We start from the raw sequence: 65472 nt of genomic DNA on the forward strand, positions 1-65472 counted from the left end.
CGTAATTCATTAGCCTGTTAATGTAAATCAAATCGAGTGACCTAAATTAGCAGTTTTAATATGTTTATTTACGTGCAATTAAGTTAATGAACTCAATTTAGAACGTACATCTAATAATCTAATCAACTAGTATTATCATTAAATAATTGTATAATTAAAACATTATATGTTTATATTATTAACTTAAAATAAATGGATATCTTATTATAAACAATTTTGTAAAATTTATGTTATTTAATAAGAGGAAGAAATCCACTTATTTTATAAGTCTGGAATAATTTACTATGTTTAATAATTTGTTTAGATATTAAATTTTATCAATTTAATTATTAATATTTAAACACATAAATCGTTAACATGTAATTATTCTAATTTAATATGTAATCATAAATTTACATTTCAGTAAATTTTTTAATTTATGGTCTAAATTAAAAAAATTATATAATTTAAAATTTTATTTTGATATTTTATTAAATAATTTTATTTTAATGTAATATAATAAATATCAATAATAAAATTATATGTTTATGGATGATCTAATTATTTAAAATCTAATAAATAAATGTCAACAGTTAATTCAGTCTCAAAAAATTTATTAAATGAAATACTTATTTAAGATTTATTTTTAAAGCAAGTAGATTTTTTTTCCTTTAACGAACACAAATAAAATTTTAAATTTAATTCTAAATAATCAGAAATAGAAACTTTATTAAGATTATATTATCTTTTATATAAAAATTATAATTTTTTTCCGTTTAGTTGTTTAAGTTAGTTTAAAGCAGACATCAAAAAAATTAATAAAATAAAAGAAGCTATACTATTTTTTAATAAAATAAAATAAATTATATATTTAATTTTTATAACTAATATATTTACAAATTAGTCTTTGTACTTAATAATTTATATTTTAGTTAGCATTTTGTTATTTTTCAATCTTTGATGTTATAATACTTTTAACTAATAAAGTAAACTAAAGTATAACAAAATATCCATATAATTAAAATATAACTTTTTAAATATACAAGCCAATTTGTAAATGTGTTAATTAAAAGAACTATATATATATATATATATATATATATATATATATATATATATATATTAGCTAATTATATTTTTTTAAAAATACACTATCAAATTTAGTTAAAAAAATTATATATCATAAATGAATTTTATTTTCATAATACACTTGATCTAGATTAATTAAAAAATTTATTTAATTATATAATTTTACCTTTTATGCTCTATTTAAAAGAAATATTAGTGATAATATATTTTTAATATGAAATTATTTTATATTTTAAAATTTTAAAGTATTATCTTTATTATATAATTAAATTTTTAGTTTTTTTATCATGATATAAATAAATAATTTTTACTACGTCAACTCGAAATTCTATTAAATAACCTTTATAGTGTTTTTTTATCAATTAAATATTTATATATAAAATAATTATCTATATATACTTAGCATTTTTTAATTATAATAAATTATTATAGCATTTTATTGATTATATTTATGATTTTATTTATTTATTTATCAAATTAATAATTTCTATATCAATCACTCTATATGAATTAAGTTTTTATATTTAATTTTTATAAAATGTTTTATTGTATGTTAGTTATTGTGATTTTTAAAAAATGAAAACGTAACAAGTAACTAAAGGTATATAATCTACTGGTTAGATTATATATATGAAAATCCAAATAAAACAAAACCGATAAGCATAAGATTGAATCGGTTAACCTAACACCTAGGAATAGGATCTTCGTTTCCCAGGCCGAATGCAAATAAAGGAAAAAATAAATTATAATATAACGATAATCAAAGCCACCGAATTTATAAAAAAATAAAAAAGAAATAATAATATAGTAATTCCACTGCCATTCTGTTAGTGAAGCTTCTTCTCCATTTTCCTCTACCTTCGATCCTTCTGCTTCCTATCCGCGAAATATTTTCCAGTCCCTCATAAAACGTTGTCGTGTCGATCGTGTTCCGTTACCGTTTCTGTTCTGTCAGACTCGCCGTTCCGATTCGTCCGGGTCACGTTCTTTACCCAACGAACCCCACTTCCCTATTACTCTTCTCTCCTTCCATCATCCTTCGCCGCCACGGGTGTCTCTCACGCATTCTCCCACCACCGCCGCTGTTGCTGTCGCTGGAAAACACTAATAAATGGATGATTCGGTGTTCAATAGAGGCGGTCACTTTAACAGAACTTACTCCTATAATTCTTGTTCTTCTCAGAGAGATGTCCGTTACAGGTTCCCTTGCTCTCTCATCACACTTTCCTTAAATTCATTTTTTTTGAAATTTTGGGTAAAATAATTCTCGAGTTATTTTCCTTAATTCGCAATCGATCGGGATAAGGATTTTTTCTATAATTCCTTATATCAAAGAAAATTCATCGTCAAACTTTAACCCTAAATTCTAATGGTATAATTAATAAATTGCATCGTTAAAGGGGTGATTTTAGTTTTTTTTTTTTATTAATGTAAGATGGAATTTTGGATTGGGCATCTCAATCACTTTCATGACTAGGAAAAAATACTTGATCATTCTCTAGAGAGAGATATGAAAATGAGATTAAAAGTTACTGAGTCATCAGCATTTGCTTTTATGGTAACGAGTGTGTGAGATAGTTTTGTCTTTTATTCCGCTTCTGAAGAAAAGAGACGTGTCTGTTTTTCCTTTCTTATTAGATTTTCTGTATGTTACTTAAGAAACTGCATCCACTATCGAGAATTTTAATTGTATTCGTGACAGGTTGTTAGTCTTGAAAGTCTTTGTTGGAAAATTAGATTAGTTTCTCCTTTGTCCTTCATCGTAATTGTTGCTATAAGCCATAAGGTGCTTTTGTGGACCGTTGAGAATTGGAATTGTGGTTATTATTAGACTTGATATGGTAATATGTTGAAGGTTCAATTAAGATCGTGTCTAGTTCAAATTGATTGATGATTACGTTTCCATGGAGAAAGAATGGGTTGTTTGCTCTTAAGTCTCAATCCCATGGCATTTTAAGGGCATCTATTTCAGTAGATTCTTTTAGGTTACATAGTTACATGACGTACGAGTTAACTTGACTCTTTTAAAATTTTGGAAGATAAAAAATGGGTTGATGCAGTTTCCCGTGTTATGTGAAGTTTGAATGATGGCCAATGGTTGTAATGTGATTTTCATGAAATATATGTTTAGGATATGAATCTGAGCATTATTTTAAATTATGATCACATTGCAATGGATAGTATGCTCAAGTTCTGTTTGAGTCTTAGTGGGTTAAAGTGAAAGGAGTTGTTTAACTTCCACTCAAGTTCTAAACTTTTTAAGTGATTTCTTCTACTCAATTTTCAAGATTTGATTGATGGATGGATTTTTTATGATTTGGATGACACTGCATGGGAAGAGTGCTGTAGTCTGAGCTTGTTAAAGTGCAATCCATATCCCTGAAGCAATCCATAGCCTTATCAGACGCAGATACAAATATTTTTTAAATGATATTTTGTGATTTGTGATGATAAACCACATCTTTGAACTTCATTCTTTACCTTGGTCATTACACTTGTTTATATTAATAATACATACATTGAGGACTAAGATTGTTATTTTTGTTATGATTTACATGTGAAGAATCTGAGGTTGTTTATTTTTGTTGTTGCAATTACAATACCTTTTCTTTATATATTTGGCAGCTGTGGTGCTTGTGGTTATGAGCTGAACCTATCCTCCTCAAACCGGAACACTTCATCCATTGGATCTAAATATGGGAAGTCCTTAAAGCGAGGCATAATATCATTCTTCAATATTGATCTTAGCAGATTTACCCAGGTTGATGAAATTCAATGTATGCCCCATTTTGATAAGCACTCATGGGGTTTGTTCCGCCGAAGAACTAAGCTTCTTTGTCGCAAGTGTGGCAATCATATTGGAAATGCATATAATGGTTACACTTCATCCTTCCCTGTAGTGTCAGATGGAGGAGAATCATCTCCTAGCAACAAAGTGGTCAGTCATACCAAATATGACATTCGTATTCGTGCATTGCAGCCTTCATCTGCTGAAGAATCTGGAATCCCACTATTTGCTTGAAATACCTGGTAAAAATTGTGCTTCCTACATAGTCAAATCTGGTGATATGGAGGTTAGAAGTTCATTAATATATGCACAGATGGTTTGGCAAGCTTTTTTTGCTTTCCCTAATGAAAATGTGATTAATAGACATATGTAAGAGTTGTAAGAATTAAATTAAAAACTATTACAGGTGTGGGATTTTTTTAAGTTAATTAGATTGTCAAAACTTTTGGGGTAAAATATTATATTACTGGGAAGAAAAACAGAAACTAAGAGGAAAAGACAAGTGAAAGTTATTTTCAAATGAATTGTTTGATTAGTGTGGTTCAAAGATGCTTCTTAACATCAGAGTTGCATTTGGTGATATTGTCTGATTTTAGTTTGTGTGATCGTTTCTTAATTGACAAGAAATATTGGTTTGTTATGGATTTATATCATGGAAGAAAGGATAGGATACAAAAATGTCAAGCAATGAATACGATTTAAGAGTCAAACATACATTGCTTGTAGGGCAAGAGGTGCGGACATATTAGTATTCTGATATCATAGTCTAACACGGATGAAAGACAACTTTCTTTTGAATATGTTTTGTTTGAGTTTTTTGTTTCTTGGGGGAAAAATAGCGGTGGCGAGGTTGGGGGTTGTTCTGAGACCTCGTACTCAATATCTCTTGCGATGTTACATTTTCACATGACCAGTGGCGGATGCACATGGTTGTCACATGACCAGTGGCGGATACACATACATCCTCAACTTTCATAAATCTTTTCAATTTTAATAAATTATTATTAATAATATAATTTTTTTTTTTAATATTTTGCACCCCTAATTTTATGTTTTTGCACCCTCTCACCTTAGGGTCGCCACTGCACATGACTGTACCCTCAAATTTATCTTTTATATAAACACATTAATTTTATTGACAATGCAAATATCTCACCTTATTCCTTAAGAATGGCAAATGTCAACTATTTCGATCCCCTTTAGATACTAGAATGTTTAGTGTTTAAGAACTACCGTGACCAACTTTAATGAATTTTACTGACTAATTCGAGACTAACATGGTCATAAGTTTTCACTCTCTTGTTAAATCAGACTTAACTTTTTGTTCATACTAATCTAGACTGTTAATTTTCTTATTTAAAATATGATCTTATGTAATCTTTTAAATATCATAGATGAAAATAATAATAATAATAATAAAAGCATAAAACATGTTATTATTTGCCCTTGGTCGACTTCTTTATGTAAGACCTTGATAATTTAGATAAAATCATATCTCATATAATAAATTAATCAAGGGTTTAGATTTAACATAAATAACAGGATGGACTCAATTATTCTCAGTGATAACAACGATCCAGAAATTTGAAGCGGTCGGAGCAATACGTACATGTAAATCAATAGCATTAAAAATATAACATACTTCATTAAATACTCAGGATATCAATAATAGTTTTATTACTTGAAGTACTAAAAATTAATACCATATATTATTATTATTATTATTATTATTATTATTATTTTTCTTTATATATATATATATATATGACATATTAAGTGAGAAGAGTTTGTTATTACAAGAGATAAGAGGTAAGAAAAGAGAATTAATTGATAAAAGAGAAAAAAAAGTAGGTAGTGAAATAATAATATTAAATTTAATTTTTTTATTTGATCTAATGATTATTATTAATGTCTCTCATTTCTTGTAATAACAAAGTTTTTTCACTTGAAATGCTTCATATATATATATACGAGAAAAATTATATTTAAAAAATTTTATATTTAATTTAAATTTTTTATTTAATTTATATCTAATGATAAGTGAAGTAATAAATTATAATTTATTAGATATAAGTTAAATAAAAGATTCAGATTGAAAGTAAAAAATTTTAAACTTACGTTAATGTAAAAAAAATTTCTCTTATATATATATATATATATTTTTTTTTTTTTTTTTTTTTTTTGCCTCTACAATCTCCTTGGCAGATCTGTCCTAGACTGTGATCTGAAGTAAATGTATTTGGTGGGGTGATAAGTAAAACTTAGAAAGTAATTAGGAGTACATTTTTAAGGGTGGCGTGTAACCGTCAGTAATTAAATATTCTCAAGCTAGTTTTATTATGTGAAAAATATTTAGAAAAATTAGTCCCATTTCCATTGTGAGAACCGTCTTTTTTGCCCAGTGGAAGTTTTGCTCTCCTCAGTTTTCTAGAAACGGAACATTCTATAATTCCTTATCAGCATCATTATTTTATCTTTCTTACTAAAGTTATAGCATCACACCAAGATAATATAATAATCCCTCATGCCAAAATGAAAAAAAAAAGAAAAAAGAAATAGACTTTATGACGTTCCTGATCCATTGAATTCGGATTTTTTTTATGCTTATCAATCTGTCAGACTAATAATTCGAATCATGACAACGTTGTAAACGATTAACTGCATAGTACCAATGCTCAATCGAGACTTTTAAACTTTATAACATCATAAATTGAAGAAAATAGACTTTTATTAAAAATATAGTTTATTTTATAACGTAATGCCACCACGCAGATATTAACATTTTAACCTTTTTATTAGGAATACCAAGCGATCACCATATGATTAAGAATCTGATTGGTATGACAGGAAATTACAATTATGGAATCATACCCGTTCTTCATTCTGGATCAATTTAATTTCAAAGTTTAAACATTTCCCTCCAGGAATGGAAAAATCTCCGCCGGCAATTGAGTAAAATCACTTCACTTCATCCTATAATTTTCCTTTTCTTCTGTTTGGTGATTTCGTGCACAACTCAAATTGACAAAATACAAATAACAACATTGAATTTGATTCTTACAAAAATCTAAAAATCTTATGCATCTAGATCTATCATTCAATCGCTGTCTCATGTAGTTGTCAAAAATTAACTGGTAGGTTTCAATATAGTGTCAACATATTATTAGATTTATTTCAATCAAACTAAAAAACTTAGAAAATAATTATGCTGCACGTGGTTAGAACAGGTTCAAATGAAAATACTACCATGTATGATGAATAGAATATCATACTAATACATATAAATTCAGAAGTTGACCCTTAATTTGTCGTGTGAGAAAGGTATACATTAGAAGTACTGGTATAAAGATCCAAGGGTCCTTCCCATGTCCCTTTGTGTCTGAACTACTCCCCAATGGAGTTTCCTAGCCTTACCAAGTTTCATATCCCTCATGTCTCATTTTTTGTGGTTTTATCTATCGCTACCATAGTAGTGAACCCAGTATTTGCAACCAGAGAATGTGCTTTCCCTGCCATCTTCAACTTTGGTGATTCAAATTCAGATACTGGTGGCTTAGCTGCTTCCATTTTAGCACCAACACCACCTTATGGAGAGACCTATTTTCGCAGACCCGAAGGAAGGTTCTCTGATGGCCGTCTTATCATTGATTTCATAGGTACTCTTAATATCATTTACCACTTGTATTTTGACGTACATGTCTAACACACGTGTAGAAGTAGAACCTATGCTTGAATAAGTGGTAAATATGAAATAGAATAAAATAGAGTGAAAAATTATTATGTTTCATTGTTTGAATTGTTAAAATGTTAATGAAATAGAATTACAACTAATGAAATGCTTTCTATCTCATTCTCTATTTTTTTTGTCCCTCCCAATTTAGAAGATATGTAATGGGATTAATATTATTTTATAAAGTATTCAAATAATGTCAATTTTATTTCATTTTGTCCGTTTTCAATATATTTTATTCCCTTCTGTTGGTTGATAAATTTTTTTATTAAGCCAGGGCTTCTTTGTGTAGAAACTCTAATGATGTAGTGAGTGGTAAAATATGCTTTTGTTCAGCGTAATACACATGCAACTGATCCAAGTATAAATATTTTAGTTCTTTTAGAGATTCCTTTCTTTGAGTTTAAAATGTGTTAGGATACACGACTTAATTAAGTTCCTATTCAATAAACTTTTTTATAAGATGACTTACGTTATAAATTTAGCCATAAAACTTATTAGATCAAGATACAAAGTGAAAACAGTTTATTTTTTACTAAAAAGTTTGTTAAAATAAATTAAAAAGAATTTGTAGGAATCATAAATTATTTTTATAAGCTCTTTCAAAGTCTATTTCTGGTGGGAAAAGGATGAAGGAAGTTTGCTGCTTAGTAACTTTGTAATATTGCAGAAAATAGAACTGGAGTTTCATGAATGGATAAGGTAGCTTTAGGGGTAGCAACTAGTCTATTACTAGGTCCACCCATCAACAAAGCTTCTTTGAACTGAAGGGGACCACCTTATGTAAAACAAACTGAGAAATGTAAACTGAGAAAGGTATAGATGGGACCACCTTATAGATGTGACGATACGTTCCTTTTGAATTTACTGAATTAAGTTTGAGCCCGAATTTCATATCACATGCAGGAATTTAATATTAATCAATTTTATCACAAAATGAAAGGTTTTAAATACCAATTTTGATCCTTAATTTTGTCATTTCAGCGCAGAGTTTTGGGTTACCTTATCTAAGTGCATATCTTGATTCCTTGGGGACCAACTTCTCTCATGGTGCAAACTTTGCTACAGCAGGATCAACAATTAGACCTCCACCTAGTGTTTTACCTCTGGGTGGATTCAGCCCTTTCTACCTTGATGTTGAGTATACTCAATTCAGAGAGTTCAAATCTAAAACACAAAACATTAGACATCAAGGTAAAGGAAAAAAATTATATTCTTAGTTATAAGGACATAATTTAGTTTGCTTTTGTTCTAATATTTTTCTACAGGAGGCATCTTTGCAAGCTTGATGCCCAAAGGAGAGTATTTTTCTGAAGCTTTGTACACATTTGATATTGGTCAAAATGATCTTGGTGCTGGCTTTTTTGGAAACATGACTGTACAACAAGTCAATGCTACAGTGCCTGATGTAGTAAATAGTTTCTCAAAAAATGTTAAGGTAGTTCAATTAATACCCTTATTGCATATTTTATTGTTTAGTTAATTTCTTAACTTATTATTCTAAATTGATGATCCTGGTAATCAAGAGCATATATGATTTGGGAGCTAGATCATTTTGGATACACAACACAGGACCCATTGGCTGCCTCTCTTATATTTTGGCCAATTTTCTATCAGCTGAAAGGGATGCCTATGGTTGTGCAAAGCCATATAATGAAGTAGCTAAATATTTCAACCAAAAGTTAAAGGAAGCTGTGGTTCAACTTCGCAAAGACCTTCCTCTAGCTGCAATCACATATGTAGATATCTACTCTGTCAAGTACTCCCTTTTCAGCAATCCTAAAAAATATGGTGAGCCAAATTACAATGATCATACTCTTTACCCTAATGAACAAATTTACCCATAATATTTTTTTCATAGCTTTGTTATAATCAGCCTTATAACTAATTATAAACATCTAAAATATAAAAGTAATAAAATTATATTGCAAAGTATAGTTTTATTTTATTAAAAATACAAAAATATAAGTCTTGTTTCATTTCAAAATATATTTTGTTTTAATTTTTTTTACAAAATTACACATTTACTACCTTTTCGTTTTATTTCCAGTTTTCGAATATTTGTATAAGAAATAGTGAAATATATATAAAAGTTATTTTCAGTATTTTTCCTATACAATCTTTAAAAAAAAAGAAATAAATCAAAATAAGATGACAATCTTATAATTAAATAACTTTTAGTAAATATTTTTTAAAAACTTTTACTACTTTTAATTGCTTAAATTTATATTAAAGAATTAATGTTAATATTTTTCTACTTTTTAGTGGTTTATTTTTCACTGATGTGCAGGATTTGAGGACCCACTAATTGCTTGTTGTGGCTATGGAGGGGAGTACAATTATAGTGATAGTGTTGGATGTGGAGGAACCATAGATGTCAATGGCACAAAAATTTTTGTGGGTTCATGTGAAAGGCCACTTGTTAGAGTGGATTGGGATGGGGTCCACTACACAGAGGCAGCTAACAAGTTTATCTTTGATCAAATTTCTACTGGAGCTTTCTCAGAACCTCCCATTCCCTTGAATATGGCATGTCACAAAAATTCTATTGAAAACTATTGAGCTTTAATAGCTTATCAATGCCACAATTTGTACTAAAATAAAGTGACTTCTATGTCTAGTCCAAGTATGATAATTTATTGGATAAATTACTCTCTACTCGAGGTAGCTGTTTACACTGTTTATCGAGGTATATATATTTTAAAAATTTCAATATGCTACATTTTTGTATATTTTAAGAGTTTAATTTTGATGTGATGTAAAAAATTTTATGCTATTAATTAATAAAATATGTAATAAATATCACTTTTATAATAATTATGACAAAAATTAATAATTCTTAATGATATAAAAATTTATAATTAAATGACAATGTAAAAATTACATTGTCAGTATTTAAATTAAATATATATTTTAATATAAACAACTATTATTGACAACTTACAACTGATTTTGAGATTTTAAAAAGTGAAGTAAAAATTTCGGATGAAATTTCAAAATCAATTGAAAGGATGCTTAAGCCTTCCATTCATATTTATAATTTTAAAATCAATAAATAATATGAAAGTTGTGGAGTGGGGGGACATGTAAACAAGAGACTTGACTTAATTGCTCATCACATTAATCTTTTATATTAATATAAATTAAAGTATATTATATTTATCTCTTAAGTAAAGAGGTATAATTTTTAAAATTAGGAAAATTACATAATTTTAAGTGCATATCATAAAAATTAAATTTATCCTAATTTATAAACACAGTAATATAATGGATTAGGATAATAAAATCTGAACCAGATGTTTGATAATTCTCAAGACAACTCCTCTCTGACTTTATCCTATTCTAAGAAACAACAATGCATCAATTTATAATTTTTAATATAAATTACTTATAAAATTTTGTAGCAGAAAATAGAAAAATATATATTAGCATTTCATTTTTTTTTTCCAGTTAACAATCTATTCGAGACTTATGATCCGCATAGATTAACTGTACTATATTAGATAGAACTGAAGTGTTTAAACTGCATAATGCTCATAATTTTATTTTTTTTAAAGTAGACATATATGTGGATTGAATACTGAATACCTTAGAAAGTAAAAACTACCGTGCAAATATGATTAATTAAGAACCTGCTTGGTAGGGGAGGAAAATTTCCAATTATGCAACTATCTCTAGATAAATCAAAAATTAAATTTCCCAACAAGAAAATAACCAAGGATCAGAATCGGATACTGAAAAGTGCCAATTTTGTTTTGATTTCGAGATGTGGTTTCTCGAATACATTTGTATTGACAATTTTATTAATTTTTAAATTCATTTTATAAGAGAGAGGATTAATTTTGAAAGAAACGATTCGTTATTGTAGTCAAACTAGTGTTAATTAAATATATAATTTATTTTACATGTTATAATCTGCAGTCTTTCAAAGGATGTATGAATGACATGGGTTACAGGTAAGCCAAGAGTGACCTCAACGTGTGCCACACTCCCTTTGTTTCTAGCAACATAATTTAGTCAACTCAATTGATTTTTCTTTCAACCAATAAAGGTATGGTCCAGTGCTATTCTTTTTATTTTTGTGTATTGTTCTATTTTGTTCTTAACTTATATTTTTACTCCCTAGTATGTTTTATTTTATGCACTTGTGTTTTTTTTTTTTTAATAATTTTTTTAGACTTTGATTATTACAAGCATCCACTTGGTGAATAGAAAGAACAAGCGTGATCTCCTTATGTGGTATTAAATTTTGTTTTTCTTAAAGAAAGTACATGTTAATCAATTAGAATTCTTTAAACTAAATAAATATCGTTGTAATATTTTCAGGTATATCATACAAAGTACTCACCACAGTTAGTAAACTTATTTTGTCCAGGTTAGTAAACTACACTTTTAATAAATATTACTGTTTTAATTAATTGAAATGTTATATGGAGTTGTTCAAATTTTATAAAAATTGTACTAGCTTAGGGTGATCCCAAATAATATATTGATAGTATGGAGATTCCTTGAAAAGAAAAACACTTTTCTCTTTCTCTACATAGGTACATACATTATGTCAACTTCCTGTACATTATAGGTCTCATCATACCAAATTACATGAATTTAAGCTAGGCACCTTATATACACTAAAACATTATAAATTATAATGCAGCAGGTGAGTGATCAAAGCCGAAATTATTTATCTGCAAAAAGAATTTGAATGCACACACTATCCAATGGATTCGAAAGTGAATGTTGAATTTCGTTAACAAAATGATATGAATTATTGGGTAGTAAAGCAACAATAGACAAAATAAACCAACTAATTTTACCTTCTTCCAATATACAGATCAATTAAAATAACCTTCATCATGAATACTGTGAAAAACAAAATTAACTGTTTTTACAGATCAATCAAAAGAATACAAAATTTAATGGTTTTGAGTTAAAAAAATGGAAGCTGTGATTTAAGGTAGGCAAAAGCCATGCAGCCAGCGTATAATTTCTGGAACAACCAATGTACAAATACGATTCTCATGCATTATGTAGCATGAACTGTACAAAGATACAGAAACATTATCAGCCATTCAGCCCAACTTAATCTTCAACATTGAGAAAATAGACTTAGCTTTATCTCTTTCTTGCTTTCCTCCTTCTAGACTCGGCCTTTTGCCACTTCTTCCTTGAAACCAGTTTACTCTTTGGTTTCAATTTTAACTCAGGTGAGAACTTGTAATTTGGATCTCTCATACGGGCTTGTATGTCCTTGAAAAACTGAATATTTAGTTGTTTAGGTCCTCCTTGTCTAAGCTCTGCATACTCTGGTCCTGAAACAACATTTTCAAATGCTCCAATTAGAATATCTAAATCACTCATAACCTCCCACACATTGGTGTACCTTCCATCTGGACCTTTCTTTAATTTCTTTAAAGCATTCTCAACTGCAATTTTCCTAGCTTGCTTTCCCGGCGACAACTCCTCAGGCTCTTGTTCAGCTTTTAACATCTCAGAGATGGTTCGGTATTTGGGCATTTCATCAAACTCAAATAATTTATCTAAGTACTTATCGCTACTTTCATTTGGGTAAGCTTCTGTAGGAATATCATCATCACTATCCATTTCATCACCAGTCCACAGCGTCTTCTCCTCGTCACTGCCAGACCAGACACTTCTTAACTCATCACTGTCATCAGCATCAATCAGATCTGCATGCTTTTTAGCTTCCTGTCTTGCTTTCCTTATCTCCTTATGAAGATGATTTTTTGAACCCATTTCTTCATCACTTTCATCCTCACTTCCCGTCCATAGAGTGTTATCTTCATCCATCTCCTGTGCCCAAGCTTTCTTGAACCCTTCATCCCCTGGTCGTCCACTGCCAAAGAGATCATAGTCTTTGCGTTTCCCACGTGCATATGATCTCAATGCTGCAAATCCAATTCATTAGTTCAAAGGAACTGACGCTAGATAACCAATATTAATTGAATGCATGAAGACTAGAAAAGAAGCCTGTTGTTTCCTGAAGATTAATATTTATATATTAATAAAATCTATTCTATAAGGTCAAACTTTAAAGCAACGAAAAAATAGAAAAGGTAGGATTTTAAATGTTGGCGTTAAATCACATAATTGGGTAGAGAAATGAAAATGAATGCCCCTTTGTTTTTCATTTGCTATGTTTATTGAAAACAAGAATTTGGTTCATGATTTTCTACAAAAAATTCACCAATGAAAAACATGTTAAATGACAATGGAACCAAGATTTCACATGGAAACTAATAAGGAGATACATTTCCTATGTTCTCCTAATCCTAACCTAAAAGTAAAGTAGGAAACATACAGAAGCATTTGATTTAGTGCATAAAAGTCATGAAATGGTTTCTGTTCATAGGTTAAAGTAGGAATTTGTCTTCTAACTGAAATTCAGCAATGAATATATCAAATGGGTAATTCTAATTATTAATACACTACCATAACCCGTTCTATTGATCAGATGTTAAAAAAATTGTAACGAAAAGGTAACCTTGAAAATTCACCGGAGAACCATTATTACAACAATGTCGTAGCACACTTGGATACGAATCATGAAACACTTTTGACCTGAAAGGGTAACAAATATGAGGTATTTCAGTTATTGTCAAGAAAAATCATCTAAAATTAATATTTCAACAAAATACAAATCTGCATCCAAACAAGAATAATGACAGAAGTGAGAATAATCCTCCCAAGTCCTAACCTTTGAGAGATTGGTAGCCAATGGGACTTTGCAACCTTTAGAAGAGCTGGAAAGAGTGTATTGTAGGACAGAGACCTACATCCCATTAGGAAGAACTAGTTGATCTGTCATTAACAATTTGTTTTCAGTCCACAATATTAAAATAAAATAGGAAGAAATTTAACCATAAGGAAGGAATTTAAAATAAAATAAAATAAATTCCAGGCAAGCCATGCTACAAAGTTTCTTTCCTTGAGATCATAATGTACCTTCTCAATAATACCTTTAATTCATGAATATATCCCATGGTAACTTTTGCAGTATAGACATAACATTTTTTCAAATAGCTTGGGGGCATAGCGATTAAACCCCTATATCCCCTATTCAGTAATAACAATGTCCCCTTATAACAGAGCCTGCTTGGTGCTTACCCATTTTTTTTCTCTTCCTTGTATTTGTTTACGGGTTCTATATTTTCTTATCTGTTTTATAATTAATTGGTGAATAAATATGATGCATATACAGTGAAAATAGAAATAAGCAAGTAAATAGAGAGAAGCAAGAAGAAGGGAAAGGAGCAGAAGGTGACCTCGGCAATGACGAAAGTGGCTGAGATGAATAAGGGACAATGGTTGAAGGTGTAGAACCAACGGCTAACGAGGGGTTCAAGTTCAACAGTTTCATATGAATGTGTGGGACAGGAATTTAGAAGAAACGGAAGGGAGGTAAATTTTTCATTTTTAAACTAGCATGCATATTAATTTTTAGGTAGAATATATGTTATTGAAATGCAGTACAAAAAGGTCTTAATAATTTTTTGTTAAGTATGATAACACCCAAATCTGTTAAATTCAAAGTACTAATTGGATTGCCTGTACAAGATTTAGATTAAAAGAATTTGTAATCATTTTGTCAAAATAATTAAATTTTATTAATCTTATTTAAATAAATAGTTAATAATAATAAAATTTTATTAAAAAAATATTTATTATATTTTTATAACTTTAATATAATACCTGTATATTTTTTTTATAAAATTTTTTTATTTGTAAATACTTAAACTCAATCATAAAAGTTGAAGGTAACAAAATTTAAAATAATTTGACTTATATAATTCTTTTTAACTTATTACAACAATATCTTTGAAATAATTTATTAAAACAATTTTTTTTAGCTTATTCTAATAAATTTTATTATTAAATTTACAACATAAATTATCATTTTAAAATAAATTTATTGAATAAATATTTAAACAAATAATTATTCAATTACTCTCTATTCTAAAAATAGAATATAAATTAAATTTAAAAAATTTTCTCATCATAAATTAGATTAAGATTAATCTGATAAAAATAGAGATAAGTAATAGATCATTCTAACATGTTATGTAAGTATTAACTTGTCATGTCTAATAAATTGTTCAATGTATACATAGAATACTATATTATTGATATTTATATTACATATTAATATAGTAATTTTAAGAAAAATTATAAATTTAGTAATTAAATAATGTTTTCAAAATTCAAAGCACACACTACTACAACAATTCTTTTACTAACATTTTGATGTTAGTGTTTTTAGTTAGTATAAGTTTTTTCTAATGAAAATTAAACTTTTATTCTGCACATTATGAATTAATATTAACATTATGATATATTATATCATTAACTAATTTTTTAATAAAATATTAATATATATTATGAATACATCTTAATATAATTTATTATTTGTTAGTATCAATTTTCAAAGTTTACATTAACAATTTATTTTTTTGTTATACATATATATATATATATATATATATATATATATATATATAAAAGATCTATTGACATCAGGTATAAGTCTAAAAGACTTATACTAAATCTCAACTGTACAAATAAAATAATTTAAGTGTTGAAAAGTTATTTCTTTCTATTATTATTATTTTTTATATACTATTTAAGTAACTTTTTAACCGTTAAATTATTTGATTTGTAGAATTATAATTTAGTGTAAATCTAAAAGACTTATACCTAGTGTCAATATATATATATATATATTATAAATTTAAAAGGTAACTTTTCTCGGGCCGAACATGGAGAAAGCAAAAAAAAGTATCATCTTAGAAATCCTTATATAGTGCGTCTAAACTTAAGAGTGCATTGAATACTCTCTCTAAATTATATTAATATATTTATGTCTTTTTTAAGTACACTATTAACTTTATCACTAAAATTAACGGTTATAATTATTCCAAATATACAAGTGCATATAATACTCTATTATTTTTAGAGCACTGTGGAATTTACATAGATTGTTAGTAACTATTGACAAATTTGCACTAATTTATGGCAAAATGAAATGTAAAGCCATTTATTGCCACAATTTTACTGGAAACTGCAAACCAAACCAAACCAAAGAAGGTGAGCTTAATTCAGGATGACCTCAAATATTTTTTCATATGGGAAAACTTAACTTGGAATGGAAAAAGACTTCAAAAGCTTATGACTCATAAGATATCCACTGTTAAAATAAAAAATTCTATTTCCTTTTTAGAGTTGAATTCCAAAGAAAGAACAACGTAGTGTACAAAAAATTGGTGTCTAAAGCAAACAGACTTCTATACCATTAGCTGAAAGTTTAACTGTTAATTATGATTTATACCTAGAGCAGGATCTAGAGTCCTAAATTGGATAAAACCCACAAATAACTACTATTAAATCTGCAGATGCCGCACAAAAAAACCTATTGGGGGGAAGACCATTTTGAGATTTGATGGCAATCTGAAAACAAAAATAGTAAAGAAAAAACAAAAAAAAAGGGGCAAAACTATAGTGGGCCAATAAAATGCTAATAGCATGTTTGTTGAGAATATTTAATTTTTTGGCTCCATATAAATCTTAGACAACGAAAGAAAAAATAACAGTCCCCAGGATAAACCATGTAAATAGTAGTTTTCATATCTAATAAATCATTACAAAAATATAATTTAACAATTTGTATAACTCTCATACATGAATATGAGCAGTTCATGATCTGACAAACAACCCAGTCAACTGAGATCAAGTAATTTATGTAATTGTTTCTCAACCATTTATCTAAATTTACTTATTATTTTAAAAAATATGCAGTATCTAGTCTCTGACTAGAAAATACATTTAAGAGTTATTCAAGAAAAAAGTTTTTAGAGAAGAGAAGGGAACACAAATTTTGTATTTTAAATATTTTTAAAAATAAATTATATAAATTGATATATTAATATAAATTTAATATAGTAATTATATATTTACTGTCATAAATAATATATAATTTTTATTTAAAATTAAAAAATATGTTATCCTCTCTCATTTCTTCCCAAACTTAGCATCACAAATAAACTATGTAATTCATTTTATATAATACCATTTGCAATAAAACTTAAAAAAAATCTCTTTTAAAGCTCCAATTAAATGAAAAGAAAAAAAGAAAAAAAAAACCGAGGAACATAACGTGATGGCATAAGAATAAGAACGGATAGGAGCAAAAGTACAAACAATGTGATGAACAATTCATTGTAGTGTAGAGTGAAGTGAAAACGTAGGAAATCAAAGGGATGAATGCTAGTGAAGTAATCAGTGTGAGAAGAAAGAGAATTGATTGAAGGAGAGAGAGACAGGAAACGTAGGTAATTAAAACAAATTTACGTATTTAAAAAAAATTAGATTTTAGTTTTTATTCGAATTATTTATTATATTTTAACCTTTATTAAGATAACATCGTTAATCAAAATTATTGTTTGTTTATTAATTATATTTTAATAGTATTATAAGAAAGACTAAAATGTAATAAAATATTTGGATAAAAATTAAATGTTAATTTTTTAAATATAAGAATTAATTTAAAAATAAGTATTAATAATAAAAACTAGATATATACTTTAACAATTTTAAAATATATGCCAAAGTAGATGAAAAAAGAAACAGCAGTCTGTAGTCTTGAGTAAAAAAATTGGTATTTCAAGAGAGTGATGTGTCTTAATGTTTTATTTTCTTTGTATATGTAATGTAATAGAATAATTGAATAATCTAATCTTTATAAAAATAAAAAGGAATAAAAATATGAAAGTTGTTTTAATTATTTTATTTTTTAATTATTAAATTAGACAATATTCTTAAAAATGACAAAATTTATCTTTATATATATAATTTTATTTTTAAAGATAATTTAAGAATTAACATTATTTAAAGTTTATTTGATGGTATAAATTCATAATTTATTTAAGTTTTATTTAGAAACTTGGAGCATAAAGTAAACGAAAGGTAAAAAAATAGAAAAAAAAAAGATAAAAAAAAATATAGATTACATCACTTTTTTGTTTAAAAGTTAATTAAAAAAAATTTCAAAACATAGAAATTACATCATGCTTTACTCGTTAGAAAAGAGAATCAGTCAAAAGCAGTGATGAACATAAAGAGGGCAAGGTGGGGCTTTGACTCCCTCTTTTATATTTTTTCTTTGAATACTATGCATATATAATATTATATTTGTTTATTATATCATCACCAGTGTACCTCCCTCCTCTCAAAATACGAAATATTATTATTGACTTTAAGAAATTAATAAAAAATTAGTTATTTGAGTACAATTCTCTTTAACCCACCACTGTATCATACTCAGTAACATTACTACATTAATTCACTCTTTGCCTTTTATATTGAGAGTTGAACTTGAAAGCTTCTCCAATAAGTCAAGTAAAAAATCTCATTCTTTATATATTTTTTTAATTTCTATCATCAATGCTTATCATATTTCAAGTTTTTTTTTTTCCAACTTCAAACAACAGCGACTCAGCGAGACAGATAACAATGAGAGAAAGAAGCAATCATTCTTCTAGGTTTTTTTTTCCACCATTCTTCTTGAATACAAAAATTAGTAGTATACTGGTATATTTTATTTAAGCTTTATTCATTTATGCTTTTACTTTGCTTGATAAATAAATTCTAAAGTATTTTTAATGTCATTGTTATTGTAGGATGAAATTATGAGTAAAAAATCAACAATTGAAGCATATTTCAAAAGAAAAGTTGACGAGTGTCCTCAAGCTAACTTTTCTGCTCTTCCATCAACCACACAAATAGCTGCCATTGAATAACATCAATCTAAATTTTGACACTAATTCCATTATTGACGAATTTTATGACATAAAGGACCGATGTGCACGACTTAAATAAAAAAGTACATTGTATTTAACTTGTATTCAATATATGATATTCTTATTATTAACTTTATTTTCTTTCCGCCCCTTCGAATGGTTTCCCGATTTGTCATTGGTCGGAAGCAAAGTCAAACAAGTGGAGTTTGATTTGATAGGTAAACAAAAAAAAAACATTTACATTTTTTATCTTTGAAAAGTGCACTTACATGAAAAATATAAAAAGAAAAAAAACATACAACTTTTACGTGGTTTATTGAGTTCCTTATATTTACAAACTATTAATATAATTGCATTATTTTGTAATTTTTGATAAACAGTGATTGCTCCTATACCAACGTAGTTGAAGGGATATCATATACCTTTAATGAATATAACTGGTTTATTTAATTTAAATTTATTTTTATTATAAATTATTTTTATTATAAAAAAGTCTTTTATATATTTTTTAATACAAACTGGTATGTTTGAATCACTATTCTGTTTTATCCTCCTTAAATTTTTTAGTTTGAACTTTTTTTAATTTTTTATGATAAATTCATATTTTACTAATATTTTAGTTTAGTTTTTAGCAGTAAATAAGTAGTTAATAATAAATAAAATTAAAAATACCATAAAAATTGTATTTATATTCAAAGTTGTGCGAATAAATTATAATTTTAAATTTTATCTCAATTCTAGAATAAGTATGTTAAAAAGGTTAATTTTGTGCAGAAAACTAAATTTGAAGTTGAGATCTAAATAAAGAAAGTGAAAGAATTGAGTTTAAAAAGTGAAAAATTATTTGATATATGCTGAAAGTTATTTCTAAAGTTATCATTCTGAGCGCATAAAGTAAACTGTAGTATTCTCTTAGCTTTGTGACAAGTTTTTGGCACAATTCCTATTTCATCCTAGCTTAAATTTTTTAGTTTGAGTTTTTTTTCTAATTTTTTCTTTTTTGCTCGTTACATATCCTTGGGTTTGAACCCGTACTTTGTTGTTTTAGATGTTGGCCATGAAAACAAATGCAATGATATGTTTTTCATGGAGAATTCCATGCAAGTGCTCTTTCCCAAAAAATATTTTTATACTGTATGTCTCAATTGATTTGATAATCGAAATAAATTCATTATCATTGTTTCATTGTTGTAGCTATACAGAAAGAACGTCATATTTGTTTTCTCTTTGTCTACGTTTTTATCACAATTTTTTAAAATAATTTTTACTAAAAAATAAATTAGAAAAAAGCATTTTTACCACTGTCACTGATAAAAAAAAACTATATAAGATAATCATAGTCGGCACGAACCCTTGCCGGCGGAGCAGTCATCAACTTTCAAGTTTTTATTTTTTTAAATGAAACTACGAATCTCTTGCAACAATGACGGAAATGGAGAGAGAAAAATGTGGTTGATTGGAAATGGAAATGGGAGAGAAAGAGATCTCGTCCAAAGCTCACAAACAAAGGAAGATGCAAATTTTAGAGTACAGAACAGTGCTTTTTTATTTATTTTATGTTATAAAGATTTATACATAATAATAATGTGCCTAACCTTTCTCTCTCTCCATTTTTGTTCTGCCTAAAATTATAAAAGTTTTAAATTACAAAATAAAAACTAAAACCATAAGATAAAAATTCAATCATTTGGGCTAAATGATAAATTTTAAACTAGAACACAAGTGAAGGATGCCAGGCATGGACCAGTGCAATATGGAAGATCACTACGAGCATCAATAGCTCTACATTAGTAGCTTCCTTAATTAGCATAAAAAGCAATCAACAAATTCGTTTATATGTCACATTAATTAACAAACCCTTGTGGCTGTTTTGTAATACAGTAGAATATGTCCAATGGAAAAATAAAAAAATTCCAGCTTGCACGTTTGAGTTAATATGAAGAGGTTGCACATACCAAAAGGCATCCATCAGTTGTATCAATAAGCTCTGATGGTGGAATCTTTTCAGCTGACCCCAAATATAACCTCCCCCACACACATCGTATATTCCTATCCCGTTAGCTCTAAATTTTGTAACGGACTAGGAGGATTAAGGTAAAAATCAATCCAAGTGGAATTTACCCAAATCAGAATTATGAATGAAAAGTGATCTTATGGCGACATATATTAGTAAACATGATTAATTAATGCAATACTTGCTTCATAGACATTACATTTGAATCAAATTTTCTTTAGAAGAGAAACGTTTACTTAAAGGCGCACATGTTTACTAATTATGGTCTCAGTCATATGCCACATTGCCACTATTAGCGCCAATAAGAATCAAAACTCACTCTAGTGTTATGACACAATAGGAAAGAAAAGGCTACAAGAGTTTTAGCCGGTTATTACCGAGGATATGCAGGTTGGCATGGTTGTGCTGTTGTCCTTTCTCCTTGTTAATGAGATCAAACAGCTGTCGGCATCCATTTCTTCTAAGTGAGAAACAATTGTTAAAGGTGGAAACTCACACCTTCAACACACTCACTCTTACAAGTCTCACACGAGAATAGAAAAGGAACACAAGAATATATTATATTATGATATTCTTTTTTGATTATACTAGAGTCTTATTTATAACCTTTATTCCTTGACAATCAAGTCTATCTTTATCTTCTAATAAGATAAAACAAGATAACAAAAAACTAATTACAATTAATAATCTTATCTATAACTAATCTTTATCTAAAAGATATATAACAGAGAACCCTCTACAAGAAAGTAAATTGCAACTTAGTTTATATTAGAAAATTAAAGACAAAAAAGAAAAAGGCCCAAACCAGGGGGAAGAAGTATTTTTACTATCATCCACACATTTCTCAAGCATTATGCAGCCATCTTTTCCCAAAGTTGCAATCACAAATTTAAGTCTTGGCGGTCTTAAAATAATTGAAACCACTCTTTTGGATTGTCAAATTATCAAAGCCACATATAAAAAAATAGGAAGTCATTCATGCTGATGAATTGTCCAGAAACAAAGGAGGAGAGAGAACCATACAAGTAAGAAACAATCTACAAACATTCAACTTTAAAATTTAAAAAAAAATGAAATTAGGAAATGGGTAATGACAAGTTGTTAATCAAGTCATCAGTTGTCATCTGTCAGCAAACATCTTAGCTTGGCTTGATTTTTCAGCAATTTTCCCTAAAATTAACTTATACACCTTTCCCTCCTTTGCACCATGGTAAATGCACTAATATAAATGTGGTACACATCTGATAAAAGAAATTCATTATATTTATTATTTAATTTCAATTTGGTACAAGCTGTAAATAGTTTTCCTACGTCTTCCTTCCAACTACAAGACAGCTAAAATTTTGAATTTGCAAAATAAACAAAATCATAAACTAATACATTTCAGTTCTACAAAATCACTCCAACCTATAGGATAATAACATCAACATCGCACAGGTTTTTCATCCAAGGCCTCTCACTTCCAATAAGTCAGGGCAAAATCTTTGTGCAAGAATTTCAACCTGCTGACCAAATGGCTTCTCCCCATGCTGTCATACATCACCAGGTCTATGCTCAAGCAGATTGTCCCAATCTACCTCTGCCATGCTGCAAGGATCCAGAGTAAATAAAACACTTATCAGGCGATAGTCATCAGTATCACTCCACACACCACTAGCAACCATAGGTGATGTTAATTGCTCATACCACTTTTTGCAGCAGCGTGTTCTGCTTCTTGTGGCCAATTTATCACCAATTGCCTCCCAACCAATATTATCTCGCAACATATCTTGTTTTGATCTATATCCATCTGAAGCCCTCGGACGTAGATCCAGGTTTACTAAATCAAATAATTTTTTATACTCCCCTTGGGTCCATCGCCCTTTATTTGTATTCATTAATTTTATTGTACGCCATGCATCCTTTACATGAAATCGAGGTTCACCCAATGCTTCAGCTACTGATTCCCAATCAGATCCATGTTGTTCCTGGACCTTCCGTAAAAATTCAAGCTATTCAGGTGTCCGCTTATGCTTCTCATCCCTTTCAAACAAAATACGAGCACGATAATGCACACTATCATTAGACCTCTCGGGTAAGGCTGCTCCAATTTCCTTCCAAAATTCTCTAACTTCAGGATGTGATTTGCAATGGAGAATCATGTCTAGACCTTCGTCTCCCAAACCATGAGACTCAATATAGTCATAAACAGCCAATTTAATCTTCTCATCTTCTTCTGGTGTAAACCATTTCCCACGCACTAAGCCATCACAACAAACTTCCACTTTATCAGAAAAAGTTACCCGTTTGGGTTGGGATGAACCAAGATTAGGTGATTCAACAGTATGTGCCGCAGCTTTCTTCTTTATCTCCATCTTTTTGCTTTGATCATCAACTTCAGTGTCAATGAAACCTGCATTACCATCTCCTGACTCAACTCTAGCCAAAGGTGAATCACCTTCATTGCTATTGAGCTCACCATTCTCCTTGCTTTTGCTTTCGTCACACAGTTTCTTCTTCTTCTTCATATTTTTGCCTTGGTCATCATCTTCACCTTCATTGCTTTTTATTTCATTATCCTCTGTCATTTTTCTTTTCTTGGTTTCTTTACTCAATTTTTGCTTCTTCTTCATCTTCTTCTTGTGTTGGTCATCATCTTCAATGTCCTTTAAGTCATTGTACTCTTCATGTTCGCTTTCTTCACCCCTTCTTTCTCTTATTTTCTTGGCTCTCTTCTTCCTCATTACACATGAATGTGATATCCCCTTCAATAGAGCAAGTTTGTTTGTCAGCTGCTTCAAAAGTACAACTTTCCTCAAGGGTTTCATTTGACTTGAGTATTTTGTGTTAGGACCAGAGTATCAGTATAATAACACACAACTAAAATAAGAGATGAAAAATAAGAGCCAGTAAAGACAATATAAAATTATAACAGAAGAAAAAATTACACTACTCCTCACTCTAAAATTTACTCCTCAAAATAGGAGACTATTACTACCAAGTACAAACTCGGTGTAATACAAAATGAAAGGGAAAGAGAAGATTTTGGGATGTTTTTAATTTGATGGACCCTTACCCTTTATATAAGTAAAGGAGGGGCCCCCACTTGAAGTTCTCACCGATGTGGGACTTCATTCCTAACAATTCTCCCACTTGAAGATTATGATTAAGTTAATCATATCTTCACATACATTCCTAATACATTACATGTTGCTTATATTTCTAATAGGCCATACAAGGACCGACACCATGTAAACTTGTCACTATTGACTGGCTTTGTCATTATATCTGTTATGTTTTCTTTAGTATGGATCTTCTGCATATCCACTCTTCCTTCTTCTACTACTTCACGGACAAAGTGGTATTGTATACCTATGTGCTTTGTTCTAGAATGAAAAGCTGGATTCTTTGCAATATGCAAAGCACTCTGACTGTCACAATACACAGTAGTATTTTGCTGCTTGTGTCCAAGTTCCTCCAATAGCCTTTGAATCCAGATTGCTTCCTTACATGCCTCGGTAGTTGCCATGTATTCAGCTTCTGTAGTAGACAGAGCCACAACAGTCTGTAATTTAGACAACCAGCTTACTGTTCCGTTAGCAAGTGTAAACACATAGCCAGTAGTAGATTTCCTTTTATCTAGATCTCCTGCAAAATCTGAATCAACATAGCCTTTGACAATAAATTCTGATCCTTCAAAACATAATGCAACATCAGAGGTTCCTTTAATGTATCTAAGGATCCTCTTTACAACATTCCAATGCTCTCTACCAGGATCTGCCATAAACCTACTGACTGCTCCCACTGCTTGTGCAATGTCTGGTCTAGTACAAATCATGGCATACATAAGGCTTCCCACCGCTGATGCATACGGCACTCGAGACATTTCCATCCTCTCCGCTTCATTGCTAGGACACATACTTGAGGATAATTTATAACTGACAGGAAGTGGGGTAGAGATTGGCTTACAATCTTGCATATTGAAGCGCCGCAAGACTTTACGAAGATAATTCTTTTGAGAGAGCCAAATCTTCCTATCTTTTCTGTCTCGGTGTATTTGCATCCCTAAAATCTTGTTTGCTGGTCCTAAGTCCTTCATATCAAACTCCCTAGCTAATTGTGCCTTCAATTCTTGAATTCGATCTTTGCTGGGGCCTACCACCAGCATGTCATCCACATACAACAACAAAATGATGAAATCATTATCACCAAACCTCTTGTAATACGTACAATAGTCTGAACTCAGTCTGTTGTATCTGAGGCTAATAATGAAGGAATCAAATCTCTTGTACCAACACCTTGGCGCCTGTTTTAAACCGTACAGAGATTTGGTCAACCTGCAAACCAAGTCTTCCTTTCCTTGTTCTTCAAAACCTTCTGGTTGGAGCATATATATTTCCTCTTCAAGTTCTCCATGTAGAAAAGCAGTCTTTACATCAAGTTGCTCAAGATGTAAATCAAATGCAGCACACATTGCCAGAACAATTCTGATTGTGGTTAATCGAATAACTGGAGAGAATATCTCGTTGAAATCAATGCCTTCTTTCTGAGCATATCCTTTAACCACTAATCTTGCACGATACCGCTCCACTTGATCATTACCATCTCGTTTGATTTTATAGACCCATTTACAACCAATGGCTTTTCGATCTTTTGGAAGTTCAACAAGTTTCCATGTCTTGTTTTTATGTAAGGCCTCAATTTCTTCCTGCATTGCTGTCATCCATAATGAAGCATCTGAACTCCTCAAAGCCTCATGAAAGGTTGGTGGTTCTCCTTCATCTGTTAGAAGACAATATGCATCGTGGCTTGCCATCACATAGTCTGAGTGCCAAGATGGTCTCCTTATCTCACGTCTTGTTTGTTGAGTTTCTCCATCATTGGCATCATTTGATTCTTGTTCTCCGTGCTCTTGTTCTGCTTCAGAGTTGTCATCTTCTTTAGCTTTCCTTTCTATCACTACTGAAGTAGTGTCTTTGGTAGTACTGTCATCTTTCTGCTCCTTTTGCATTTCATTTTCTACAAAGACTACATCTTTGCTAACAACAACCTTGCAGGCAGTGGGATCCCACAAGCGATACCCCTTAACATTGTCAGCATAACCCAAGAATATACATTTCCTGGATTTTGGATCCAGTTTTGTTCTTTCTTGGGAATTGTACATCACGTACACAGGACATCCAAACACATGTAATGAAGAATAATTAGGTGACTTTCCATTCCATATCTCCATTGGTGTCTTCAAACCAATTGTTGTTGATGGTGATCGGTTTATTACATAACAGGCAGTTTTCACTGCTTCTGCCCAGAAAGATTTAGCCACTCCTGCTGTTCTTAGCATAGCTCTTGTTCTTTCTAGAAAAGTTCTGTTCATCCGCTCTACTACACCATTCTGCTGAGGTGTATAAGACACTGTGAATTGCCTTGAAATACCCTCTTGCTTGCAAAATGCCAGAAAATCACCATCTACATATTCTCCTCCATTGTCTGTCCTTAAGCACTTAATTCTTTTCCCAGTTTCAAGTTCTACTAGTGCTTTAAATTCCTTGAATACTGGAAACACATCTGACTTCTTCTTGATTGGGTACACCCACAATCTCCTTGAGTGATCATCAATGAATGATACAAAATATTTTGCTCCTCCAATAGATACTTCCGGTGATTCCCATACATCAGAATGAATCAAGTCCAGTATGTGTCTGCTTCTTGTAGTCACGTTGCCAAACTTCAATCTATGCTGCTTACTTGTCACACAGTGCTCACAAAATGGTAAGGTTACCATTTTGAGCCCGGGCAAGAGATTACGTTCTGCTAGAATTTTCAGGCCTCGTTCTGACATATGACCAAGTCTACGATGCCACATCATTATTTCTTCTTCTTGATTAATTGCAACTGATGCATCTGCTTCTTTCAACGTATCTCCCAAAAGCATGTATAAATTGGTTGTGATCTTTTCTGCTTTCATCACTACCAAATTGCCTTTAACTACCTTCATGATCCCACCTTCAATGTGGATCTTGCACTTGAGGTCATCCAATTGCCCAATGGACAATAGATTCTTTTTCAAACCCTTCACATGTCGTACCCCTTGAATTGTTCGAATGGTACCATCATACATTTTCAATTTGACAGTACCAATTCCAGCAATTTCTAGGGCATGATCATTTCCCATGAACACGGATCCTCCTGAGATAGGTTCATAATTGTAAAACCAGTCTCGACATGGAGTCATGTGCCAGGTTGCACCTGAATCCAATATCCAACATTCATGAAGTTGTCTTCCACCTTTAGATTTTACTGCTTCACTATATAAGATTTCACCATCATCTGAAGTACTTGCAACACAACCTTGAGAGGTTGATGCTTCAATATTCTTCCCTCCTCCACTCTTCTTGTTCCAACAATCTTTCTTCACGTGCCCTCTCTTGCCACAGTTGTAGCATTTGAGGTTCTTCCTTCTCTGAGATTTTGATCTACCATGATTCTGGCTCCCACTGGAACCACGTTCCATTGATCTTCCTCTCATCATCGTCAATGCTTCTGCCTGTTTAGAATTTTCCAGTCTATCTTCCTTATTCTTTCTCCTGGATTCTTCTTCAAGAACTGCTCCAACAACATCATCAAAGGATAGACGACCAATAATGTTGTTGTTTGTTATATTGATGATGAGTTGATCATATGAATCTGGTAAACTCTGGAGTAGAAGCTTCGCACGTTCATTTTCTACTATGTTGAAATCTGCGGCTGTAAGCTGAGCAAACAGCGTATTCAAATTGTTGATGTGGTCTGTTACTGATGTGGACTCACTCATTCGAAGAGTGTAGAGTTTCCTCTTCAAGAATATTCTGGTGTGAAGTGACTTGACCTCGTACAACTTGATCAGTGTGTCCCAAATCTCCTTTGCAGTCTTCTTCTCTGCAACACTGGATAACACTGAATCAGCCAATACTAAGTGCAAATTGGCAACAGCATTGTTATCCATTTCTCTCCATCTTTCTTCTGAAATATCTGCAGGTCTGCCTTCAATTGCATTAAAACAATTGTCTTTCCTCAAAATTGCTCTTATCTTCAATTTCCACAAGGAGAAATTACTCTCATGAAATTTCTCTATCTCATATTTTGCAGCCATAATTTCTCTCTTAATTATACCGACTTATGCACTTCTCACTATGAATAGTATTGTCTACTGGAATAACACAGGTAGACCATGAACTAACACACCAAAAAATTCCCAGGAAAGAGAGGTGGGTCACTATAGACACTCTTAAATACCAAATCTTTCCTAGCCAGAACTTTCTCAGATAGCAGTTTCACACTACCAAACTTTTCCAGTAACAACTCTTTTTTGATGTGAAAGATCGGATTAAACCGCAATCACAGAGCATACTCAGAATTTTACCAACATTATTCTAATGACAATAGCAGCGGAATAAACTAAACCAGTAGCTCTGATACCACTGTTAGGACCAGAGTATCAGTATAATAACACACAACTAAAATAAGAGATAAAAAATAAGAGCCAACAAAGACAATATAAAATTATCACAGAAGAAAAAATTATACTACTCCTCACTCTAAAATTTACTCCTCAAAATAGGAGACTATTACTACCAAGTACAAGCTCGGTATAATACAAAATGAAAGGGAAAGAGAAGATTTTGGGATGTTTTTAATTTGATGGACCCTTACCCTTTATATAAGTAAAGGAGGGGCCCCCACTTGAAGTTCCCACCGATGTGGGACTTCATTCCTAACATTTTGTCCGTTGCATGTTTTTCTCTTTTCTCCGTCTACTTCTTTTTCTTTCCTTTATTTGAATCCAGATCAAAACTACATCCCAAATCACTTAGGTCAATCTTAGACCTTTTCTTCTTGGTTTTGTCCTCCATGAGATTAGTATTATCACAGGTAATACCCCGAACACAAGTCTGCAAAAAAAAATGAAAACTTAAAAGAACAATAGATATAAATCATGATTTCTACAAGGAAGAACAAAATAAAATGTCAAACTTGAAATTGTCATATGATACACTGTTAAGAAGTGTTTTTAAAAAGTATAATAAAATATAGTTTTATTAATACTCTTTATCTTCTAAAGAATGGAAGATGATGGTGAGTTTTGCATATGCATACAAGTTAACCACAATTCGTTCATATTAAAGAAGCAATGAACATGAAAATATAGAAAAGAGAAAAGAATGACATTAGACCTCTACAGATATAATTTTGGACTATTACACACAAGAAAAAACAGAGAGAGAATGTGAGCATTAAAGTACCTGAAAAAAGTCGCTAAGCACTCAGCTCGATTGCCTTTGTCAATGGCCTATATAGACAATTCTGAGAAGGGTGATCGAGAACGGAGATGCAGGGGTGAGCATCACCGTCATGAGCAAAGGGAAGGGAACTGAGGTAGAAATTTAGGGTTTGCATGCATTACAACACTAAGGGTATAATAGCGGTTCGGTTTGATTTTGGTTTTCTTAAAGAAGGTAGCTATTACAACACAAAGTGCATGGAATTTGAGAGGAAAAGTTGCTCGGCGATAATTACGGAAGCTCAATATTGTTAATCTATAATTTTAAAAAATATGACTAAAATATCACAAGATTTTTTTAAATAACTTATCTAACAAATAAATTAAAATATTATAAAATTTAAGTTTGATAGAAAAAAGTATGTTTTAACTATTTTGAATGAGAGAGATGAGGATGATGATGCTCTTATTTATGTAAATAATTTTTTTTAATTGAGAACTGTTAATTTAATTGAAACTTGTATGTCAATTTGTGAGAATGCATAGCTAAAATTGTTCTACAATACATGAACTTAAAGTTGAAAGAATTTATTTTGGAATTTTGGAGATGAAGCATAAGTCTTCACTTATCTAGTGCACAAAAAAAAAAAAAAAAACATATTTGCATTGCTTAAAAGGATTGATTCTTATTTATTTATTTTAAGCTTTTGCTTTTCTAATTTCATGATTAAAGAACATGTAGATATTTTTATATGTATTTTTATAATGATCTTTAGTTTTTATTATGTTTTGTTTTATTGATAAAGCTAATACTGTATGAATAAAAAATGGTTTCTTTGTAAGTTTCAGTTTTTTTAATAGATTTATCAAATATAATGTTTATTTATTAGACATATTATCGAACATATTTTGTCAATCAAATTATGTTACTATAATTATTAATATTTTATGTTGTGTAAATAAAAAATTTAAACATACTTTTTTGTTTTATTATTTTATAGTGATATATAAAAAATAAACAACTAATTTTGACCTTTGTTTTTGAAAAATACTTAAATAAAGACAAAATTGGAAAGCTAAATGAAAGATAAAAAGTAAGGAGTGTGAATATGCATATTGGAGTGGCAATACATCTATCAATTATTTGTGCATTTTGGTCAGAATGAGGAGCTATGCAATTATTTTGGTGGGATAGGGAATTTTGTAAAGCTCTTACATATCATGAACTTGTGATTGCTAGCTATTATGCTATCTTAATTATGTTATTCAGTAATTGATACGTTTTCTTTCTAATTTCAGGCAAGTTGAAGACCATACATTGAGGTTGAAGCTGGAAAAACGCTTGTGGCTAAATGACTATTATTTTGTGAGAGCTAGCTGCTGGCTATAATAATTTTACTGTGGCCAACTAGCATTTTTCCTGCACCATGTTAAGCATACCAGTTAGCTCTGTAACAATACTTAATCAGAAATCTTAAGTGGAGGAGTGAACTTGATTATTATGTTATACACGTGCTATTATCTTTCCTTGCAAAGTTTCTTAAATCTCTATTAACAAATGTAGGTTGACATGGAAGAAGCAAACATAAGAAAACGAAGAACTACAATCTACTTTGCAAGAGATGCAGCTTCATTTCAAAGAAACTAAGTTATTGCTTCAAAAGGAGCGCGAGGCTGCAAAAAGAGAAAATGGTTTTTCTCTGTTTCTAAGTATAAACCGTTTGCAATATCTGCAGAAGTTGGAAAACGGTCACCATGTGGTGGAAGATCAGAAAGCGGTTGTAAGTACATTCCTTTTTACTCTTTCTACTCCACAACAAGCCAGCTTTTGTGTTTAGTGGAATTTAAAAAGAGTTGTCTTTGCAGGAGACACAGAGTGTAACACCTGTGAAGAAGCTTGGTACTGAATCAGATAGCAAATTGAGAAGATCCTACATTGAACGCTAATATGTATGTTCCTAACATTTGGCATTTATTATATCAGTTCTTCATGCAAATATGTTCACAATTTGTAACTCTAATTTTTCTGTAAGAGAATGTTGATGCATTTGTCAGCTGTGTTATGAAAAAATATTGGTTTCCAATTGCTTGGATTCATTTTCTCACGATTGTCCAAGGATCACAAGTATCAAGAGAGACAACAGTTTGTCATCGGTTTAAGTTTTCTACTTTTGTAATCTGATTCTCGGTTGGACTTGGAGCATCAGAACAGCTGTGTATTTTCCCCTCAAATATCAAGTATAGTATGCATGAGTTAAAGGTAATTTCCTTGCTTCTTTGACAATGGCAAATATAAATGGATTCACACACATGTTTTCATTCATCCCCACTGTGACAAGGTTTTACCTTCATTAAAGTGTTGGTGTTCAATTTCTTAAGCTGAATTTCTTGGTTTCACATCATTTGAGCAGTGAACATCTGATGCGAAAGTGTAAATTAGCTGATATTGTTCTCAAACATATTCAATCTAAACACTCAACCAGAAGCTATTAATCTGTGCTTCTAGAATCCTTGATGTTTCAAGGACAACGTTTCTGTATTTTTAATCTGGTTTCTTAGGTACTGCAGACACCTCAATATGGTGGAAGCTTTTGCTGGCATCAGTCAAGCTCCGTCTATAATACTACCTAATCACCAAATATTACAGTTTTATTTATTTGTGAGATACTTTGGCATGACCTGTGATGTGCTTGCCCCTTGAATCAGAAAGGAAACAAGATTTTACATACTGATGATCACCACCTATATAGAAACAAACAAACAAACCACTAGCATTGTATGTAATAACTTCCACACGAGAATGGTATGCAACTGTAGTAAATTTTGTAAAATTTCAATAGTTCAAATTTATCATCTGTGGCATCTATTTATATATATTTTGTAAAGCTTTATTATTCTTTTATTACTATCATAAAGAGCTGCAGAATATGTGGTACAGAAAGGAGTGAAAAATATAACATCCTAATGCCTTGAAATTAATTACCGAACAGGAGAATCTCCTGAAACAGAAAAAAACTCCATGACCTCTGAATGAAAGAAAAATGAATAACAAGTGATCATCACTTGTTTATTTATCCACTCAAACGAGGGAAAACTGTTGGTGCTACATATCCATCACTATGCTCCATTTCATGGCTCCCAACTAATGGTGAGTTTGAGTCTCGAATAAGGGAGAAACCATTAGATCCATATGTGGTAGGACACTGATTCCTTCTGTATGTGCTTGCAATTCTTCTCTCAGCTTCAAGGTAGTGACCAAGAGAGGGAGCATTATTCCCACTCACTGCATCAGTACTTAACCTTGAACACAGCGAAAACAGCCAAGGCTTCAGCTTGTGAATCTTTTTGTTGTCCCTTGAGGATTCTACCATTCTTCCCCTTGTTGATCTCCTTGAGAGTTCTAGGAAGCTAGAAATACCAATGAGGTTACCAAGAGTAATGCTTTTGTCATGGAAGAATGATCCAGTGGACTATAACAAGCCATTTCAAGTGAGTTAGGTAAAATGGCTCAGGAATACTGACTTCTATACAATTAGAATATATGCCAACAATTGACATTCATTAACATGATTGGTTAAAAATATTTAAGTAAACAATAGTTACTATGAAAAGGGAGGCTCAGTGTATGAGACTCGCATTAGATAAAAGTACACTGTTATACGCCCAAGCGAAAAATTTCTAACATTTGAGGTCACTAGCCCATAAACTTATTGTTATGCATATGCTCTTCCTTAATAATTAATAAAGAAGCATTTATGAAAAATGTTAATCATATATTTTGTATTTTATCTGTTATACAATATGATTGCTCCTTTCTCACACTGTTCAAAGGGTAGTTTTTCCAAAATGACAAACAGTATAGCAACAAGATGGAAATTAAAGTGAAATCAACATCACATTCTGTCAAGCCATGATGTGGTAGACCATGCTATGGACCCCATTGGAGCCAAGCAATTAATTACACACAAAAGAAGCGAAGGATCCGAAAGAGTGCGACAGGGGAAGCGATGGGCATTTTCATTACATGTAGCTTCCTTTTCCTTCCCATTCATTTTTGGTTTAGGCTCACTCATAATTTGAAAAAAGCTTCATCTTCGTCAGAGAAATGAACTCAAAGTACATAGTCAAAACTCAAAGCCATGGTTCTAAACCAATATGAAAGAGTAAAGTATACCAAATTTAAGGCAAGCTGAACATATGACAAAAAAAAGGACAAGCTGAACAGAAAAAGGGCAAACCACTGTGTAGATAAGAAGTGCAAAATCACAGTAACACTTGAGTACCATTGCAGGTATGTGAAGCAGTCATTATTTTTGCACCAAAAAACTTATACCAAGAAATATACATACAAGATATAGGAGAAGATCTCTCTTTCGGTGACTACGATCACTTTAGTAAATAATCCTCAGAACAATTAAAACCCATCAACATGGTGAAAATACAAAATGGTACAAAGGAAAAAAGATTTGCAAGAAAGGTCTAGCAACTTCGGAGAAAAAACAGGAAGCAATAGGTAGTGTTGGTATCAATGAAACAAAGTGGTCGTGACAACACAATCTTACATTGATAGTAATAATAATAAGGGTCCTATTAACCTATGTAAGCAATTATCAAAAACTAAGTTAAAATATATTAAAATTATAATAAAAACACATTTCTAACAGTTTTCAATAAAATTTGTCTTTTTAATTTTTTAAACAGTCTTATAAAGGTATTATTTAGTATTTGTCTAATAATAATAACGATTTTTGTTGGGAGAAAATTATGAACCTGTGTGTCAAGATCTGAGGAAGAATCAGTTGAAGGGGTGTGAGAATCAGTAAGCACAGTGCTGAATGAGACTGACCCAGAACCATTTCTCAACAACCTAATTCTTGAATTCACGAATCTCAATCCCAAAGGCCACCCTTCTTCCTGCATCAACAACCCATCAAATTAGAAAAAACAAAAACAAAAAATGAATCTGATAAACATGCTAACATAAAACACAACCCTCAAAATAATCAAAAGCAACCAACTTTATCAAATAGCTTGACATAACATCAACGTGCGCATGCACCTTATGTGTATGCCAGAGTGAATGATAGAGAGAGAAGGGAAGTTGGTACCTGTTGAGCCATTGCTGTGTTTACTGAATGAAATGGAGAAGTAAATGACACCGAAATGAAATACGAGGAAATTGTCGAAACAAGTGTCACTTAAGACAAACAAGTATAACCTCTAGATTGTGTACCCTCTGACCAAAACAAACACGAAAAGAACACTAAAAACAAAACTTTTGAATGTTCAACACAAGGGCACAAACAAGAAGCAACAAAACAATGGTATGGAGTTTCAACAATAATGGTATAAATTTCACATTTCACCAAAGGAGAGAAGACACGGACATAGGAGCTTCTTTGGTTCCAAAGTGACGCAGTTTAATTAACCAAACCACCTTCGTTGGTTGGTTCACATTGGTCACAAATCAGAGAGAGACACAGACTGAGAGGGGGTGACGTAAGTGTGACTTCTTACCTCTCAGGTTCGTTTCGGAGACACAGTACAGAAGGCAGAAGTTGATGGAAGCAGAAATGTGAGTAATTTTGGTACGAGTTACAGAGTTGGGATGCTCGTAACTCGTAAGATGGAAAAACAATCAATAGGAGAGCTAATCAGTTGTAAAACCAAACTTTATCTGAATACAATCTAAAAGTAATATAGTTTTATTTAATTCGAGATATATATATATATATATATATATATATATAATATCAAAATTAAATATATAAATAGATTTTTTGGAGTTTAATTTGAATTGGTTATTAATTTATTTGCTTGTTTTAAAATTTATTTGTTTTTATATAACTTTTAATTTGTTTCAATTTAAATAAAATAGTTCATGTATTAGGAGGCCAAAAGTTGAATTAAATTTATTAAAGAAGAGAAATCGAAAGCTAAGAGATGTGAATTAGAGAATAAAATTATAAAAAGTAAACGATGTATTTATTTATAAAAAAATATTACTAGATAAAAGTAATGGGCTCTTTTTTTTATATAGTTTTTTTCTTTAAAAATACAATAAATATGAGATTTTTTGCTATATATATGAATATGGAATTTTAGTAAAATTTGTTAATGGCATTTTTTTATCAGAAATATCAAATCATTTTTAAAACTTGCCAATAACGATATTAAAAAAAATAAAATTGTACATTTGAAAAATCTTCATTAATGACTTTTTAGCCTGAAAAAAATTAAAAACACATATAAAATTTTCATTGGTGATTTTTGAACTTTAAAAAAATAAAAATATATAATTACTATTGGCAACTTTTGAACATTTCAAAAATAATAATAGAATAAAAAACGTCATTAACAACTTTTGGATCGGATAAATTAATCAGAAAATGCATGTAAATACCGAATTCTCCATTTTTTGTAAGTTGCAAGTGAGTGAAAATGATGATTTTTAGATATAGAATGAGTTCATCATAAAGGAAAAAAATGAGTGTGCTCCTATTAATATACTTTAATGGAGAGGTTATTACAAACACTCGTGAAAGTGTGTTATTTAGGTACGAAAATTTAACATATATGTATATATAAGAGATAATATATCATTGCAGAACTAAAGTATTGACTTACTCAAAATATTGAATTTGAGTTTCCAAAAGTAGTGGAAAGTATTGTTTATAGGTTTTCAATATCAATATTTGGATGTTTAATGCAATATCATATAATTTCAATAACGAATGTGTTGATATTTTACAAATATTTTAAATACATCAATAACGTTATCTGCCAACCCCTACCATTGAGTTACATGTTGTTTTAAAAAAAATTGCAATAAACATTTGTAGCACCCCGAATTTTGTAATATAGTTGATTATTAATATAAGTATTTGCGTTGACTTTTTTGTGTTATGTATTATATATATATATATGTATGATGTGAATGGATATCGGAGTTTGCACTTGAGTGCGTAATAAACACCAAATGCTTGTGTGTATAGATGCATATAATGTGTTTGTATATGATTGTTTGGACTGAAAAACAGGTCAAGGGTGGAATACTGGGGCATTCTCGCTGTAGCAAGAGTGTCTCACTGTAGCGACAAAGCCATATTTGATGTGCATTTCTGTGTGCAGTCTCGCTGTAGCGAGATTCTGCAGAAACCAAAGTGCAGTTTTGTTTGAGTTTTTCGCTGTAACGAGGAAGGGACCTCGCTGCAGCAATAGTATCTCGTTGTAGTGAGAGTGTCGCGACTAGAGAGGATTTAAAGGAGGAGTTAGGGTTCGAGAAAGGTTATTTCTTACCTTCCTTTCGAAATTTCTTCGATTCTCTTGATCCACAACCCTATTCCACCGATTAAATTGCCTCCAAAGTCGTTCGGGAGCTTGATTGAAGGTTGGATTCATGTTGGGAATGCTTGGAGGTGAGTTTTAATGGTTAGGATTTTTATTTTTCATCCCCTTTTTCTGTTTCTCGGTTTCCTTGGATCCTTACGGAGTTCTTCTATGTATTTAGGCTGAAATCCGTGTGAGGAGCACTTTCGTGATTGAATTCAAGTGTGGGTCTTCAATCCAAGGTAAAGGGGGACTTACCCTATCTCTTTAGGTTGGATTGTCGTGTATTTTGATGAATATTACAATATGGTTGAGATAGAGGATAGGAAATATGTATTTAATGAAATTTGCTGTGTGTTGTGAGGTGTGATAGCATGTGGAAACCCATGATGGGTGACTGTGTGGTGTGAGTATACTAATACTTGATGAATGAGGAATGTAAATGTGAATTATGTTGAAATTATTGTGTGAGTAAATAAGGGTAATGTGTGTGCCGTGCAATGTGAATAAGTGTAGGTTGAGAGCCTTGTACAATGGTAAATATTGTGTGTGTGGTTGAAATGAATTATGTTGTAAATGCATGTGGGCACTTGTGCCGTGTATTGAGAACGATTATTGCGAACAAATGTGAGTCTAAGAGCTGTGTAAAATAAATGATTGTGGGCTTTGTGCCGTGAATTGTGACTAAATGCTGAAATGTGTGTGGATGGGGCGTGTTAACGCCATTATATTGTACTATGAATGGTTCAGCGATATACTGGGGGTATGGAAGATGGGGACGGAAGAAATACCTTAGGAAAGAAAAAGTGGTGGTGACACCAACAGTGAGTGTAGGTGCACCACGGGCCACACACTTTCTTTCTGACTAGACCTCTAACCACTATCTTGGCTGAGCGACCTATGACTACCTACGCAGTATTCATGAGGCAAGGGTGACCGACAACCATCCATAGTGAAAATATGTGATCACAGTGCCATAATGAGCGTGGCTGGCATGCAATGAGTGCACAGGATATTTGTTTGATAATTACATGTGTGTGAACTGTTTGCTGTCATGAGTGCATCGAAGTTGAATTAAAAATGAATTGAGTGGTAATGCTGCCTGTGAATATATTTATATGAATTGTATTAGAAATGATGTAAAATATGCACAAGGTGAGACTCTGTATTTGTTTGTGTAATGAGTAGTATAGAGTACTCACTCTTACATTCATTTTTCAGGTAATTAAGACGATGAGCACCGGTCTTAGTGAAGGGGTAGATGGAACTGCTATAGAACTTAGGATATCGTTCTGAAATTAATGTATTTGAATTAATCCTGTAGCAATGATTTGATATGAATTTTGTAACCCCTTTCCTTAAATTTGAGACATTTTAATGAGGATTTTATTTGAATGAAAAAGTTTATTCTCCCCATTTTTGTGAAATTCATTATTTTGAAAAGTAAAAATTAAGGTGTTACAACATTGGAAGAAGATGTTGAGGAAACATATGCAAACATTGGCCAAATAGAGAGATAGAATGGATAAATGCCAACAGTAAAAGTAGTGACTCTGAGTATGAAGGAGAATGTGGAAGCAGTGAGCTGAGTGAAGATGATGATATGGATGACGATGGTGATGACGAGGTCCATTTGTCAAACATAGTGATTGGTCAACATCCATTTAGTGAGCCACCTTTCATGCGTTCATTAAATCTTGATGTTATGTATACAATTGAGTTTTTAGAGTATGCAAATTTAGATATGTGTTATTTTTAATAATGTTGATGAATTAAATTATAGTTTTTTAATTTATTATATGTGTTTGCATTTGATAGGTCATTCTGACGTAGATGAAGATTTGTATATTAGAAAGCAATTTAATGATAGAGAAAATGTTATACGAACAATTAAGTGTTACAATATAGCAAATGAAGTAGACTACAAAGTTGTTGAGTAAGAATCAAATATATTTTATTATAAATGTATGAGGTATGGAATAGATTGTGGATGGCCTCTTCGTGCTACTTTTAGAAAGAACGAGTTTATTTTGAAGATCAAAAAGTACAATGGTCTGCACACATGTACAAGAGGAAGGATTTCTCAAGATCATGCCAAATTGGATTTCAACACAATTGCAGAATGTATAAAATCATTGGTTAAATTTGACCTTTCCTTTAAGATAAAACTCGTTATTAGCTAAATTCAGTCTCAATATGGCTACATGACAACATATTGGAAAGAATGGAGGGGAAAACATAAGGTAATTGAAAAAGTTTATGATCAATGGAAAGCCTTATTTGAAGCTTTGCCACAATGGTGTGTAGCAATGTGTGACAATGTTCGAGGTTCCGTTGTTCAGTTGGATGTTGTAGACACCTACAATGCTTATGAGTTAGTTCCTAATGTTAAAATACTTTGTCCAGTGTTATAGACTTTTGGTCCTTATATCAGAGTATTTAAACACTACAAACCACCTGTATAGATTAATAAAACACATTTATATGAAAAATACAAGGGAGTTTCTATTGGTGGTTGTTTCACAAGATGGTAATTAGAATATTTTGCCAATTGCTTTTACTATTGTTGAGGATGAGTCTTTGGATGCATGATTTTTTTCTTTGATAATTTATGTAGACACGTTATCACTCAAGATGACATTGATATAATTTTTTATCGGCACGAGTCAATTAATGTAGCAAAAAGAAGAAGCAATAAAGAGTGAGAACCACCAAGAGCCTTTTACATGTATTGTATTAGGCATATTGCAACAAATTTTTTACAAAGATTCAAGGCTTCATATTTGCATAAACTTGTCGTCTGCATGGGTATACTTCACAACCTTGATGTATTTTAAATAAAATTGTTATGTGAATTAATATATGTTATTAAAACTACTAGTATGAATTGTTATGATTTTTGCAGGTTATTCACAAATTGAACATAATTTTAATATTCATTATGAGTGATTACAGGAAAGTAGAAAGGTTTATTCAAACTGGCTCACTGAAATTCTCTGAGAGAAATGAGGTCTAGCATTTGACAGAGGCCACGAGTGAAGTCACACGACTAACTAATTATACCTAAACAATAATAGAATATATGTCTCAAAATAAAATAATAATAATAATAATTATTATTATTATTATTATTATTATGCTTAATTATATTATTGGTCCATGTAAAGTTAGTACATTTTGCGATGAGTCTCTATAAATTTTTTTGTTAAGATTTAGTCTTTGAAAAGTTAAGAAGTTAGGATTTAGCCCTGCCTTCAAATCTCTTCCATTAAGTGCTGAGCTGTGTTGATTCTATTCCTTCAAATACGACAAGTGTACCGAGTCTATTGCAAGTAATAACCGGTAGAGTATCGGAATATAATCCTCAGAGAGCAATTCAAATGTATTAATTAATAAGATACAAATTAATTAAGCTTGTATACAATAGAATTGGTGAATAATTTTCATGTAATATTAAATAACACTTAAAATGTAAAGCACTAAAATAAAATGTGGTCAAATTTAGGTTAAAAAGCTGAGATTGAATTTCATCTATCTCCCCCTATATATTCTAGTAATCAAGTGATAAATGTAGCAATCATTTCCAATGAATCTGATGCAAAATACGAAAATCATATATTTCAATTCCTTGAAAATACATTTCTAAGATAATTTTTCAAATGTTGATTCCTCAAACAGTTAATAAACTATCCAGCATTAAAATCAGGATTTAGAAGCAATCAATAATTTGAAATCTATTCTTAGAACAACCGGTTATTGAGTAATCTCAATAAGATCTAGATTTAAACAATATCTTTCCAAATATAACTCAAATCTGAACACCAGAAATTGTCAAATAACTAGATTCAAACATTAAAAATGAATTAAGATCACCAAATCATTAGAAATGAAGAAGAAACAACTATATTTATATAGATTAATAAGAATACATCAGGTTTGAAGAGTTACATTCAATCCCATAAGAAGATTTAGCTGCTCATGGCATCCATAACAACAAAAATGAAGATACAAATGGAATAAAATATAAAAAACATGAGTATTCCTACTCTTCTTCTATGCCTTACGCCGTTTGGACCTCTAGAAATGAAGTTTGAACAGTGAACCCCCCATTTGAACATAAAAGTTTCCTTTTATACTGGTCTGGTCGAACTTCTCTCGCTACAACGACATGACCTCGTTGTAGCCAGAAATGGAGATAAAATTAGGTCATTCTGTTTTATTCTCGCTGCAACGTTAACTCTCGCTATAGCGAGACAAAAGACTTCTCGCTACAGCGACCACTTCTCGTTGTAGCGACAGGAGAACAGATTCACCCTCCTCCAGCTACAAATTCTCGCTACAGCAAGAAATCTCCAGAAGCTGACTTTTCTGCAACTTCATACTTCAATTACTCCTTCCTCTAACTTTTTCTAATCTTCTTCAACCTTAAGTGATGTTTCTTTTGTGATTCCAGCTACAAAATAGATAACAAAAGAGCTTAAAACCATAAAATTGCATTCATTTCAAAAATATATTGTATTTGTAAAAGTTTCAAGTTTGAAGAGAATTTAACAAAATAATACAACTTTTAACACAAAATTGTTTAATTTACCATCTCAAATAACTTATTTTATACACTTATCAAGCTGGTAGACAAAAAATCAGCTTAGCACTACCACATGACATATCACGTTATTTATATTATAATATTTTATCAATTAAAATAGATATTTACAAAAAATATTCTTGAACATATTTAACATATTTGTAGAAAGGTCAATCTTCTCCTCCACTCCACCTTCTCCATTGCCCTTCTCACACCCAGCTCTAACCACATCCCTTCCTTTAATCTCAACCCTCGCCCCTTCCTTCTCCTCCCCTCCCACACCTCTCATGCTTATCTCATTTGGCAACAATTCTATATTTTATTTTTATTTAACACTTTATATGGCAACAAATCAAGAGAGTATTTTTTAGAAGAGATCTGAGAGAGAAGGGGGGAATAGAGCAAACCTTTTCTGAAAATATACCAAGAAGAAGAAAGGAATAGAGGAAGAAATTGAACCGAAAAGAAAGGAAAAAATCACACCATTCTAGCCACTCCATCTTCCACTGTTGTTTGGATATGACAAACTCCTTAATCTTTTAAGTTATGGTTATTGCTCACAAACTTAGTTTCTCTAGACTATGTTTTAAGCTTCCTTTTGCAAAAATAAACGGTGTGGAGTAAAAGATGAATGATATAGAAATAGAGGGTCACAAACTTTTGACTAAGTTGTTGTTGTTGTTATTATTATTATTTTATAATAATATAATGGCCCTAGATGCATTGAGCGTTTAGCAATCCCCCTAGACTGCACCACTAGGTAGCAACTATGAATATGTAATGTACATGCCCACGCAACAAATAATTAAATCAAATACCTTTTTTTTATTTATTATTTTCACCTACATTTTTTAAAACAATAAATGGTTAAAGATTGGAGAGTACAAAAGATCTAATCAATGTAAATATCAAAGAGTTTAAAAAAGTTCAATCAATGTGTCAGTGATTTGGTTTTATGTTATTTTACTTTTTACTATTATGTTTACTTATTTTATTTCTTTATTTGTCATTTATTTTATTTTATTTACATTATTACCTTTTAATCCTTTTTAATAATAAGATTCTATTTTAGTTTTTTTAAATTGAGGTATTTTATTTTATTTTATTTTCTTAATCTTATTTATTAATTTTACTAGCAATAAAAATTAGAATAATAATAAATGATAATTACAATTGAATTAGCTTAATATTATTATTATCATTTATTATATTGTATAATTTCATACATTTGATGACAAATGAATTACATTTTCAATTTATATTAAATAGATAAATAATACAATATTTGAGTTAATTTATAATATTAACATGTAACTTCTATACCGTCATGTGTTATAAATTGATAAAACCTATGTGTACCTAAGTTACCTCTGGTTTTATATATCATTAATATATTAATAGTTTTATTTGATTTCTAAAATTAATCAACTATTATTATTATTATTTATTATTATTATTATTATTATCTAGAATATTTTAATCATATTAATGCAGCGATTTATAGTATTATTGTGTAGCATCTCTACCTTTATACACTTTAAATCGTTAAGACTTTTGTGTACTAACGTTACTTAGGTCTTATACAATATAAATTTATCAAATGAAGTTATAATCTTTTTATTAGGTAACTATTTTCTTTAATCAATTTAAATATACTTATTCATTTTATTAAATAAAATCAATTCCATTTTTTTAAAGTCATATTTTAAATTTTGATAAATTAAATAACCAATTATTCCTTCATTTTACTATACAAATTTTTTCAATATCAATGTGTGATTTACATTGCTTTCGATTGTCCAATAAATTATAAGAGATTTATGTATAGCTTACACTATCTTAAATTTTCTTTCAACATTAATCATAATTCAAATTCAAATTCAAATTCAAATACTTTATTTACGAATAAAATAATTTTAACGATTTGCAATATAGTTGTGTGATCTTCCTTCACCTTCTGTCTTATTTTTTTCGTAAGGTACATGTATAATTGCATTATCTTATATCCTAAATATTATAATTTTATGAAAATAATTTTAATTTTAAAATAAATTTTCTCTTACTAAATTCAATTTTAATTAACCAATTTCATAATTTTTTTGATAGAACTATGTGACTTTGAGTTCCCCATTGCACCCAGGGATATGTAGGATTGGGAATTGGACCCGTCAAGTTGAAATAATTTTTAAAATAATTTTATTTTCTCTTTTGAGATACTGATTAATATTTCAATAAATATTTTTTCTTTTTCTAAAATAAAAATAAAAATAATTATTGTTTATGGGTTAAATAAATATTTTTCAAAATTAAAATCAATTTGCACAATTAATTTAAGGTAACCATTTTTAAAAGGACATTATAGGGTGCTAATACTTTCTCTACACATAAATGACTCTCGAACTCTTTTTTGGTTTAAAAAGATCATATTATTTTAATAATTTTTTTAAGATTTTCTTAAAATAAACTTTGATGGCGACTCCTCTAATTTTTTTAAAAAAATATTTTTATTCTTGAAAGATATTTTTTGTAAACATATTTTCACTATAACATTACGATTGCCCAGTTACGACAAATAAGTTGTGCCCTTGAGAGTTAGTCCTTGAGAATGAAGGGTTATGAAGTGCAAAGAGATATTTGCAAGATGGAGTTGGGTTGAGAGTGAGTTTAGGTCAGCAGGTAATAGTGAAGGTTGCGAGTGGGGGTGAATGTTAGGTGAAGGTAAGGGTGAGGATAGGGTTGGGGGAATAGGAAGGAGTAGGAGAGGAAGGGGAGGAACTGCGAGAAAGTTGAGGCTAGGGGTGGAGGGGTTGTAGGGAAGGAGAGGGAATTGGCGGTGAAGGTGATGGTGATGTTGGGGTGAAGAGAGATGGGGTTGTTACTATTAAAGAGGAGGTGTTAAGGGAGGAAGAAAAATATATTTTTGCAAATTGTAAAATGTGCTCAAAGATTTTTTGAAAGTATTTATTTTAAACAATAAAATTATTATAAATAAATGACGTGACATGCTCGTAGTAGTGTTGAGCTGACTTTCCGTCTACCAACTCAAAACTTAATGGATGAGAGTTGACGGTAAGGACTAAATCTTATCTTTTTAACTTTTCAAGTATTAAATCCCAACAAATTTTTTTATAAAAATTTATCACATAATGTGTTAACTTTACAATGACCAAAAATATAATTAAGTCTTATTATTATTATTATAATAATCATAATAATTATTCCTACTATATTAAATAACATGTTAAATTTTTAAGGATTTCTTAATTATATTTAACTTTTTAAATAAATATTAAACAACAAATTTTTATAATAGACTATAAATAATTAGAAATATAACATAAATAAGTTCATTACCATAACTTGTACATAATTAAAAATAGAATATTAAAAATAGAATTTTACCTAACATGTCCAACTTTTTCCTATTTTCTATTTTTATTAAACATTTTCAATTAATATTAAATAAAAATTGTTTATAATTGATCAAATATAATTACAAATATAACATAAATTATTTCATTACAAAAAATATGTTATAAATTATTATATTTACTAACTAATTATACCAAATATTCTAAAAAATGCACTTTTTAAATAATTAATAATATTTTTACAACATGTTAATAAATATCAAAAACACTAATTACAAAAAATAATATAAATTAATTTAATACAAATTTTTAAAAAATTATGCTTTTATTAAATATCCTTTTTAAAACTCTTTTTTGCTATTTTTTAATATTAAATATTTTCAATTCCTACTTAACATAATTTTCCCCAAATTTATCAAAATAATTACAATAAAATAAAAATTTATTACATTTCCATAAATGTAGATTTAGTAGTTAATATTTAGTAACTATTTTTACTAAAACAAATAATTGTTTCTTTATTTTTCTAAAAATAATAAAAAATCAGAATATTATGTTAATAAATGTAAAAATAACTATTTATAATTATTTGATTTCAATTTATTAACAAAATTTAGAATTATCATTATTATTATTATTTCAACTTAACAATATGGATAAATGTAGATTTTATATCAAATACTCAAAGTCATGGATATAACAAATTTGTAATCAAATATAAGTTCAAATTAAAATATAAAAATTAATAAAAAATAATACTTATATTTAAATTGTGAATATTTTATGAAATATGCACCCATAAATCTATAATAGAATCTCCAACCATCTTGATAATATTTTTCTATTTTAAATTAAAAAAATTCACTCAAATTTTTTTCACCTTTCTTCAAACTCATAACCTACTTTTTTCCTTTCCCCTTCTTCCTCACACGACTTCTCTCTTTCTTTCTTCCTCGCACATGGATTTCTCATTGCACTTGAAGGGATTTTATATCTTGAAACCTTGTCATTGGCAATTTTTTAAGTGCACCAATGGCAGGTTTGCAAAGAACAGTGAATTGCAGAAATTTCTAACCCAAAAATTATCATTGGTGATTTTTTTAAATCTCAAGGATGTCTGACAAGTGTAAACAGCTACAGTAGTGAGTGAAAGACTCATAACCAAGGCAAAGATTGCTAGTGGCGAGTTTTCAGACATCTTAGGAGCTAACGGTTACGTTAATGGAGTCTCTCAAATTGCAACTTTCTTTCTCTTTCATTGAAAAATTGCCAATGGCGTTTTTTAAACACCATATTCACGTATATTTATCTAAAACATCATATTTCTATAATTCTATTTTATATTTATCATATTTAAATTATTTTTTTAAGAGTAATGAGGATACACAAAATTATGCATTTATTTGTAAATAAAATTGTGTCAATGTTTTTTTTTTCATTTTGAATCTTTATTTTTTATTTTATTTTTCTTATTTAATTTTTAAATATATTTTAAAGAAGGATAATTCAAAAATGAAAGAAGGAATTAAGAAGGTATAATAATGACACGTGAAGGATTAGGAGTAAGGAAGAAGCAGAAAGAGAAAAAAAATGTTAAAAGAAAAGAAAAAGGAAAAACCAAAGTTAATGTTGGAAATAACAAAAACTAATTCGAAACATGCTTAAGAGTTAAAATGCAAAAATAAAATAAAAGAATAAAGTTAAAAAATTAAAAATTTAAAAATTTAAAAATTTAAAAGAACAAATTAAAACATTAAAAAAATCATTTTTTTATTTTTTTATTTTTATATAAGAATATAATATATTAGAAATTTACATATCTCATTTTATATTATCTTTATGATTAAGTATATCAAATTTCACATAGTTTCAATATTTGTAAATCTGTTATCCAAAATTTAATATTTACTTATATCATAAAAAGATATTATCCATTAAAATAATGTAGTATATTGAAGTACATATTCATTTTTCTTTATGAAATTTTGTAAAAATAATCCATTTGATAAAAATCTTCAGATCTACAATTAGATTGATTAATCTTACACTGTATAAAATGTTATTAAAAGATATAAATGTTTAAGTTTAATATTTAGCTCCAATGAATATTGACTATCTTTTTTATCTTTCTCTTTCATTTGGATGGTGGCAAGTTTTTAATGTTTGGTTTTCAAAAGCAAATTTTAAAATAAAATGTATTTAATAAAAATAGAATTGCTTAGATATTTTTTTTTTAATTTTAGAAATATCTCATTTAATCTTTTTTATCTCTCTTTCATGTTGATAGATGTATTTGATAAAAATAGAGTTGATTTGAAATTTTTTTTAATTTTAAGAATATCTTATTTAATCTTTTTTATCTCTCCATGTTGATAGATGTATTTAATAAAAATAAAATTGATTTGATATTTTTTATAATTTTAGAATTATCTTATTTAATCTTTTTTTATCCCTTTTGCATAAAGATGTATTTAATAAAAATAGAATTAATTTGATTTTTTTCAAATTTTAAAAATATCTCATTTAATCTTTTTTATCTCTCTTACATGTTGATTTTATATATTATTGCTGTCATCATTGGATACATTTGTTATTTCCTTTCCATTATTGTTATTCCTAAAATCACTAACAATAAACTAATTTTGTCATATTACTACTATTACAAACTATTTTTTTTATTGGGATTACTATTATAAATCATCATTGTGATTATGACTGCTATTAATATTCATATAATTATTTTTGGTAATATTTTTTTTAACTAGAATTGAAGTTTTTTATTTTAAAAAATAAATTATAATATTAAATTCTAACATTAATTATATTGATGATTCAATGAAACTCATATTTTAATTAAAAATTAACTCAAAAATATCCAAAGCATTCCATCTAAAATTTGCTCATATTTAGTGTATTATTTGTATAAATTTATTTGCACTCAATCAATTATCATCTTAGATTTAATTTTGAAGTAATTAATATAAAATTTAATTATTTAATAACATGATATTTTTTATTAGATGACCAGATAAAAATAAATTTACACAATAGATATATTTTAATTAAATTTGTAATTTAATTTTACATGTTAAAGTTACTTGATAGAAATGCTAATTATTAATTACTCATAAGAAAAATATTAATATTTCGTTCATTCATTTTCCTGTGTGAAGAAATGTTAATTTTAATTAATTATTAAAATTAAATACTTATTATAATTTTCTAAAATTTAAATAAATTAGTTTAATATTTTAAATATTATGTAAGATATAAAGTAAATAATTTTATATCATCTAAAATAGGCATTTTTACTTAAATAATATTTTTTTAAAATAATTTCTTAAAATAAAGTTTTTTTAAAACTAATTCTTTGTCTGGTGTTTTTTTTCGCCAACTCAACAGCACTATCGCCCATGGATGGACGATAATAATTTTTTATTATTATTTTAATATACTATCACTCTAATATGTCAGATGAATATCAGATTAAATGAAATGATAACAAAATTTTATTATTATTTTAATGCATTATCGTCGTATAACATCTGATACTCATATTTTAATTTCTTCAAATTAGTTGCAAAACAAAGTTTCTCCGGTACAGATTCAAGCTCATTAAAGCTAACATCAAGCTCCTTCAAATTGGATAGATTACCCATTGTGGAAGGCAATTTCTTAATCCTATTATAGTGCAAAATGAGAATCTCCAATCATTCCAGCTTCCCAATTGCCTCAGCAAGGGCCTTGAGCTAGTTGAAATATAACTTAAGCACAAATAGTGAAGAGTAATTTCCAATTGTATACAGGAGTTCCTCAAGCTCGTTTGTTTCAACAATTAATCTCTTCAAGCTGTTCAAATTTCCAATTGTCTCTGGTAACTCTGTGAACTCATTTGAACTCAAGTCTAGACAAGTGGGATTTAATGGTTTTCCATTGCAACTAATTTGAAGAAATTAAACTTGGGAAAGAACTTTGCGGACCTAAGAGCCTTGCCAAGATCAATTGGAAACCTTAAAATGCTTGAGGAGTTGGATATCTAATGGTTATTCTGCAACGATAATATGAAAATAATAATAAAAAATTATGAGTATCGGATGTTATACGATGATAGTGCATTAAAATAATAATAAAATTTTGTTATCGTTTCATTTAGTCTGATCTCGACACGTGTCAATTTTTAGGGCAATATTGGACATATTAAAACGATAGTATATTAAAATAATAATAAGGAATTAGTTTTTAAAAAACCTTATTTTAAGAAATAGTTTTTAAAAAAACATTATTTAAGTAAAAATGCCTCTAAAATATGTGAGTATGTTTAAAGAATTTTAATGCATATTTTATATTATTTAGAGAGACAATATTTTATCATTCCTTCAGTACACTCAGTTTTAAAAGTGGAAGTTAAAAGAATGATTTTTGTACAAGTAAAGAGTTTATAAATGTAATTAAACAAATAAATTAAAATAATAAATATTTGTTAAATTTATTTTTATATTATAACTTTTTGGTTGTTATGTTTATGTATACCATACTCATACAACAATTACTCATTTAATAAAAGAAGAACTTCACACCTGTAAAAATTATTATTGTTATTTTTGCTAAATTAGACAACGCAACAAATAATAAAATAAAAAATAGATAAAGTATCTAAACTATGAAAAATATTAGCTTTTTTTAGACACAAGTAAGTATACATTGAGTCCATGCAAAGGGTATGATTAAGATATATTAGATTCCATCAAATATACAAATGAAAACCAAATTATACACGCTCTCTAAATATATCTTTCAAATCATCCTTATAATCCTTTGCTCTCTTTGAAAAGATAACTTTAATAGATGATCAAATATAATACTTAGATTAAGGGTTAAGTTGGTAATTTTTCTTGTAGTACAAAGATATATTAGTTATAATTCAACAAGTTAATATATTTTTTTATTTTATTTTAGTCATTGAAATTGTTACTTGTCTAACAATTTTATTCCCTAATTCTTAGAACTTTTCATATACTCATATTTCTTCTTCTACATTCTTCCATAACACTACCATTATCAAAAACAACCATCGTTGACTACTATCTGCATCTACATTTTTCATCGGCGACATTCACTAATGACTAGAAAATCGGTCCCTAAGCAAGTAAACAACCAATTTTGTAGAGTTGTTAAACACTTGCTCACTAAAAATTAGATAGTTTTAGAGATTGAAAAGTTTAAAAACTAATTTAGAGATTAATTTTGTAACTAATTTTCTGACTTATTTTAGATATCTTTTTATTACTAACTTAGAGACTACTTATGTAACTAAATTTAGAAACTAATTTTGTGACTGATTTGAAGACCATATTTTAGAGAGTGAATTTGAAAACCACTTTTATGATTGAAGTAAAGACAAAACTTAGAGATTAATATAAAAACTAACTATTGAGACAAATTTGGAAAGTAGTATATAGAGTTAAAGACTAATTTTTAAAGTACATTTGAAAATTATTAGTCTCAAAATTAGCTGCTAATATTTAGATCAATATTTTTTTATATTTAATAATATTTTAAACTTTAATTATATATATATATATATATATATCATCAATAACAATAAGTCTAATGCATAAAACATTTTATATAGAACATATATATGTATCAAACTTTAATACTATCATTAAATAAGTTTTATATAAACTATACAAGAAATGGCTTGTCATATTTTAAATAAGCTTAAACACATTTTCTATTTCACTTAGAAGTAAACTCTTTATTTCACTCAATCCCTCATCTTGCGTAGTTTCTTTTTCGGCATATGAAATTAGTAGAAAAATAAGTGGTTGAAATTTTATCTTTTCTAGTTTTTATCCCAACACTTGGTTGCGTAACTAAATATTTCTCTTTGTATTTGCTACTTTTTCTCAAAAGTTGTCTCTTTTATTTTTAACTTCTTCTAATATCTTTTGTAATTTTTGAATCTCTTCGCTATGTATAATAGTTTTGGATTTTATACCTTGATATAAAGGTATTTCAACCACTACGTGGACTCAAATCCAAAATCATAGATTCTTTCTTTCTTTTTTTGTTCTAACTACTTCATGTCACACTTCTAACTTATATGGTATAGTTCTTTGAGAAAAGGATGTTTATATCACTTCTCCCTATGTGCATTTAAACTTTTCCTATTAGCACCATCAATATAAAATTAACTAATGGTAACATAGGAAAGAAAAATAAAAATTAACACATAAATACATGACTTATATCTATATGTGCTAATCTCCTATCAACCTATGTCTTATCCTTTTTATGTTGGTGTATATGATGAAACAACTCTTGTAAAATATGAACAATGTCATTTAACTTTATATAAAATTAATATAACAATTCAAATTAACATGTTATTTTAAAGTCAAAATAACAAACTATTACACATTTATATAGAAAAAAAATTATAATAATATAAGTCATTTTAACTAAGTTAGATATATGTTAAAAAGTAGTAACAGAGCCACAAGTGTAAAATGACCCTCCAAATCTTCCACATTCAAATGCTCAATTTTTTTTTTTACTTGTGTACTTTTCTTTTTGAATTCATTACTTTCCTAGTGCTCACTTGATCTATTCCATTGTAGTACAAGTCTTATTCATACTATTTTTTAATAACAATATACTCTTCTTTTTTTTTACAATTTTTTCTTGCTAGTCATATGGTAGACAACTAGAAATCTATCTTGATTATAATAGAAAACAAAAAAATAATTAAGATAAGTTAAGTAGATCAAAATTAAAGCCTAATAATCAATATGCAATAATTATTATAATTTTATAAATTGTGTGTCTCTTGTTAATACCTTCGCCTATGATGACCATGAATCACTAAAATGACTTTTAAAACTATCACCTTTATCATTAGTTGTAGAGTGTATATGAAAAAATATGTTACAAATGTTACATAAAAACAATTAAAAACTTGTAAAATATACTTAAATAACTTAAGAATTAACATATAACTCTGTCTATCAGGATATAAAATTGGTTGGCCTATTACTTTGTAAAACCTTCATTACATTATGGTACAAAACCTTCATATATTAGAGGGATAAATGATTGAACATTGTAAAAAAAAAGTGTGTTGATTCCACTATATGTTGAATAGATGAATTTAAATAAATACAAAGTATATGGTAAGGATTAGATTTTAAGAAATAAAGAGAAGGTAATATTTTTTATATATCATGAAAAAGGTTAAAAATTATAGAAAATTGGCTTGTCATTTGACACTATATCTACTAAGAGTATTACTTTAATAAGAAACTAGCAAGGATGTCTTATTTTCAAATTTGACTATGTCAATAAATTTTCAACTAAATTCTTTATCTAGATATAGTGTGATCACAAACATATATTTTTAGTTAATATCTATTTTTTTTTTTCAAATAAAAGAGTGAAAGATACAAAATTATCACTCATAAGCAAAGCAATAAAATATATCAATATAGAAAAATTCAATAAGAGGTTAAAACATTTAGGTTGACATATATATATATATATATATATATATATATATATATATATATATATATATATAGGGTAGGATCTTCTCAGACTAGTGTAAGTCTAAAAACTCTTATACTCGATTTGAGTCTTTCATTTAACTTACATCTAATGAGTTATAATTTTATTACTTCACTGACCATTAGAAGTAAGTTAAATGAAAGACTCAGATTGAGTATAAATTTTTTTAAACTTATACTAGTGTGAGAAGATCTTTCTCCCCTATACAAAAAAAAAAAAAAGATTTAGTATTGAGACAAAACTAAGGTACACTTAGAAGAGTGGTGTGAGCAAAAAATGGGGCTAACTATGTGATACTAATTCATTTAGAAAAAAATATTGAAGTTAATAGAGTATTATAACCTTACGTGTGGTAAAACTTGGATAAACATTTTTACAAAAAAAATTAGTTGGACTTAAATTCAATAGATAAATTTGTCAAATAAGTGTATTTCTTTAAACTATAATTAAAAATATGACTAAGATTAAGATGTGTAGGGTTCCTATAGACTAAAGCCCTTTAACAACTCTAACTATACTATCAATCAATAAATTTGACTATTTGCCATCTAATAAATAGGCACAAAAAATGATCTAAAACATAAGTTATGCAACTAATTTTTTTTTTATCATTCACAAGATAAGATTATAATTATACTTTTTTTTCTTAATAATTAAGATAAAATAGAATAAATTAGAACATAATTCAAGTAGCTTTTAGTATATATCATTAGCTAAGTTAACTCTAACAATCTTACTAACAGTAAGTAAACTTACACACAATCTTTTAGAAAACACAATGAAATATAGGTTCTAGTTTGATTGCCTAGATTTACAATAATAACAAATTATGGGACATTTTAATTGTAAGAAAAATATTTCTAACAAATATAAAAATCAAGATAATTCATATAAATATTCAAATGTTTTTAATAAAATTAAACATTATTAGCTTACAAAATTGTTAGTTGAGAATGTGAAAGAAATGAAGAGTGGATAGCTTATAAATAAAGCATACAAAATCATTTTATCCAAAATTAGTTTAAAATTTGTTATGCAATTTAATGAAATAGAAAACATGTAGCTTCAATACCTATATATTTTCATTGTTTTTTGGTAACCTCTAAATTCACAAAAAATAAAATAAAATGTAGTATTAAACATGTATTGACTAATGTTTTGATATGTAAATTAGTACTAATATGTATGGATTGTATTTGAGTACACTTATAAGCTTTTATTGTACTTGTCTTATTTCATTATCTAACAAATTCTAGTACACTTTGGAAACCTTTATGTACCAATGTTTTGTAATTTTCTCTTCAACGAATCCTGTAGTGTAAGTTGAGAGACATTATCAATTGACAGTCATAAATAAAATATATATACCACATTGGTCGTCAAATCCAATTCACTAAAGAATAATTTATGTGATAATTTTTTAGTTGCTAACAATTTTGTTTTTTCTTTTATTTCTAAATTAATTAATAATAAAGCTAAATCAAATTAATATTTAGTTATGTACAAAATAATTTTACATGCTTTAAGAAAATTGTGCATAGAGAGCATGACCATTTCTTTTTTCACTTTTGTTACAGGTGCTCTTTTTGGTTTTGAGTGTTAAACTTAACCGATATTCAAATAACACTATAGATAATTAATAGAACTACAATGTTGCTTATGCTCATTCTCTGACAAATAGTATAAAAACTTATTAGTACTACTTACTAAATCTTCTTTCACAAGGTGTTCATTATGTGGTGTGTGAGAACCTTATCTCTCTATTTTAAGGAATGGTGTTATTACTGATCTCTTTTCTGCTAAGCAAGGACTCAAGCAAGGAAACCTCATCTCACCATATTTGTTTATTCTCTCCATGGAAAAACTCTCCTTGTATATCCAACAGCTTATTGATGATAATGTCTAGTATTCAATTAATGTGTCCAAAAGGGGTTCGAAACTTTTCATCTTTTGTTTGTTGATGATGTATTACTATTTTGCAGAGCCTCGAGAACTCAAGTAGAACTTATTTAGAATACTATGCAATAGTTTTGTTCAAAATATAGGTTAAGCATTAATTTTGACAAATCTCGTAATGTGTTCAATAGGTATCTACAAAAGAAGTAACCATATGTTTTAATCTATTAAGGCAGTTCACGATCTTGAGAGTTATCTAGGTTTTCCACTTTGTAAGGGTCATATTACGAAGATCTCTTTCAGCCATATAATTGTGAGAGTTCATAGTAAGCTTTCTTCCTAGAAGGCAAGGTTAATGAATAAGGTTGGGCATGTATATCAGGTAAAGTCTATCATTAACTCTCTCCAAATTTATTTTATGCAAGCCTTTTAGTTACCTATAAGCATTTTTTATGAGATACATAAACTCTCCCATAACTTTATTTGGGATCATGATACTGGTCAACGAGGATGGCACTAAATCTCTTGGTGTACTTTTACGTTAAATAAAAAGGATAGGGGGTTAAACCTTAGGGAGAGTACTTTAACAAACACTATTTTCTTGGTAAGCTTGTTTGGAATTTGGTTAATGTCAATGATAAGTTGTGGTGTCGTGTTGTGTCTCATAAATATTTCAAAAATTGCTCGATTCTTACTGCCACCGCAAATAATAGTTCTTCTTATATTTGGTGTGGGATAGTTAAGACTAAGAATGTCCTCAAGAGCAGTTATTCTTTTTGACTTAGTGGGGGTGAAACATCAGTTTGGTACAAAGATTGTCTTGGCTGTGGTCCTCTTTGTCATAAGTGGATTATGTCCATGTTTCAGATACTAACCTTTTCAAGAATTGCGTTATATAATCCTCAAGCATGTTGCACCTCTCCATTATGGATTGTTGGAGTTGGATCTTTGGGAAGGAAGATTATTATACATTAGCTTCAGGATACACTTGGCTAACAACGTTGTTCCCTCCTAAAACCACCTATGTGGAAGTGGTTGTGGAGGTTGACCATTCCTAAGAAGCTTCGTTTCTTTCTTTGGCAGCTCTACATGATGCACTTCCAACAAATTCTTATCATGTTTATTGTAATCTAACAACTGTTGTAAGGTGTCCTCAGTGTTCCAGCCCAATGGAGAACTCTTTTATTTACAAGAATGTGCCCATGCTAAAGAAATTTGGTTGCATCTTGGTTTTGGAGTACACTAACACTTTTTCAGTATGATTCTTGGCAGCTAATTATATAGTTATATATCTTAAAAAAGGGAAATCATCTTCGTCTCAGCCTTGCGGTGGATTTGGCATTAGCGGAATAACTTTATTTTTTATGATAGCAAATGATCAGTTCAATATGTTTTTTATCACATTTCACTCATTCATGATGAGATCACTTTATATCTTCTAAATGTAAGTGGACAATAATGAGCTTTTTACTCTGGATTTCTAGCAACCTCCACAGATGGTATGCTCAAACTTAATATAAATGGTAGTTTTTGCAAGACACTGTTTGTATTGGCTTTGGTGGAGTATTTCAAGATTTTAGGAAAACATAGATTTTGAACTTCACAAGTTTTGATGGTGTTGGTGATTCAACTTTGGCTCAGTTGTAGGCTATCTTAAATGATTTGTTACTTGCCTAGGACTCTCAATATTGTCACTTGGTGTGTGAGAGTGATGCCAAAAATATTGTTGACATGTTTAATACAAAATTTTCCCCCTTTTTACATCTTTATGTTCATGTTATAACTGTTATTCTAGAGCTACTTCAATGTTCTTGGACTACAAAGTTGCGTTTTATTCATCATGAGACAAATTATGTTGCTAATCATTTGACTCGTTATGGAACTCATCACATGCATGTGTTGCATGACCCCCTAAGGATGTTAATTGCTTCTTATAGATAACTTTTCTTTTCCTTTTTTTTCTTTTATTTATCTTTTATAAAAAAATTCTATTCTTTCAATATGTTTTATCATTTTCTTTTTTCCTCTTTCTTTTTATCACTAATCTTATTTTATACTATTTTCTTTTTTCCTTTTAATTATGAAAAAGACTACATTATAAATTTTGCTCCAAAGTTTAATTTGGATTTTGATTTGATCCTATAATTTTTTTATTCAATTCATTCCTTTAAAATCAATTATGATTTCTATTTATTTTTAAAATTTTTTTATTTAATTAAGTTGTTTTTGTGCACCAAATTTTTCTTATTTTGTTTTGTCTTCTAATATATAGTTTTTTTTTTTTTTACTAATTTAGGGGATATTTTAGTATGTGATGATAAAGGTATAAGATTTGATCAATGATATGGTGACCTCGTAATAATTGTCAGATGCTTGAAAAAACAAGAATTAATGGTTGGTCAAGAATAATTTTTAATAAAAATAAGAAAAATTTTAGTGACCGTTTAATAAGTTTGGATGATGGTTTGATGGTGAAATGCATAGAAAGTGTAAAGTTAAAGAAAAATCATAATATAAAATGTTATTTAAAAGATAATTATATACGATATTCTATTCGGTATTAATATTTCAATTGTTGAAATTACATAACTGAAAAAGAAATGTTATAAGAATATGTGAATAATTCCAACATACAAATTTCAATTTTGGTTAAGCTATGTATGTTGATTTGGCGAGTTAGTAACTTCTTTGTAAGGATTATTCTCGTTGGACGACTGAAAAGGATGATCAACACTTGCATTGTGCTGGATTGGCTTCGCATTTGCTAGTACAAGATCCCTCAACGAAGAACTCAAACTCATTTGCTAGCAAACGATTTTACGAAGGCTAGAGATAGATTAACAAATTTCTGCAATTAATGTATATATATAAAATGTTTCAAGTTAGTATACATGATGCAGTGCAACTTTGAAATGTGCCGAATTAAGTCTAAACCATTCATTACGTACAAAAAAGTTTAATATAAAAAAGGTTGCTACAACTATGGATTTTAGATTGTTTTGTTCTAATATTTGTCTGCAGGTGTCATCTTTGCAAACTTGATGCCCAAAGAAGAGTATTTTTCTATGTACACATTTGATACAGGTCAAAATGATCTTGTTGCTGGGCTTTTGGGAAACTTGACAATACAAGTAGTCTACGCTTCACTGCCTCAATTGTCAATAGTTTCTCAAAAAATGTTCAGGTAGTTCAATTGATACACTTCTTTCATATTTTATTATTGGATTTGTCTAAGTTATTACATGATTAAATAACCTCATTCAAGATGAAGCAGTGAAATTTTATCCATAAAAAGTTGATACAATTTTTTAATATAATGTAACCTCGTTACTCTACTTTAGATGGGACTATTTACATCATATCAAGAGGTAATTAGACAAATCCTTTATTACTTAGATCATTTATTAGTTTGTTAATCTAAATTGATGATCCTGGTGATCAAGAGCATATATGATTTGGAGCTAGATCATTTGGGATACACGACAAAGGACCCATTGGATGCCTATTTGTTTTAGTGATTGAGCTTTTTCATTGATGTAGAGGATTTGAGCATACACTAGTGGCATGCTGTGGCTATGGAGAGGAATAAAACTACAACAGTAGTGTTAGATGTGGAGGAAGCATCAATGTCAAATTTTTGTGGGTTCATTTGAAAGACCATTTGTTAGAGTGAATTGGGATGGATCCACTACAAACAGGCAGCTAACATGTTCATCTTTGATCAAATTTCTACTGGGGCTTTCTCAGAACCTCCCCTTCCCTTCAATATGGCATGTCACAAAAAATTATTAAAAATTATTGAGCTTGAATAGCTAATCAATGCAACAATTTTTATTAAAATTAAATATACAGCTATTTCCAATGGTAGGTATTTAAATTATATTATCATCTCTTTTGTTATAAAAATATATGTTATCTTTTCTTGAAGAATTAATATGCATTACATTTTAGCATATTTAAAATGGACAATCATTTTGGGGGTAATATTTCTAGGGCCATGTGTATAGGTAGGCAATTAAGATAATTAATTGCCTTACATCTGACTATCTTTTTTTTTATAGTTAATAGTCAATGATATATAATAATTATAACATTATCTAATTATAATATTCTCTCTTTTTTTATCCTCTTCTTATCTTCATATTCTTATTTTATTCTGTTGATGTGATATATATATATATATATATATATATAAAACAATAGAAAATCTCAAAAAGAAAGATGGAAATCTAAAAGAATTTTTAATATTTATACACAATAAAAAAGAGAGAATAATAGATGTATTAACATAGATAAAGGAGTTTAATAAAAATAAATTGAATGAATGGATGGTAAAAAAACAACATTTATACACAATAAAAAAGACTACTAATTGAGGCTTTAAATTGGTAGGAAAAATCAAGACAGTACTCCCACAATTTCGATCTAAGAGTATGCTCCCATCCACTAAACACATTTTTTTTTTCCTAATAACATATTTCTTGGCCCTTATTTTGAGTAACATTAGTTGCATTACTAACCCAAAACTTTTAAATTAAGTAAAGTTGGTGGCTTAATGTAACATTTCAGAAAGGATTTTGTTATTTATAATAGGTGATGGCAATCTATTTACCAAATGTGTTTCTTGTTATAATACAAATGAAAAAACCTTATTTATTGAGGGAAGAGATTCAACGAATAATAGACTTTGAGTGGTGTTGGATTGCTCATTCAACATTTGAGAAAGCATATTACATGCTCAAATTCTTTGTATTCTTTCATTGACTCTACCAATTTACAAGAATATTGATTATACTTTTAATATACTAAATACATTTTAATAATTTTGTTTAAATAATAAGGTGAAATTAATATCTATATTTATGAATAGTTGTTGACCGGTAAAGAAAGAATTGGAACCTTCTTGCAAATGGAGTCCGAACGGCTTTGGTTGGCCACCTGCTAGACGGTGTTAACTTTTTTTTTTATATCTATTAATTATTTTTTTACTTATTTGAAAAACTTATTACCTTTTAATCTTTCATATATCAAATACAATTTTATTTTAAAATTATTATGTAATAAATTGAAAATATAAAATTTAAAAAACCAAAAATATGAGAAGTCAAGAAACATATATACATACATGATATAAATGAATTTAATAAAAATTTAATGTAGTAATGAATTGAATTTTTTTAAAAAATAATTAAATACATGTGATAATTTTAGTAAAAGCTTTTACACTATTATAACAGCTATATAAAAAAATAAATTATAGCATTTTTAGGAATTAAAAAACTAAAAGTAAACAATTATAATTTATTCAATATATCATACAGATACAAATATGCGTTTTATAAATATTTGTTACAGTGAAGACGAATCAATAAAAAGTTTAATTACCTCAAATTTTAAGAATTGATTGATATAAGTTAAAAAAAATAAACAAACTGAATTATTAAAAAAAAAAGCTGACAAAAGTTACTATTGGCTAATAATTAGAGGTATTGCAAGTGAAATTTCCTTGTATGTATATTTATTTTACAAGGCAAAATTAATCATTGACATCCAATTTAAACATAAAAAAAATAGAAAAATTATTTTTCCATCAGATTTTCTTAAAACAAAATGTGTATGATATTTGTGAAAACTCATTTGATTTTAATTAATTTTTAATATTGAGATGCTTTGATCGGTGATTAGGGTCGAATATTTACCTTATTTACTTATACTTTTCCACATTCATTATTTTTTTTATGAATGAAATATGAGTATATTAATATGTATAAAATTTGTCCTGTTAAATATAATCTTGTGAAATTTTATGAGCTTTATTATTTCTTTAGATTGGCACTTTTAATTATTTAATCATGATTGATATTTTGGTTGTGATAATTCTTTTGTTTCCAATAATTAATCAATGATATCTATGTAGAAAAAATAGTAAACTTTCCTTATTTATTTTTTGAATTAGTATTATTTAATTACTAAAATATTATTAAATGAATAATAATATTGACTGTTGGAGTTAATGTTATAGTTTTAAAATTATGATAGATATTTATTATTAAGCTTTTGATGTGAATAACTCTAATGAGTTTGGCATCTCATTTATTGTCTGATTGAGAGGTTCTTTTTTTCAATTTGACAAGTAAGAAAATACTTTTTCTTTGAGTAGGGTTTTGCTTTTGTGCATATAGTTGTTAGATGATGGGTCTCTTATCTCTTTGGTAATTTTCTTTTGCGTTTGAAAATTCTAAAGAACGAGGAGATGGATTCAATTTGAAGACTCTTTTATTAAAGAAAATAGTCTTCCTATTAATTATTATTATATCTTCAAAACAAGTTATTTTATAGTATATCTAAATACATAATTAAAAGCATGTGAATTTATATTTATTTTAATTTTATTAGTTGTTATTTAACCTTGAATTTATTTTATAAATTTTAATATATTTTAAACACACTTAATATTATGTAAAATGCAATAAAAGGAAGTAAAAATTCACATTTGAATAACATTAAATATTATATAATCACTTTTATTTTATTATAACGGAATTTTACAATAAAATTTATTTTTATTCAATTTAATTTTTATTTTTAAACGTATATTTAAACTAGTATGGTAAATTATAATTTATTTATTAAATTAAAAATAAAATTTTTGCGATGAATTTATTTTAAAAATTTTAAATATAGATTATATAATTTTAAATTTTAATTAAATTTATTTTATCTTTAAATGTATATTTAAATTAATGTGAGAAATTATAATTTGTGTATTGGATTAAAATACAGAATTTTACAATAATTTTTTTGTAAAAAAATATAAATATAAATTATATATTATTTAAAATTTATTTTTAAAAAAAATGAACTCTACAAAATGAAATTTAACCCACACTTGTAGCTTAATTTTACGTGGAACGTACTATCAGGGTTAGAAAATTAAATGGCACGTGGTAACAAACAGTTTGGTCAATTGAAAATACCGCACGCTATTTCGTACACGAAATTAATTATATGCAGAGAAATTAAATTCTGACCTAAACTCATCACACTTACGGGCTCTATTTTATAAATATAAACTCCTCCTATGTTAAATATAAATAAATCTTAATTAAGGTAAATTTATATTATTTAGTAAAATTATATTTTAAATATTTTTATTTAATTTAAATTTTATTTTCAATAATTTTATTTTTAGTTATAAGTTAATAATTTTACACAACTTTCAAAATAAAAAGAGAAACATCTTTAAAAATAGTTATTAAATTTAATTCTCTTTTTAAGATGTTAAATGACTTTTACTTTTAGTATAAGAACTTAAATCATTAATTGATAATATTTAATATTGATAAAAATGTTAAATAATCTCAAATAACTTTAAAGGACATATTAAAAGATGTAGTTAAATGAAATTAACTAATTTTTAGTTGACATAATTAAAAATTTATTTGTGTCACATTACATTTAACGAGTGATATCATCATCTGTGTGATAGTTAATTAATAAATTCTAACATAAAAACTAAAATGAATGATAAGTTACCGATTATAAAACTAATTTTAATGCTTTCTTCTTTCAAGAAGTAAATTAAAATATCTTCTGTTATTGAATTACAGAAAATTTTAGCCATTAATAATACAAGTACTTTAACTGCTTTAAAAATAGAAATGTATGAGAGTAATAGCAGGAACTGGTTTCCATTTAGTTCTATTTCCAGTCTATCTTTGTGGTTGGCGCACGACTAACTATATATATATAATAAGGACCCGAACTTCCTTTGTTGTTTGCCAAATTAACATCTCTAATGGAGTTTCCTAACACTAGCAAGCTTCAAATCCCATTTGTGTCTTATATTGTGCTTTTATCAATTGTTACCGCAATACTGAACAACCCTGTAATAGCCACAAAAGAAGCTTGCAATTTCCCTGCCATCTTTAACTTTGGTGCCTCAAACTCTGACACTGGTGGCTTGGCTGCTTCCTTGTTAGCCCCTACACTGCCATATGGAGAGACCTATTTTCACAGACCCGCTGGAAGGTTCAGTGATGGCCGTCTCATTATTGATTTCATAGGTAACTTTATTTTTCCATTTCATGTTCAATTTACAAGTCAATATCTCATATGGGCCTTCTTTGTTTAACACCTCGCTTGGAAAATTGTAAAATATACTTTGATTGATATATTCATGTCTCTATCATTCATTTTCCTTTTTTTCCTTTTCTGTCTTTGTCCTTCTTCACCATCAATAAAGGATGGTCAACGCTTGCATAGTGATAGATCCATCAACCTAACTTTCACCAGCTCCCTTTAGCAAAAGATTTTATGAAACGTGCTACCATATATTAATACCAACCGAGGACTAAGATACAAATTATGAAAGGTATATATAAAGTAACAGAACTTTTGACCATGAACAATTTTAGAATTGTCATGTTAAGATACCTGATATTCACTTTTTTGGATTAAACCAAAATTAATTATATGCTCGAATTACTTATGGCATGTAGCAATTTAATTACCAGCCATATTATAGTCAAGTGGAAGGATTTGAATTCTAATTTTGTTGGATGATTTTGTTTTTCAGCGGAGAGTTTTGGACTCCCATATCTCAGTGCATATCTTGATTCTCTAGGGACCAACTTCTCTCATGGTGCAAACTTTGCAACAGCAGGATCCACAATCAGACCCGTACTAGGAAATATGGTACTCTCGCAAAGATTTAGTCCTTTCTACCTTGGAGTTCAGTTCACGCAATTCAGAGGTTTCAAACCCAGAACACAGTTTATTAGAGATCAAGGTATATAATAAGTTAATAATTTATTTTCACTGATATCTTTTGCTGATTAAAGGCATGGCTTTACCCCTATTTTTGTTTTAATTTTGTCTTGGTAGGTGGGGTATTTGCAACGTTGATGCCCAAAGAAGAGTACTTTGCTGAAGCTTTATACACATATGATATTGGTCAAAATGATCTAACGGCGGGCTTTTTTGGTAACATGACTCTGCAACAAGTCAATGATTCTATACCTGATATAGTCAATAATTTCACAGCAAATGTCAAGGTAGTTGAATAATGAATACCCTTCTTTGCTAAATTTCTAGTTAATAGGTTTCTTAATTTTATATTGTGCTAAATTGATGAAAGAAACTTTTGTGATGAAGAACATACACAACTTGGGGGGTAGATCATTTTGGATACACAACACGGGACCTATTGGTTGCCTCCCTTTAATTTTGGCCAATTTTTCATCTGCTGAAAGGGATGACTACGGTTGTGCAAAGGCATATAATGAAGTGGCTAAATATTTCAACCACAAGTTGAAGGAAGCTTTAGCTCAACTCCGAAAGGATTTTCCTCAGGCTGCAATCACATATGTAGATGTATACTCTCCTAAGTACTCTCTTTTCACCAACCCAAAAAAATATGGTAAGCCAAATTAAATTCACCCATTATTTTAATGATAAATATTTGAACAACTGCACTTACCTCCAACATGTGTTATATGGTATCCGTGTGATATGTGACCAGAATGTTTGGGAGATTACGTGTTGAACGATTGATTTACGTGCAGGATTTGAGGTGCCACTTGTTGCTTGCTGTGGGTATGGAGGGAAATACAACTATAGCAGTAGTGCTGCATGTGGAGGAACCATAAAGGTCAACGGCACTGAAATATTTGTAGGTTCATGTGAAAATCCCTCGGTTAGAGTAATATGGGATGGGACGCACTACACTGAAGCAGCTAACAAGGTTGTCTTTGACCAAATAGCTTCTGGAGCTTTCACCGATCCACCCATTCCCTTAAATATGGCTTGTCGTGGATATCTTAGGGATCGCCTGTGAGCTTCACGTGCTATCGTTGTACCCATTTTCGTAATTGGGATTACATCAAATAAAGTGCTTTTTTTTTTAAAGATTATTCACATGTTCAGTTTTGCTTTTGTTTTTTATTCTATAAATATTATATTTAAAACATTTAAATGTAATTTCAAAATCAAAATGATAAAAAGAAAAGTTTGGTTCTTTTTTTTTTCAAAATCAAAATCTAATATTCTTTTGGACATTTAATTGAAGGAAGAGGTTTATGCTGTAACTTTCATGTATAGTTATCAAAAGTGGGTTGGGCTTGATAGTTGGCTCGTCTAACTCACTCAGTTTGGTGGGTCACGTTAAATGACTTACATGACTCAGTTTATCCCATTTTAGTCTATTGAAACACGGCCAATAGCAAATCAAGCGAACTGGTCTATTATTAGATTCATTTTTTAATATTTTTATTAATTAAATATTAATTTTTATTATTATAAAGTATTTTTTTATCAATTTTAAGTGAGTTGAACTATTAACTCATTAATTTTAACTTTTTTAATTTTTTATCTTTGCCAATATAGTCTATTAATCCACCAACTCATCCATAAACGATTCGAATTAGAAAATATAGTTCATTTTTTAAACAGAGAATGACACAAACTTACAATACTTATCAACAAATTGCAAAGACAGAAAATGTCTGCTTAACATATTGATACTGATCTAACACAGTGGATTCATTAATTAAAGGATTATCTCTTAAAATATTACTAACTTAGTTTTTAGCGGGTCAAGAAGTAAAGTGACCTTTTGACATCCATACTTTTATGTGTATTTAGAGAATTATACTAAATTTAAAATTTAATTATAAATTATGTTTCAATTTTAACTTAAAGGATTAAAATATATTTATGTGGTCTCGACTCTCAAATTCGAGTTTTGTGTATACAAAAAAAATTTAGTAATAGACTCACTTATTAGATTTAGGTGTACGACCCGAGTTAATCTAAATTCAAACGAACAGGAAACTAAAAATAAAATTATATATATATTCATGTTTGAATGAATTTAACATCAATCCAAACTCACACCATAATAAAGTTATTAAAGAGGAACACAACAATAATGTTTTTGAGAAAATTAAATACAAAAAAAATGAAAAAAAGCTAATAACTAAAAAAATTAATTAATCTATTTTAATTATATAATGCTAAAGATATTTAAATCTAGAGCTTTTCCCGGAGTTACTTTATCCTTTTGTATCTACTTGAGGA

The 65472-nt window shown here is 28.9% G+C and overlaps 6 protein-coding genes across 6 annotated transcripts; 3 read left to right on the top strand and 3 right to left on the bottom strand.

The window, feature by feature from the left end:
• Positions 1–1821: 1821 nt before the first annotated feature.
• On the top strand, positions 1822–4280 carry LOC113847626 (uncharacterized protein At4g08330, chloroplastic-like). The gene is made up of 2 exons (XM_027476845.1): positions 1822–2268; positions 3694–4280. Exons 1-2 carry the CDS (start codon positions 2180–2182, stop codon positions 4088–4090), a joined length of 486 nt encoding a protein of 161 aa, XP_027332646.1. The 5' UTR covers positions 1822–2179; the 3' UTR covers positions 4091–4280.
• A 2970-nt stretch (positions 4281–7250) lies between these two features.
• On the top strand, positions 7251–10148 carry LOC113848072 (esterase-like). Its single transcript, XM_027477449.1, has 5 exons — positions 7251–7512; positions 8571–8780; positions 8855–9024; positions 9113–9377; positions 9877–10148. Exons 1-5 carry the CDS (start codon positions 7251–7253, stop codon positions 10146–10148), a joined length of 1179 nt encoding a protein of 392 aa, XP_027333250.1.
• Positions 10149–12698: 2550 nt separating this feature from the next.
• LOC113848017 lies at positions 12699–14978 on the bottom strand. Its single transcript, XM_027477368.1, has 4 exons — positions 14870–14978; positions 14302–14405; positions 14089–14165; positions 12699–13492 (listed from the first exon to the last, which is right to left on the bottom strand). The coding sequence occupies exons 2-4, from the start codon at positions 14385–14387 to the stop codon at positions 12699–12701; spliced, it is 957 nt and encodes a 318-aa protein (XP_027333169.1). The 5' UTR covers positions 14388–14405; positions 14870–14978.
• A 7964-nt stretch (positions 14979–22942) lies between these two features.
• Positions 22943–23917, bottom strand: LOC113874311 (cyclin-D-binding Myb-like transcription factor 1). The gene is made up of 2 exons (XM_027512545.1): positions 23465–23917; positions 22943–23383 (listed from the first exon to the last, which is right to left on the bottom strand). Exons 1-2 carry the CDS (start codon positions 23915–23917, stop codon positions 22943–22945), a joined length of 894 nt encoding a protein of 297 aa, XP_027368346.1.
• An 8800-nt stretch (positions 23918–32717) lies between these two features.
• LOC113874312 (uncharacterized protein At3g17950-like) lies at positions 32718–34766 on the bottom strand. Its single transcript, XM_027512546.1, has 3 exons — positions 34755–34766; positions 34417–34581; positions 32718–33116 (listed from the first exon to the last, which is right to left on the bottom strand). The coding sequence occupies exons 1-3, from the start codon at positions 34764–34766 to the stop codon at positions 32718–32720; spliced, it is 576 nt and encodes a 191-aa protein (XP_027368347.1).
• Positions 34767–62191: 27425 nt separating this feature from the next.
• Positions 62192–64231, top strand: LOC113874313 (esterase-like). The gene is made up of 5 exons (XM_027512548.1): positions 62192–62459; positions 62972–63184; positions 63280–63449; positions 63550–63814; positions 63960–64231. Exons 1-5 carry the CDS (start codon positions 62192–62194, stop codon positions 64229–64231), a joined length of 1188 nt encoding a protein of 395 aa, XP_027368349.1.
• Positions 64232–65472: the final 1241 nt, after the last annotated feature.

Source organism: Abrus precatorius, unplaced genomic scaffold (assembly GCF_003935025.1).
Source record: "Abrus precatorius isolate BTA unplaced genomic scaffold, Abrus_2018 Scaffold8, whole genome shotgun sequence".
Classification (NCBI taxonomy): Eukaryota; Viridiplantae; Streptophyta; class Magnoliopsida; order Fabales; family Fabaceae; genus Abrus; species Abrus precatorius.

Excerpts from the sequence above, each read along its gene's own strand:
- LOC113874311 (XM_027512545.1), bottom strand. The coding sequence starts at position 23,917 with ATGAAGAAGAAGAAGAAACTGTGTGACGAAAGCAAAAGCAAGGAGAAT. Across the intron at positions 23,384-23,464 it reads CCGAGAGGTCTAATGATAGT|GTCCAGGAACAACATGGATC; the intron begins GTGCATTATCGT and ends TTTTTACGGAAG.
- LOC113874312 (XM_027512546.1), bottom strand. Across the intron at positions 33,117-34,416 it reads CCTCAGATCTTGACACACAG|TCCACTGGATCATTCTTCCA; the intron begins GTTCATAATTTT and ends GGCTTGTTATAG.
- LOC113874313 (XM_027512548.1), top strand. The coding sequence starts at position 62,192 with ATGGAGTTTCCTAACACTAGCAAGCTTCAAATCCCATTTGTGTCTTAT. Across the intron at positions 62,460-62,971 it reads TCTCATTATTGATTTCATAG|CGGAGAGTTTTGGACTCCCA; the intron begins GTAACTTTATTT and ends TTTGTTTTTCAG. Across the intron at positions 63,815-63,959 it reads CACCAACCCAAAAAAATATG|GATTTGAGGTGCCACTTGTT; the intron begins GTAAGCCAAATT and ends ATTTACGTGCAG.
- LOC113848072 (XM_027477449.1), top strand. The coding sequence starts at position 7,251 with ATGGAGTTTCCTAGCCTTACCAAGTTTCATATCCCTCATGTCTCATTT. Across the intron at positions 9,025-9,112 it reads GTTTCTCAAAAAATGTTAAG|AGCATATATGATTTGGGAGC; the intron begins GTAGTTCAATTA and ends CTGGTAATCAAG. Across the intron at positions 9,378-9,876 it reads CAGCAATCCTAAAAAATATG|GATTTGAGGACCCACTAATT; the intron begins GTGAGCCAAATT and ends ACTGATGTGCAG.
- LOC113847626 (XM_027476845.1), top strand. The coding sequence starts at position 2,180 with ATGGATGATTCGGTGTTCAATAGAGGCGGTCACTTTAACAGAACTTAC. Across the intron at positions 2,269-3,693 it reads CAGAGAGATGTCCGTTACAG|CTGTGGTGCTTGTGGTTATG; the intron begins GTTCCCTTGCTC and ends TATATTTGGCAG.
- LOC113848017 (XM_027477368.1), bottom strand. The coding sequence starts at position 14,387 with ATGGGATGTAGGTCTCTGTCCTACAATACACTCTTTCCAGCTCTTCTA. Across the intron at positions 14,166-14,301 it reads TGGCTACCAATCTCTCAAAG|GTCAAAAGTGTTTCATGATT; the intron begins GTTAGGACTTGG and ends TTACCCTTTCAG. Across the intron at positions 13,493-14,088 it reads TTCTCCGGTGAATTTTCAAG|CATTGAGATCATATGCACGT; the intron begins GTTACCTTTTCG and ends TTGGATTTGCAG.